This window comes from Protomyctophum parallelum (assembly GCF_964188405.1).
Source record: "Protomyctophum parallelum genome assembly, chromosome: 6".
NCBI classification, from domain to species: Eukaryota; Metazoa; Chordata; class Actinopteri; order Myctophiformes; family Myctophidae; genus Protomyctophum; species Protomyctophum parallelum.
The window spans coordinates 11,967,295-12,039,383 of NC_139701.1; the positions used below are offsets into that span (position 1 = coordinate 11,967,295).

Here is a 72,089-nt window from a genome sequence, read left to right on the forward strand (position 1 = left end):
TTTGCACTACAGTGGATTTCCCTTTCATGTGTATTATTTAGGACTTGAGAACTTGTTTATTGTGTAGAAATCTGTATGTTGATTTTCTGACACTCAGACTAAAAGTAAATTAAAGGCTAAACTCAGACTAAATAGAAGCACTCCATTTAGTGCAAATCAATCTCTTTGATTTGACTTAGAATGTCTGAGCATTAACAATTGGCAGGATGGATAGAGTGGCAGACGTGAGAGCTGACAGCACTCGTTTCAACACCACGTTTGGTTTGTCATAACCAAACAATACAAAAAAAGTGTTTTCTTCTTTCTAATTCTTTGTTTGGCCCAAAACATCGTGTTTATTGTCATGATTTGTCATGACTCACGACAAGAGTTGGCTTTGTCTTAAACGTAAACGTAAACGTCTTTAAATAAATACTTTTTGAAAAGTCTATGAGGAAAAGGAATAGGGAATAATTTTCCGGGTCTCTCGAGGGGGCGGGACTGCGACGCTCTATACTTGCAAAATGCTGGTTCGATTCCGGCTGTAGACCATGGGCTGTTGGGCTCTATTTCCATCAGTGCTAAACCCCTTATCGCTAAACTTCTTTGCATTTTTAAACTATTTTGAAAAACATTTTTGAATAGTTCAAATAGCCGATCTACAAGCTCACAACGTGGCGATGTAGATCGGCGAAGTTGAACTATTATCGTTTAGCTATTTCAGAAAAACCTCATGTTTCTATGTCAGTGGTTCTCAAAGTTTTTCATGTCAAGGACCCCCAGAATTATATATAATTGGCCACCGACCACTATCTGAAGCAAAGATTTGAGTTAAAAATTTTCACTCTGAAAGAATATATATTCAAAGATTTGTGCCACATTTTCACATGTTTTTCAAAAATAGCAGATCTACCAGCTCGTAGCGTGGCACTCGGCCGCGCTATGAGCTTGTACATCTGCTATTTTTCAATAGCTAAAGTATAACATAATGCTTAAAACACCAAAAGGGGTTCCCTGATGTTCAACCTAAATCCCCTTGTGTGCTGGTGTAAAGAGATAGAATGAATGTACTTGTACTGTACCCCCGATGATAACATGGAACACTGCTTTTGCCGTCAGCATTTCACAAAGTCAACATTTTGTGGAGTCAACATTCCAATTCACATATAGGGTGTTTTTTTGGGGGGCCATTATTGATCTCCTCAAGTCTTTTAGTTTCTCTTAAACTAAACAACAGTTCGACCGTATAAACTGAGACAAAGAGTTCTAGCTTTTCGCCTTACGAAGCTTTCTTAGAAAAGTGCTGTAAAACCTTAGCTCTTGGGATTCACGCTGAGAGAGAGAGAAACTATCGTATTATTGTCCAAGATCTTTAGAATAAACATGATTAAATTCTGGCCCAGGATTCGCCCCTATATAGTTCTTCATGGTAGTAGGAAAATAAATACAAATATAGGCTACCATACAAAAATAGAAATTAAAAATATATATTTTCATACAACATGAAATGTACTGTAGTGCCGTGCAGGGCAGTGCATCTGGTTGACAGTGCTGACCTGCTGGTCAGCACTTCTTTAATCAGCGCTCCTCTCTTGCAACACCCTTGCGTGTCATGACAGGTGGCTCTGTGGATTTGTCGGTGGAATAAAAGGGAGCCATTTACAAGCCCACAGTAATGACTTATGGCTATAGCTGTCTCTGAAGAACAGGTTTTTTTTTTGGACGTGACTGTGGTAATTGCACAACGAGCTCAGTGCTGTTATAATTACGGGGGACCTACACCTGGGGATCTTTTCATTTTGCCCCGTTGAGGAATACATGAGGCAGATATAATTATTTTCTGTCGCCCGAAAATTCCCCTTCTCTTAGAAAATAACTACACGGCTCCCCAAGTACTGTTGTTTTTTTGGGGGGTTAAACGAGGCAAAATGCAGTGCTGATACGTTCTCCCTCCGTGCCATCTCCTCTAATAATTAAAAGAGATTGATCGTACACGCTGAGGGAAATATGTGCATGGGAAGTCTTAGCAGCAGCCCTTTGAGAAACACTAGTTCTTGCACTTTCAACACCATCAAAGTGCCAAAAAAAAAGCTACATCTACAATATAACCGGAGGTGATGATGTGCTTTATTCCTTTGTTTTGCCGTTTTATTGTGATTCTCTCATTAGTATAGGCTATAATTGACAGTGCTGTATCCAAGGAAATTCACTCTTGAACATTTGCCCATAATTATTATATTCAGCTGTACACATCACATCAAACCTGCTCATCTGTGCACTATCCTCCTCGGAATGTAAGCGTTTTGACAAGAGCTGGATTTGATGAGGGGTTGCGGCGGACAAATTGAGGTGATGACTGCTGACCTTCTCAGGCGCTCGCCCTCCCCTTGGACTGCTCTGCTGGGCAGCAATGTCACTGAGACAGAGGCATGTTAATAAATCAAAGGTGGCATCCCACACCTGACATTAATAAAGCTAGGGCAGCATCTGTGACCTGCTGTCCTGAGTGACGACACCACTGCGGTCATTCCTGGAGACTGCAGAAGTTTTCACCTTTTGTTTAGCTATTGTTTTAGAATATATAAGCTGTTAATTGTGCTAAAGTAAACGAGAAGTTACTGTGACCACAAGTAAAGCCTTAATTGTCTTGGCACTGGCAGGTATCACGTTTCTGAGAGTTGTGGTCTGCACGGTGCATGAAACAAATCCTTTCCGGCTCCAGATTCCGTACAGCTAGGGCTCAGGGGAAGATGGTTACGAGCCGTTGCTGTAGAGTGGAGTAATTACAAAAAGAAACTATAGTATAAATAATTAATTTAATCTAATTAAACTTCATCAGTCTCTTAGATCATATTATTTCATTTAACCCTGCACTGCAACATCGTGAGTAAAATGTCACATTTCAGTAAGTGCAAGTCAATATATATATATATATACAAAAATATATAAAAATAAAATCCAACATCATGGTCTGTTGTAACATGATATTTTAATAACAATTTATCTACAAAAACTTGACTGACACCACTGTATTCTGGTCTGCATGGAAAGTGCACGGTCACCGAAGCAAAAGAACATATAAAAATGTACATACAAACATACGGCACCATGTTTATTTTTAGAATGCCCATTCATTTGGCCTTGGTAGTTAGTTACAGTATAAATGAGCGGGGTCATCTTTCAACAGGATGGGTTCATCTTGATGTTGCTTAAATCTGAATTTCTACTGTATTTGTATCTTGTTAAAACGTGTTCTGGTGTGCAACAATATTGTGTTTCTCGTCTCGCTGAACCGACTATTATTTAATGGCATGGCACTTGTATTGTATGTTTTTGCCACAGAAACCCCCCCCCTCCCCCCAAATGTGATCAGTACATTCCACCAACTGTGCATATAGCCGGTTCTTTTCCAAGTAACCAACACGTTTGCTGACAAAGTAATCCATTGGACATCCATTGGGTCATGGCACAACAGTACCCCCCCCCCCCCCCCCTCCTCCTCCTTAGAATGGGCATTGGCCATTGACATTCCAGGACCCCTCCCCTCCCCTCCAAAGCAGCCGTTAACTGCACAGCTTGGTGGTCTCATAATAATCCAGGGAGTTTGGCAGGCGCGCGCTGAAGGCCTGCAAAGAGGCGTGGATGCGGACCACCTCGCCGGCGGTGAGTTTGAGCCGGTGCCGGAGGAGGCAGGCGAACAGGTCCAGCCTCTGCTGGCCGGGCGGGGACAGGCGGTTCACCCGCTCCCGTATCTCCAGGAGCTGGAGCACGGCCGCGTCCTGGGAGCCCTGTGTGTACGGGTAGTCCAGCTGCAGGATCAGGTCGCGGATGGCCTCCGGGTCAAAGTGCATGCTGTAGCCGAAGACCTGGATGCTGTTGATCTTCATGTAGCCCAGGTTCCGGGCGGGGTCCATCATCTCCAGCGGCTCGTAGTAAACGCTGTCGTTGGCGACCGACGACGACGACGACGGCGACACCCCGCCGCCGGCTTGCACCTTTATCCTGCTCCGCAGGTAGATGTGGATGGTCTCGAAGAAGGTCTTCCACGTGTTGCCCAGCGTCAGCGTCCAGTTGTAGCACTCCAGGGGCAGGTCCAGCTTGGTGGCCCGCCAGTCCGGGAAGCCGCCCTCGCTGACGGGGATGTACCAGCTCTCCGAGTGGCTGCCGCCGAACGGGTTGATGTACAGCGTGAGGACGGGCTCCAGCGTGCTGTTCTTGGTGAGGCAGATCTGCAGGGACACGCCCAGCAGCATGTGCACCAGGTTGGACTTGTACTTGTTGCTCTTCAGCGTCAGCAGCATCCTCTTCCTCCACGACGGGTCGAACCAGCTGTTGAGGCGCATGTCGTTGCTGATGAAGATGGCGTGGACCTGTATAGGACACACACACACAGACACGCACGTACAGTACACATTAAAAAAAGAATGCCAAAATGCAGGCGCAGAACATACACTGAGATATTGGTTATTATGGAAAACCTGAGAACTGCCTCGGGGGCCTGTAATACAGGCTCCTGATGGAATTAAATTTGGGAACACACATTAGGGATGCTTAGGGAGTTCCTCCAGTGGCATGGCAGTCTTAAGATGTTATAGTGCCGAGCAGCTCCCATGTGTAAATGAGTACGCCTCTATTCCCCAAGGCTATACTGTTGGGGGGGGGGGGGGGGAAGCTATAACTCAGCTCTCAGACAGCCATACATGTACAGTATATGATAAAACAAAGGGCAAAAGCAGAACACCTCTAGCCTGCGGTCAGCTCTCTGCAGGAGGTAGCGGAGCTCCACGTCCTGGAGGTCCGTCTCGAATCCCAGGTAGTTCTCCGTGGAGTCGGCCACGGCGGGCCTGCAGGCCCCCTGCGTCAGCGCGAACCCCGCGTTGCAGCTGCCGCAGCGGGTGTGGTTGTCCGGGGCGCACGCGGCGCACGCCGAGCCCTCGCCGACGGAACAGGGCGGAGGCGACTGACACGGGCTGTGCTCATATTGGCAGCTGCAGCTGTGGAGCTCCTCGGAGAAGGTGCCCAGTTGGTTGTTCTCCGAGCAATACAAGAGAGACTGGAAGTGGCTCAGCCAGTAGGACTGAGGCCTAAGGGAAGGGGGGGGGGGAAAGAGATGGGGTGGGTCATTAGATTGGTCATTTGGAAGTGGCTCAGCCAGTAGGACTGAGGCCTAAGGGAAGGGGGGGGGAAAGAGATGGGGTGGGTCATTAGATTGGTCATTTAGAATGGCACACTGCAGGCTAAACTTCTGGCTTTACTAGGATGTAGTTTCCCACGAAAAAGATGAGGTACAGTATATTATGCTGTATAGTGAAGACAGAATGTGCATGAGGGAGAGAGAGAGAGGGAGGAGAGAACAATTGGGGAGAGAGATGTCGTATATTTTAGAGAGAGAGAGAGAGAGAGAGAGAGAGAGAGACAGAGACTCTGGCCCTCATTTATCAATCGAGTGTAAAATCTGCCACAGATTCGAGTGCAGGTTTCGTAGTACACCCACGTCGCCACGGCATTTATAAAGTGATCGCAAACAGCTGATCCTTCCTTAATTTTGTTCTCACGTTAATGTCACGGCTGAATTTGATCTGGCACGCCCTAAGAAATCAAGCCTCGCCCTCGTTTTTGCGACATGAACAACGGCAATACGTTTCCTGAAACCATGGTTACATGAAAAAATAGGTTTCTCCCGTGCCTTGCTGCTCGCCTCACCCCCCTCTCTCATACACATGTACAGCACGCACACGCAACTTGCAAGCCCAACTAACTGGTGTGTTGTTAAACAAATAAAGAACGAACACCTGCATGAATTAAATAAAGCGTGCGTGCGGGGGGTGAGGCGGGCAGCAAGGGAAGCGAAGCGAGAGGAGAAACAGACAACTAAATAAAGTTGTAGGCCTACCCTGTGACAGGGTAGGTCTACAACTTTATTTAATTCATGCAGGGTCCCTGTCTGTTTCCCTCTCACCTCGCTTGCCTTGCTGTCATGCACGCACGCACCTACATGACACATTAAAAAAAGCTGTCTGTTTCTCCTCTCGCTTCGCTTCCCCCTCACCCCCCGCACGCACGCACGCACATATCGCTATTTGCAACTTTAACTGTGTGTTGTTAGTTGTATATTAAATTATTAAAGTATTTTTAATTTAATATACAACAAGATATATTAGTGAACGAAAACCTGAACCTGTGAACCATAATTAAATAACAAATAGGCACACACACGCTGCTGTTTTTCAGGTGCTCCTCCTGTCCTGTCCTGTCTGTCTGTCTGTCTCTCTCTATCACAGTGGTCCGTCCGTGACCAACTGACCATGCACGTTCCGACGTTCGCCAGTCTATTTAGATTGCCTCGCAGTCGTTAGTCATGCACTGTTATATGAATGTGCAGCCAAAACCATAGCCTCATGTGGCTGGTGCATGGGCTGGCTGGGTAATATACCTATATCTCCGATGCAGTTCCCACTTGCGCTGGGAGCCTGGCACGGTACATTTGGCATTCGAGCGACGCGTCGGGTTTATTATATTGCACATACCGTAAGAAAGACATCGGCCTTCATGCTGTAGATTAGGCTACAGTAGGCTATACCTGCACGTTAATTGGGACTCTCCGCAGCTGAGCTGCAGCAGCTGCTGCACTATACTCTCCAACGTCCCGTCATGGAAATATTTCAGCACAGACAGCCCAAATCCTCGCATGTATGCGCTCATGCAAAACACTGTTTAAATGGCTTAAGCATCTCTTGCAACATTGTTTTTAATTGCGCGATTTTATCTCCTACTAATTTCATATGACACATGTATTCCTTAACATTTTTATTTATTTATTTTTTACATGTAGCCCATATACATTATACATACCTTTTATATAAACATTTTAGGAGTGAATACATATATGTTTTGATGCCTGTGGCAGCCTCTCAGCAGTTCAGACAAGGCTGCTCCGCTTGTGTAAAACAGAAAAACAGCGTACGCCAGCTCGCGACCAGACGTGACTATTTGTCCTACTCAAGTTCAATTTCAAGCTTTGCCGGAAATGTTAAATGCCGAAAATGTCGGTAATTTCGGCGTGCGCCATATTTTGGCGTACGCACGGTTGATAAATGAGGGCCATAGATAGCTATGATGTATTTTTTCATCAGGATGTGACATATTGTGAATTGTGGTTAGTTAAAAAGTTTGGTGCAGCTGTGCAGGGCTCTTAGAGCTATGCATAAATCCAGGGATTGGAGCTGTGATTCCTGTCTGGAGCCTTTGATTTGCTGCGATCCCTTTGCACTTCTTACTGTATCAACGGCAGAGCTGCCGAACAAGCTTTGATGGTGTATTGTGGTATAGGGACTCATGTCTCTAAATCCTGTTGGCATGTGTTATGTTAGAGGAACATGCATGTTAAAGGTATATTCAGTGATTTCACATAATTCATCACTTTTTCCCCCCTTTTTGGGGGGATAATCCTCCCTACTATAGAGTGTGCTGACCATATAATTAGTTCCTCCCTATCCCCAGTGAATCGCAGGGGTCAAAAAAAACCTAGTTTCGGTTTTGGTAGTGGGTGAGAAAACCTTAATCCAATCAGGATAGAGCGGGCCTTCCTCCAATCAGGATCGAGCGGGGCGGGCCTTGGTGCCCGTGCTGTTGGCCTGTTGCGTGTAATGTAGTGTGCATGTGCACATCTTGTTACCGGGGCGGACCAGGTTTTTTTTCCAAATCACTGAATGCACTGAATCCTAATGATTTGAATATATGAAATCCTCCAAAGCTAAATCTGGGTGGGGGGAATGAAGAAGAAAGCCTGCCTAAACCCTGCTTTAAAACTCACTCACTGCCAATTACTTCTTACTTCTTACTTCCATTGACGTCTTTGTTTTTTTTGTACGTGTGTTTAGTTTTCACTCTAGGCGATCTTGGCTACCGTTCCGACTCCCAGTGTAGCCAATTAATAATAATAATAATAAAGCTTTATTTATATAGCACCTTTCAAGAACAGGTCACAAAGTGCTTAACAACAAAAGAGAACACAATAAAGAACACAACAATAGCAAAACAGAAGGAAAAACATAACGTAGGAAAATACGTAACATTCACAACTATAAAGGATTAAAAGCAGCTTTATAAAAATGGGTCTTCAGGAGTGATTTAAAACGAGGAACCAAGTCGGCAATTCTGATTTCTAGGGGCAGGGCATTCCATATAGTAAGGGTGCACACACGGACTGCAAAGGCCCGGTCGCCTATAGTTCTTATGGTAAGTAGAGGCAGAGCCTTGCCTGAGGATCTCAGCTCGCGGGCAGGCTCATAGGGGTCGAGTAGGTCCGAGATGTAGGATGGAGCAAGGCCGGTCGTGGCCTTGAATGTGAAGAGCAGAATCTTAACCCATTCTGACCTGAGATCAGATTCATACGAGGGTTTCCACTGGACACACACTGGTCTGATGAACCCATTCTGACCTGAGATCAGATTCTAAAAATGTCAGTCGTTCTTCGATTTCTTCAAAAATAGCAGACCTACAAGCTTGTATCGCGCCACTCGGTGGCGCGATATGAGCTTGTAGATCTGCTATTTTTAAATAGCTAAAGCATAACATGATGCTGACACCAAAATGGGTGCCCGTTCAGAATGGGTTAAAGTCAATTCTAAATGAGATTGTTAACCAGTGGAGGGTGGCCAGGATAGGCGTCATATGGTCAAACTTCTTAAGAACTTCTTAAGAGCAAGAAAACCACGAATAGAACGGAATGTGATGATTTGTGGCTGATGTATGATGATGTCTCACTGACAGCTGTTAGATTGTGCTGCGCTCGCATATTCCTGTGTTGAATTTTGTGATGTTTGGGGGGGGATTGTCTGGAATCGCCTACTTCAGTCTTACTACTAGTGCAGTGTGGTGATTTTGCTGATTGTTGTGACTGCAGTAAAAGAAGAGTTGTGTTAAGCTGTGACATGGTCTGCTGATTCACAAACACAATAGTACATAAATAGTCTGTGACTACTTATAGGTATTCTGTAAGTATAAAAATTTGAAAAAGAAAAAATGCTTGGCAGGGGAGAACGGGGGGGGGGGGGGGGGGGGGGGGGTGGTGAGTGCTGGCAGTCAATGATTAAAAGCCTCTACAGACCTAGCTCTGCCAGTAGACAGCAGCTATAGCAACCATAACAAATAAAGGACGTCTGTCATCTTTACAATCATGACGTTATTTTGCCAGAAATGAGTGCGTAAGAGAGAGTGCTCTCTCTCTCTCTCTCTCTCTCTCTCTCTCTCTCTCTCTCTCTCTCTCTCTCTCTCTCTCTCTCTCTCCTCTCTCTCTCTCTCTCTCTCTCTCTCTCTCTCTCTCTCTCTCCTCTCTCTCTCGCACGCACATGCACACTCACTCTTAGCTTTATCTTTGTGCATGCTGGCCCAAATAATGTTTCCAGTCGGCACTGGGCGAATACAAGTGAAAGTGCTCTCCCTTCTTAACAAGTCCCACCGCCGACTCAACATTACCGGGTCATCAGTAATGCCTGGCTACCACAGATAATGTGATTCACACTGTACAAAATAACACCACCCATTTCCAAGGCCTTGGTGTGTAACACCAACAGGCATTAACGCCTAATATCGAAAGCCCTTTGATAAAGACGGATGCCCAGGTGCGATTGAGCAGTGTGTAGAGTAGAGTTGTAGACCACACAGTAAAATCCATGTTACTCAGAGACTGCACATGGGTCCATTTGGTTCAATTTATATACACACTCATTTAAATGAACACTAAGCATGTCACTGTACGCTGTAGCTCTTATGCACTAGCCCCCCTTTAGCTACTCCCTCAGGCAATTACTGTAAATAACAATAATGCTCCTACTCATCTTGTGTCAGTGTATGAACATAATTGCACTGTAACAGCAATGGATTGCCATTTTAATTAGCAGTTTAATAGATATAATCTTCAGGATGAAACCGCCAACTGTTGTTTGAAGCAGTCTTTACCAACTATGGAGTATGTGAGGAGGAAAAGGGAGATGTTTGAAACATGGGTAAAACAGAATTGTGCTTTCCAATGAATAGTACATGACTGACTGCTTGTTTTCACAGATGAAACTTGTCATGCTGAAGTATGGGTATCCAGTTGTTTCTAAGACTTTAATAAACAGAAAATGTCATCCAATCACATTATGTCATCCAATCGGGAGAGAGAACCCATAATCAGCTTCAATTTCAGAACGTTCCAAATCCAAATGTTGACTGCATCTTTGTTTCATCACTTCCAATTTCACTTGTTTGTATCCTGTATTACTTCTCTCTCCTGATTGGATGAAACGTATGTATTTTCTGTTTGCTGGAGAGAATCTGAACAAACACTCAATACTCTAGAGTGCTATAGTCTATAGCAATGATTACTGTCAGAGTAACAAGTGAAGATAGCATCCATTAGTCACAATAGGAACCTTGACGTCCCTTTTCTGGGCACGTCATAAGAGCTTCTGTTTAGAGGGAAGGGGCCAAGTGCAGATCCCTGGGGGACCCCATGGTGAACTGAACTATACAGTACAGCACTGTAAGTGGTTGTAATGTGCTGATTGAGATATACATTTTAACACATTACCATTACACATTACCATTACCACACGTTACCATAGCCGGTAACATGAGGCTAGTGCCAGAGCAATGCAAAGACATATGCAAAAAGCCCTCATCCGGCCGACCCGGAAGTGATTGCCCTCCATTGTCGCGCCAGGCTCGCTCACGGCCATGATCTGCCGCTCAAACTACAGTATTATTATGCATAGCGCAACCTCAAATTAATGTTTTAAGCTCTAAACACATGGGGCTCCATTTTCGTCACCGCTAAATCCCTTATCCCTAAACCTTTTATTTTTTTACTATTTTGAAAAACATTTTTGAATAGTTCAGCTAGCCTCTACAGTCTACATTGACACGCTGTGAGCTTGTAGACTGGACATTTTAACTATTAAAAATGTTTTGCAAAATAGTAAAAAAATAAGGCAAAGACGTTTTGGGATAAGGGGTTTAGCGGTTATGAAAATGGAGCCCATGGTCTTTTATCTCAATCTGAGCCCTAAAATGATTTAGATCGCGCGCGTGCACGAGGAGATTTGGGATATTCGATGACTACACACCATATTTGTGAGCCACCGGAGGTTAACCAATGGATGCTAAAAACGGTAAATGAAATACTATTTATTCCAGATTAAATGACATTAAACAAACCCGAGATTTATCGTGTCGGCCAAGGAGGTTGCAAGCACGAATCCCGAGAAACCGTGGGCCTGGCATAGATTCGGTTAAGGTACGCAAATTGAAGCACTGATGAGATGCTCGCATATAAGTAAAATATGTCTCATCTGCTCTAAATAAAATATATGAAAAACAAAATGGAATGAAATATGTATAATTATGCCTAATGGCAAACTTCACACAAAGGCAGCACACCATGCACCTCATCACTATTCAACGTATAACAGCCAAGTCTGACTGCTCCCACTGGATTATTCACTCATAACTGTCATCGCAGAGAAAAAGTAGTGTAGCCTCGGGGAGCAAAATCAATCACATTTCTCTCATCCGTCTGTAGTGCCTCGCACAGGATGTTAAGAGGGGGGGGCTCTTTTAAGAGCGTCCGCATCACTGCCAGTCAAAGTGACAAACATTACATTCTCTATATCTCTCTCTCATCCACATTATGGGAATATTCTCCAATTCCACACCACGGTAATAGCACAGATAAACGCTGACTGGTTTGGGGGGCAACGATTCTCTTACTTCCTTTTCCCTGGTGAGTGCATAGGGATTATCTGATCCAGGGACCAGTGATTGGAGTGTAACTTGGCCGAGAGACAGAGACAGACAGACGGACATGCAGACATGCAGACAGACAGACAGACAGAATGGATATTTAACACAGTGAAGTATAGGGTGAACCTATAGAGTGGTTGAGTGCTGAGGGAGAGTGTGTGACCACAGGCTAGTGGTCAGAGGCTTGAGGATTATAGGGTTGTCCGAGTGTAAGGCAAAGCAGCTTGCAACATAGTACTGTTCAATCTCCTCCATTATAGGTAGTCGGTCTAGGAGAATGTGCTTTTTGTACCCATGATTTACTTTCGGTGTTGGTAATATGACAGACTGAAGTGACCAATGTTGGCTGTGAATGTGTTGCCTATATTCTGTACATTTAGGGCTTGTTTGGACTCAAGCACTGAGACACGTGATGTTTCGAGTGCGTAGTATATCAGAAGAAAAAATGTAATGTGTGTGTGCGTGTAACTTGGAGGCCGTGCAGGCTTACCGCTCTCTAGGCAGGCGGATGTGAGGCTGCCTCTGGCACCTCTTGCTGAGGCTGAACAGCTTGAAGACGACGCGCTGGGCGCGTCTGAAGAGCACGCGCATGCTGTTCTCCAGCTGCTCGTAGCGCCAGTGGAACGCGCTGTCCAGCGACCACAGATGGCGAATGGCTGAGACGTTGAGGAAGATGTTCTGGGGCAGCCTTGTGAAGAAGTTCTTGAACTCATCTATATATACCGAGACAATAACAAGTGAATAGTTTAGTTTTACTTAAAACAGGTGCAAGTAATGTTACGTTAGTAGAAATTTGACAGGACGATACCTCCAAAAAAATCATAAATACGTTTAGGAAAAATTACATTTGAGTCGAATATATAGGCTAGCTTCCAAAGCATAAATACACTGAATTGCATGTCAGTGTAACTTGCACTGTTGAATACAAGCGATTGGAGGGTGTACCAATAGAGAGTAATGACATGCATGATTTTCCCATCAGGACACGCCCCCCTCATCTAGACTGAGTGGCAAAACATTGAGCAGCATGGAGTGTTGGAGTTTGGAAGCGCTCGTTGTAAATCACTCAACCGTCCTGCCGTACCACCTGTTTTTAAATGTCACATAATGCAGGAGGCAGCAACATGTTGTGTTATTGAAAACAAGCACTTCCAAACTCTGACACTTAGAAAAATAATCAAATGCAGGGCATTTCTTGACAGAAAGTAGCTCATAACGTTTCTATGGTGGATTTTTATGAAACAAATACTTTGCAGATAGATAGACTAGAGGATAAATCACTTTTCTGTTTGGATGAATGGGCTGTCATGGCCAGAAAGTAGTTTTTTGCCACTCAGTGGGCGTTCCCGCATAACTTCCAGGTATGATGATGTCACGCGGATACCCTCTATTGTATTCAGTATTTAAGTCCAACGTCATTTTGTAGTGCTACGTTACGTCCGGGTCCAAGTGGCAGCAGCTCCCGTCCGCATCTCATTGTAAATTGAATATCTAAACACGTGAATCTTTTTACAGTGACGTTATTTTTCAGAAAGGAAGCCATTGAGGGTTAAAATGGGTCTTAATGCTTCCAACTCGAGTGGAATTATTAATGTTTTGTACAAGTGTCCATGACAACAAAAATATATGATGTGGAGACAATAAAGACTATTATTATCATTATTATTGAAGGTGGCAACAGTCCATTTGATCGGTAAAATATTTCTGGGGTATATTTAGAATGTGTGCAGGCTTGAGTATGTTGAATCTAGTTTGCATTATGAGGATTTATTTGACACAATAAAATAAAATGGCGATAGTATTCCATGTGGGACAGACGGCCTGTCACTGTCAGATTTGGGAGAGCAGCGCAGCTTTGTTGTTGCGAGGAAAGCGGTAAAATTAGACTTTCGTGGTTGTTTTCGTCTCAGATTTAGTCCGACGGAGCGTCACAGTATAACTCCATGGGGACACAAAAGCGACACAAAAGTAGGACCCGGAAGTATCTCAGGAGGGGGCGCTCACGTCACAGCTAAAATACTGAATAGCACAGCTGACCATTACTAGGCTGTAGTAGACCGTTGAGGCTAAAACAGATGGTGCTAAGGTGTAGTAGTCAGGTGCTATGGTAAAACGGGTGGTTGCTACAGTATAGGCTATCGTAGTAGACGGTTGCTATAGCCAGGGCATTATTTGCTGGTGTAAGCATACATGTAGGCTACTATTTGAAAGAAGAAGCATAAGTGTTTATGGTTCATAACACTTTATTCAAGAAAAACGTGGTGCTTGTTGTAATATTATTTCAGATCTTTCAAAGCTCAGGTTATCCAGTGTTGTCTTATTTATTTGTGTTTGGTTCATTATCGCTGCCATCATTCATCATCATTAGCCTTTATTGCGGTATTAATCATTATAGGAAGTTACGGTCACTGCCGATGATTACAGTTAAGTTACCTTTGAAGAATCAAAGTGTCATAATTCTACCTCCATATCATGATTATCCGGCTGAAAATAGTCCCATCGTTTGTTACCCAGTCGACACATAACCCACTTCCGCGATGCGACTCACCAACAAAGAGCAAAGTGAGCCAAGATTGTCTATATACCCCCTCGTTCACTTTGCATTGGACTCAGTTTCCCAGAAGCCCTTGCAAGCCAGTGATAGGTCGATTTCTGGTTGCGTCATCATAAAGCGTCGGCTTCGTCACAATGTCCATAACAAAGCCGGTATTTCTTAAATGATCTTAAACATATAATAGTGGGTATAGCGTGTTAGGCAGGGAAAGACAATGGAATAAAACGCGGGTTTAGAGGGTTATGCAGCAAAGCTCTTAAGCAATCATATAAACAAGATTAAAGCCCCATTTATTCTTCCACGTTTGACTATATAGTTCTGTACAGTATGTAGGCCTATAATGCTGTATGTTCAAAATATAAGCGACACAGAAAGTGGCATCGCATACAAGTAGCAGCTTCGAGGACAATGTGCACAAAGACGTCCAAAGCACTGGAAAACGGGTAGAAGTATCCATTCCGTACATGTGTAGGCTATTTAATGATAAGGTCTAACGGATAGGGTCTAAACGGGTAGAAGTATCCATTCCGTACATGTGTAGGCTATTTAATGATAAGGTCTAACGGATAAGGTCTAAACGGGTAGAAGTATCCATTCCGTACATGTGTAGGCTATTTAATGATAAGGTCTAACAGATAAGGTCTAAACGGGTAGAAGTATCCATTCCGTACATGTGTAGGCTATTTAATGATAAGGTCTAACGGATAAGGTCTAAACGGGTAGAAGTATCCATTCCGTACATGTGTAGGCTATCTAATGATAAGGTCTAACGGATAAGGTCTAAACAGGTAGAAGTATCCATTCCGTACATGTGTAGGCTATTTAATGATAAGGTCTAACGGATAAGGTCTAAACGGGTAGAAGTATCCATTCCGTACATGTGTAGGCTATTTAATGATAAGGTCTAACAGATAAGGTCTAAACGGGTAGAAGTATCCATTCCGTACATGTGTAGGCTATTTAATGATAAGGTCTAACGGATAAGGTCTAAACGGGTAGAAGTATCCATTCCGTACATGTGTAGGCTATTTAATGATAAGGTCTCGCAGCACAGCTGCCAAACCAAAGTGGTTTAAACTAACTGAAATTGCAATACTTTCACTATTATAGTATAACAGAAACAAACAGCTGTCCATTTAGGGCCGGCATCAGAGGAAAGGACCTGTGGTCACAAAAATCAGTATTTTGTATTGTATTTTTCATCAATCGATGTCAATTACACATTGCCGCCCTAGAGGAAAGGTCATGAGGCCACTCAAATGGTTAGGGTGCATCCTCTGGGAATAAATGGAATGGAACCACAACTTTGGAGTGATGAATGTAGTGATTTGTTTGTTTGTTTGAAAGATCTTTATGAGAGGCAGATAGATAAAACACTAGGTGCGACTTGAAAGGAAATCGTTTTGTCACCATGAGGCTCGGCTACAAGGTGTATTTTGTAAGAAAACAATATGTCTATTGCTTGTGATCTCCAGAGGGGACTAATGGAACCAAACCTGCAGAAAGACGGATGTACTGGATTCCAATTATTGAAAGATTCGTATAACAGTAGGTGCGAGTTTGAAAGGAAATTGCTATTGAATACTTATTACGATTGTCACCATGAGGCTCGGGGGTACAGGAGGACAATGGTAGTGGCTCGAGTCACCATTGTTAATCCATGTCTTCATGTTCAAAAGTGGCTCCTGACACATCACATTCTGCTGACGGGGCAGAGTGCTGAAAGTCATTGATATTCCCACCGGAGGCCAATTTTGCGTCACCTTCGGGTATTATGCATTCTGGACATGCTGCTGCACTCTGCTCTCACCCAGCTATTAAAACATAAACTTTGAAAGTAATTGCATTTAGGGATATTTCAGCCATATTTGAGTTGTGGAATAAAAGGCATTTTGATTTCACCTGAGTTATAATAGCCAGGCAATAATAACCAAACATTATGCTAAGTGCTTCCATTCAAACACCGTTTCTACGGTGATGTGAAAAGCTGGACTGGCAATAAATGGGTTTTTATAGAAGATTAATCTGCTGCAGGCATATTGTAAACTACCTGAGCTGAACGCTGTTGATTTTATTTTTAATCCTTTGCCGTCAGAGAGTTGATTTGCTACATGCAGATACAGTATAGTGTGCCAGGACTGTGTCCAGAGATTCACAGCCCGCTATTACAGTTTACAGGCCATTGTCTATAAATCAAAGTCTAGGGGCAAAGCACACGCTGTGGCTCCCCACCGCAGATTTTACTGCTGAATATTATAAAACACTTTAATTCATTCTCACACTTCTTTATGGATTGTTTTCTCTTTTTTTATGATATGCTCCTCCATTGTAAGATATAGTATGGTTATGTCCTGTGACGCTAAGTGGGAATTTAGTCAGGAATATCAAAATCACACTCGTGTGAAGTGAGGGGTGCAGCAAGACATGCCGAATCCCTTGACTCCTTCAAAACAGCTCTCAAAGGGCACCTACGCATTCTTTTCCCTTTTTACCTCCTTTATGATGATTTCCAGTTTTTTGGCTATATAGAAGTGTATATTTGTATGTCTCTAAATGTTATGATGAATTGAACAACACTTGTTTAATTCACTACACTAGTGCTTTATTGGGTCGTCAACTCACAGTTAACATTTTTTTGTATTGATTTGTGCTTGAAATGTACTGTAATTCTGCAAACTGTTAATAAATAATCAATCAATCAAACGGGCAGTGTCAGCCAGTGTCAGCCAGTGTTACATCATTTTGTGCCATAAACTGGCAAAAACAAACATTAATACCTATTCTCGAGATTTCTTACTGTCCTAAACAAACACTAACGTCCATAGACTTGGCCCGGCCCGGGGAATTTATAATTCAGCTCTAAAACAAACATGAAAAGTCCATAGACTTGGCTGGCCTATATGACGTAATTTCGGAAAGCCATGCATTACATGGGGCCAAAAAATGGTTACTTTTACTTGTATAATTACCCGAGTCCTCAAACTCCTTGTAGAGGATTCCCCACGTCTCCGTGATCCTCTGCAGGCTCTCCTCCATGGCCTGAAGGTCCATGTAGGGGCAGTTGCACTCGGGGAACTTGGGGTCACACTTGCACCAGCAGTCTGTATCTCTGCAGACAAACTCTCCCTCTCCGTTGCAGGCAATATAGCTTAGAGCAGCTTGAACGAATCCCTCCTTCAGGTAGTCTGGGAGGATCACCTGCAGGCCTGTATAATGCAGAGCATCGGAAATATCAAACCACAAACTTGTAGAGAGTGAAAGTGGGTGTAGTGTCATTAAAAACAGCCACTGCGCTTGACTTGTACTTCATATTAAATATTAAATATCATCAAAACGTCATCAAAACTTTTCTGACATCTCTGGAGATCACAAGCACAAGCAATAGTTGTGTTCTCTTACAAAATACCCACATCTAATACTCAAAGGTAATACAGTAAACATGAGACGAACCTTGTAGCTGAACTTTGTTTTCTGGACTCTGAACCAGCACAGAACTAACGGAATCAAGGTTGTCATAGTTACTGCATCCAAGAGGACCTGTCCGAGTCTCTGTCACCTGGGCAACAACAAATACAACATCAAATTTATAATTTTCAATTTACAATTTAGGCATTTAGCAGACGCTCTTAATCCAGAGCGACTTACATTTAAGCAAGAACAAAAGCATGGGAATACATCACATAAAAGCATTTATCATAGAAAGTAACAGTGGAATATCTATATAATGAAACTATACATACACTATACATATAAACTATAAATATTTACTACTATGCTATACATATGTACTATGGCGTGACTATATACAATACAATTATAGTGCTGTCTACATAACATGCTATAAGTCTGTGTCAAATGCTATCTAAGTCAACAGAAATGCTATCTAAGGGGTTAGGGTAAGTGCTATGGGCCATGGGTAAGACAGAAATGCTATCTAAGGGGGTAGGATAAGTGCTATGGGCCATGATGATGGAGTCTGAAAAGGTGGGTTTTCAGGCTACGGCGAAGATTGGGAGTGATGTGAATTTATGAATTATAAATTCTCTGGAGCATTCATCTCAGCATTCATCTCACCATTGCCACACAACAAACTGTTGTGTGCATGCGTGCGTGCGCTCAGATTGGTGATCCGACACAGTGATCCCGGCAGCACCCACGCCTCTATACTAGGTGACTGCTGTGTGAAGCATAGCACCCAAATATGGAGTCCAAAAACGATGACGTCGTATTGATGACATAGGCCGTACTGGAGTCCAGTCCATACTCTGAAGGATATAGAGCGTCGCATTCCCCCCCCCCCCCCCCCCCCCCGTTTCACGACGACGCCAGGCCCAGGAAAATAATTCCCAATTGCATTTTTCCCCATAGACATTTCAAAACGTATTTATTTAAAGACCTTATAAGCGTCGTACAAAGCCAACTCGAGTCGTGACAAATCATGACAACAATGAAAAAATTTGGACCAAACAAATAATTACAAAGAAGAAAAACAACAAAAAAAGGTTTGTTTTCTTCTTCTTTCTAATTATTTGTTCGGCCCCGAAAAATTGTGTTTGTTGTCATGATTTGTCACGACAAGAGTTGGCTTTTGTACGAGGCTTAAAGGTCTTTAATAAATACTTTTTGAAATGTCTATGAGGAAAATGAACGAGAATCATTTCCTGGGCCTGCAACGCTCTATACCCTGAAGGATAACCCTGAGTTGTTTATCGATAACTTTTTTGGAAGTGTTATGCTGGCAAATATAGAGACACAAGATGCATTGTGGCTTTCTTTAGTCCCGTCAATGAGTTATTTGCATAAAGCGCTGTCTTCTTCAAAGGCATTTTGAGAGAGAAAGACGGCTCTATATTCCCTCTTCTCTCTGAAACGCAGGATCAAAAGCTCATCTCTTTGTTTTCCAGCCGCTGACTGAAGATATTTGCATTGACCTTTTCCTTTGAGAAGCTGCCCCATGCAGCAAAGCATCCCTTCTCACTTAATTCTGCAATAAGAGATCTCATTTCAACACCTGTGCTGTGGCACGGTGCCGCAACTTAACAGGCTCCCATTCGTCTCTCTCTCTCTCTCTCTCTCTCTCTCTCTCTCTCTCTCTCTCTGTCTCTGTCTCTGTCTCTGTCTCTGTCTCTGTCTCTGTCTCTCTCTCTCTCTCTCTCTCTGTCTCTCTCTCTCTCTCTCTCATCTCTCTCTCTCTCTCTCTCTCTCTGTCTCTCTCTCTCTCTCTCTGTGGGCGTGGACTACCCAGGGTATTTTGTGCCATGATCTGTCCTGATCAGCCTTGTCAGAGGACAGGTGGTGTAAAGTGGCAGATGGATGAGACGAGACAACGAGGGTCAGTCCATCAGTAACCCAATCATGGAGGAGCGAAGGGTGATTTATAGTTGCGTGCCAGTGTCGCGCAACCCAAAATAGATGATCTACAAGCTCACAATGCGTTGTGGAACCGCGATAACAACGGCACGCAAACCAAGTATAAATCAGGCATGAGGGTGTGCGTTGTATTGAAAGCTCTGGATGGATCAAACTCTGAATCCCAAACTGGGGCCCTTTACATCTTATTATAAACCTCTTGTCTCATGTGGGTATACGTATATATATGGCTGATATGAATATGAGGAAATTATATTCCGATATAAGGCAATATTTGATAAACCATACGATATGCCATATGGGAAAAATACTGACTGTTGAGCAGAATATTCAATTTCCGCTTCGTATAGGCAGCTGCTGTCCATTGAGGATACATTCTGGTAACATTACGAAATACTTAAATGGGACGTTATTTGACACCTGTGTGTTGATGCACAGCCAATTGAGGCATCGAGGCAAAATGCTTTCTTCGTCTTGGCCGCGTGCCAGTTCCTGTTGTTGAATGAAAGATTGTGAGAGAAGACTCGTTTCAGGACAAGACGAGGTTTGAAAAACACGTTAATGTAATTAATGCGTGTGGTTTTGTCCACCTGCTGTGTGGACACAGATCCTGTAAAAAACGAATGATTTCATCCATTTTGGGCGGGAACCCTTTTTGGTGTTAGCATTATGTTATGCTTTAGCTATTGAAAAATAGCAGATCTACAAGCTCATAGCGCGCCACCGCGCTACGAGCTTGTAAGTCTGCTATTGAAAAATAGCAGATCTACAAGCTCATAGCGCGCCACCGCGCTACAAGCTTGTAGGTCTGCTATTTTTGAAAAATCGAAGAACGACTGACATAGAAACATAGCTTTTCCAGAAAACTGTCAGGTTGTAGAAGACATTTATAGAATCTGATCTCAGGTCAGAATGATTTAACCGTTGACAGAAGGGGAGTCTAGCGGAGTACATGCATGGACATCCTCTGCTCTTCCCTGCGATAATGGAGGGAGAAATCAATGGGGTCTTGAGGGCGGAAACACAAAAATGCAATAGCTTGCCATAATGAGAGCACAAGACAATACAGGCTCTCCTTGGGATGAAAACAAAACAAGGAACCGGAGTGCATCCCCGCTGCCTCCTCATTCAAGTGTGTCTACTTCATGCTCATCATTCCGTGTCAGACAAAGAGGCAACTATGGAATCATGTGGGGATATCGCCATCGATTTAGCCCAGGAAATTGTCAAAAATGATAACAAAAATGATCCCTGCCGCTCTCAAACAGCCATTTCTCATTGTACAAACGAGTTGCGACGGTGCCCTGAACGCTGTCTCCAGTTAACGTTGCACCGTGACTTCTTTAAGATTTCCACAAACACCCCCTCCCCCCCCCCCCCGGCATACTACACACCGTGCAGTAACAGGCTTTTCCTCTGAAATGAGCTCTTCGATTCTCCACTCTACAGGGGGGGGGGGGGGGGGGGGGGGGGGCTTGTCCTTATTGGCCCCGCAGTTGCTCCTAAAATTTCACATTTGCAGAGTATTAGGCGCTCAGCTGTTTGGTTTTCTCTGCCTATTTTCGGTGTGACACCGGCACGCGTCTAAGTGTACATCAGGCTTTAATACTCCTCCGGTGATGGAGGTGAGCCTCTCCTTTCTGCTCCCACATGTCAGTCACGCCAGATGACTGCCACTGGAGCATGAAAGCCATCTCTCTTTTCTCTCTCCCTCGTTCATTCTCTTGCAGCTACATAAAACCTCCAATTCCCTGGACAGACAAAGCTGCTACCTCGGAGGACGTGCTCACCTTTTACTCCGTAGCCATATATGCAAGCCACCCAAGTGTGAGGACAGAACCTTGACTCCAATCTGTTCAAACAGAGACGTGAATATGCACTCCAGGCATTCCAGACGGTAACGCCGATCTACAAGCTCACATTGCGTCACATGGTGCCCACAACAACGCATGATGTGGCCCACAACCGTTGAAAGTGGTTAAACTGGCGCAATCATCTTTCAAATTGAATTTGAATGGGGGGAAAATAAGGGTATATTTGAATTGAATTTGAATGGGGAAAAACAAGGGTGTACTGATAAACGCTTCCTCTGCATTCTGGCACAAGAACTCTGGCTCCGATTGATTGGTCTAGCCTCGCCTAGCGGATGGTGGTAATAGCCCATACAGACAGACTTCCCATGCCATTATTGCCATAATTATTTTTATCTTCATCCTGACAAACTTGGAAGTTGTGATCATTATTGTCACAATGTTGTTGTCAGCGTTCATGCATTATCGTCATCATCATCATCAGTATTGACAGCTCCATTATCAACAACAACAAGCTAAATGCAACATCTGTACCTTGATGGCAGTGGAGGCGATCTGGATGTGGTGCAGCTTGCGCAGGGTGGTCTCTCTGTCAATGAAGTAGGAGGCGGCCAGCTGGTGCAGAGCCTCCAGGGTCACAGTGGAGGAGTTGCCCGAGTAATCACTCACCTCCGCTTTCTTACTCAGTTTCCTTTTATCCACAAATATTGTTAAGGCCTCTTCTCCTGCAGAGCGGAATGCGAAAGGATGCATGCATAGATGTTAACGTTGATCCAGACTTTAGAAACAAGAAGTATTTGTAGTATTTCTTTTGTAGTTTTAATTGAAATTTGGGAATTACAAGGCTACATCTGAAAGCATCTGAAACAATGTGTGGCCAGTACTTTTCACTCCACTGTGTACACGGGGGAGGTATATCCACAGCACAGGAATGTATTCAATGTGTTGCTCAAGGACTGTGTTGCTCAAGATAATAGCTGAAAGGCACTAAACAGTAAACACTGGACGTGTTTTTCGGAAAACCGATGGAGAAACGCAGCTGAAAATCCGAAAAACATGCTCGGTGTGCGGGGACCTTAATATCAACCCAGTGTCCTCATGTAACCAAAATGTGTTACATTTGTACACTCCAGGAGTTACATTAACACTGTGGATTTTTACTGTTGCTATATACCTCACACTGTCTATGACCATGTTGTTTTTGGCAGAACATTTTGATTTTAGTTTTAGTCATAGTCTCTTGAATATAGTTTTCATTTAGTCTGAGTCACATTTTAGTCACCTGGAATGTCTTAGTGTTAGTCTAGTTTTAGTCGACTAAATCTACAGTTGATTTAGTCGACTAAAATGTCTTTTGGCGGACTGGCGGTTCTTGGCGCTGGCGTAATGACTGTTTTTACACTTACTTATAGTTATATAGGACAGTATAATTACTTATACTGGATCTCTTGTCCACTAGTCCCTTCCTAACATTTTAGTGTAGTTTTTATTTGTTGACAAAATTGTCAGTATATTTAGTCCTAGTTTTAGTCATCATAGCTTATAGTTTTCATTTCCATTTAGTTTTCGTCAGTAAAAAAAGGGTAGTCGGCGAACAATTTCTGTCTTAGTTTTAGTCGACAAAATCAACACTGACTGCATGGGGCCACCTGCCAGGCAGCAAATAGTAATAGTATCCACTGTCTGATAATGGCAATCGATACTTACTGCATATACCCATTATATCTTGAGACGCTTGCTTCTCCTTTTTATCGTCCATAGGTCAAATCTATACTTAACAGTGCTCCACGGTGCTGCATGCCATTTCATGACGATTCCTTTACTTTTCTAACTTGGCGGGCCCTTTTAATATAGCCATCTATTCATTCATTCCTCAAAGTTCATATGTTTTCTGAACACATAAGAGGCAGTGATTTATAACCCAGCATCACTTCTCTGGCTGAAACCCAGGGCGGGCAAGCTCCTCACTCTATTCATCTGTTCTTCATAGCACTAAGAGCTGGCTGCGTGCCAGAGCGTGAGCGTTGCATTGGCTCAGAGAGCTCCGCGGGAGAGCGGAGGGCTGAATTATACGTATAGCTGCTCACAAACGCGACCTTTCGGGAGCCAAGGCTTGGGTCTAAAGTAATTGACAAGTGTTGCTTTGTAAGAGGAAAGCTGCTTTTCCAGACGCCCATATATACTGTATGTGAGTCTTTCTTATATATATATATATATATATATATATATATATATATATATATGAAATTAAAGTTTGTGTTGTCGTCGTTGTCCCTTGGTGCAGGCAGGCAGGCACCATTAATGATTATCCGTCCACCATACTACAGAAAACCCAACATATGGTGACAACTGGGAGAGGCACGTTTCAGCACACACAGTAAAACACTGAAGTGTGCAAATGGAACCACATGATCCATATTGTTCCATTTGTACACAATAGTTAAATGAACACCCAGGATTTTTCAGTGCACAAGCTTATATACCAACAGTATAATCCCGTGTGTATCATGTATTTTTGACGACAATTTCCATGCGGTGAGCCATTATCTGTTATTCCATGTCAAACTGTTTTCCGTGCACACACACTCTTTTTTTTGGGAAGCAATGGGTGTGTGGGACACCCACTGCTTCCCAAAAAAAGGAAAAAAGAGAGCACAGGTCTATATAAGTAATATAAGTATTGAAATCCAATTCAAGTGAAATGTGTGCCTGCCTCTCTTTTTAGTGGCCTGGCTACCCCAAAATGAAAACAAAATAGCGCCGCGGAGCACGGAGGGGGGCCTCAAATTTGCTCTGAGAATATGGAATATGAGAAATCGGACAGATCCGTCTCGACTAATAGAGATAATGTGTACCGATTTGCTTGATGTTTGGACAACATTTGTATAGGAGTAATATAAAATAAATCACACCCGTGTGAAGTGAGGGGCGCTCCTATCATCATACGTACATCATCATGACGTCGTAACATGTCTATTTGCTCAGACACTATGACGTAGATTCACAATTCATTGTAAATGGGACTTTAATATTTGAGGGAGAGTCCCTCAAAGAAATTAGTGGCGCCATCATATAGGGCAATCTTAAAATGGTGACATTTGTTTCTCAACGTAGTGCGAATGTGTGCGCAAAGTTTCACCACAATCACACGCTGTGTTCATGATTTGCCGTATTTCGTTCAAAACTGGGTGTCTGTTTTGTCTTGATATGATTTAAACATGTGCAGTGTAAAATACCTCAGTGTACACAGTCCACAAAATGGAACCAAACAGTCTGTGTTCCAGCGACAGACCGGAGGGTGTACTTGGTTCCTATTACTATAGCCTCTGGAACCCCTCCCAGGACGGACGGACGGACGGACTGACGGACTGACGGACTGACGGACTGACGGACTGACGGACTGACGGACTGACGGACTGACTGACTGACTGACTGACTGACTGACTGACTGACTGACCGACGGACCGACGGACCGACGGACCGACCGAGATCCCCATAATCAATCATCGTGATTGACCGTGTCATTGTTTACCTCCGAGTGTTGCTGACAGCAGGAAGTGTGTTCCATACTTCCTGATCAGGTTGTCAGTGATCATCTGGGTGGTGGGCCTGTGGCCCAGCAGGCGAATGTTCCGCGTGAACTCTGGAGTCAGCGGCAACGGAGACTCCAGGAAGTCTCTCCTCTCCACTGCCAGGTTGTTCACCTTCCACCTCCCAAACTCTCTGAAAAAAGCATTGAATGAAAAGAAGAAAAGAAAATAATAAGGCAGCTGTTATACCGGCGTAGTTCATAGCAGGGGAGAGGTGTGGCAACACACACACACACTCAACATGCACACGCACAGCACAGTGCAGGGAAGACAACACTTCTATAGCAGTGGAATAGAAGGAAATAAGAGGAGAGAATGCATAGAGAGAGTGAGAGACAGACTATAGACGAATGAACCCATGGAGCGGTGCCCTGTATAGGCCAGATGTAGGCAATCAATACGGAGGTCTTAAGATGTGCTTAATGGCACACCTCGGCTATGGCTGCGCCGGAGAGAGAGAGAGAGAGGACAATAGTGAAAAGAACTCAGTCAGACAGCAACCATGTAGCATTTTGTAAGATTTTGTAAGATGAATGCCATCTGGGAAGGAAGGGGGGGTTGAGCTCATATAGAAACACATCTGACAGATGCTCTGCTTCATAACCCAATCATGACAGTCATGGGGGGGGGATGGTGCATGTAATAACCCCGTGGTCGACACATCCGGTTGTTTTCAATTATGGACAAAAGTGCAGGCGAAGAATAAATGGAAGTTGTGATGATCGCAGTCTGAACAAAGGCATCTCATCAAGCCTTTGTTGCCTTATCGTGTTCTTCTGTTTTCCAGTGACAAGCAATACAGCTGACCTCAACGAGGGCAGCGTTCTTTCTGTTCATATGAATCCCTCGTGCCTCAGTGATTATAATATCCAAGCATGTTCATTTTTAATTGCCTCTGGCAGGTTGAAGATGATAATGGTATGAGTCAGGGTTAACTGTAAAATGCTAGCATAATCCAGCGCGGCAGGCAACGGGTTTAAAGGTATATTCAGTGATTTCACTCAAAAAACCTTAGGTTTCGTTTTTGGCTGGTACCTAAGCCTTTCATCCAATCAGGATAGAGAGCCAAAAACGAAACCTAAGGTCTTTTGACCCCCAGGGGTTAACTGGGGACAGGGAGGAACTCCTTATATGGTCAGCACACTCTATAGTAGAGAGGATTATCACAACAAAACAAAAGTCATATTTGAATTAAGCGAAATCACTGAATATACCTTTAAATGGAACACACATCCAAGGATGCATACTAGGGCCGTTACTATTCCTTCTTCTATACTGTACGTCAACGACATGAGTGCTGCTCGCTGACGACTCGCCACTCCTGATCTGGAGCGAGGACAAAATGCAGGGTGAGGAAGCTCTCAGTTCCGTATGTTCACCAGAATCCGTATGCGTGGCTTAACCTTAATAACGAACTCTCGCTACACCTTAATGGAAAAATAGAATCCATTCTTTCCGCGTCCCTCAGCAAGGTCAAGCATCGCCACATCCTCACAACACCATTAAGCATACTGTACTAAGTGTACTTACAACCTTACATTTAGATGCCATTGGGATTGGAACTATTCGTATTAAAAACTTTTCAAAGTCATTCAGACCCATTAGTCAAACAGAAACCACTGAGAGAACAGGTGTTTGACTCTACTCTGTTGCGGTTTTCACATATTTCACTATATGTATAGTATATCTCCCTTTTACTGGTTTTCTGGGTCTTTTCAAGTCTTATAAATAAAACATGAGAAAAGGAGAATAAGAAAGATAATAAGATACACTATTAGCCGTCCTCACACAATCTGTTTTCCAGTCGATCTTTTTGTAGAATTGGTTGCCTAGGGCAGTTCTTTGAGAGCTCTTGGATGCAAATGTCAGTGTTATGAATCATATCATGAAAAAACATTCTGTAATCAGTGGCCTGCATTAGCAGACCTGTCTGTCTGTCTGTCTGTCTGTCTGTCTTGTCTGTCTTCTGTTACGTTCTATGGTAGCTGGTGATCGGCTCAAACAAAACATACGCTTAAAAATGTTGAAATGTTGACGGATTTACAAACGGGTTGGTTTATTACTAATGTCACCAAACACGGCTATGATTCAGGATGCTTATCGGCTTAACGTTTTTATTTTTTTATGTAGCCGTTGGCATTTTCTTGTGCATCTTTTCTCGAAGTGGGTTGAAAATTGCACAGTATAAGTAAACTTTTCAATTAAATGTAGTGTAGTAAAAGTATTTGGATCTGAGATGTAGTGGGGTAGGAGACGTAATTGGAAATTGGAAATACTCCAGTTAAGTAAAAGTACCAAAATGTTACTTAAGTATAGCAGTGGTTCCCAAAGTGGCGTCTGGGGACCCCTAGGGGTCCTTGAGGGAGTTCCAGGGGGTCCCCAGCTAAATGATAGTTAGGAACCAAATGTACCCTTATGGGTCTGTAACTCAGAGAGTGTACAAATGGTTCAATTTTGTACACTCTCTGTACACTCTCAGAGCTAAATTAACTTTGATTTTACAATATACATTGGGGTCCCAGAGATAGAAATGCCATTATTAAATAGGGGACCGTAGCCTAATTCGGCCCTTGAAATGAAAATGGTTTTAACCCATTTTGGGGGGGGAACCCATTTTGGTATGTTATGCTTTAGCTATTGAAAAATAGCAGATCTACAAGCTCATAGCGCGCCACCGAGTGGCGTGCTACGAGCTTGTAGGTCTGCTATTTTTGAAAAATCGAAGAACCACTGACGTAGAAACATAGCTTTTTCAGAAAACTGTCAGGATGTAGAAGACATTTTTAGAATCTGATCTCAGGTCAAAATGGTTTTAAAGTCACTGCTAGAGCCACTGAAGTATATAGTACAACTGGGTAAAATGTACTTTCTAACCACTGAAAAGAGGATGGAAGACAGTATGAAGGCACTGTATATAGCCGTGCACAAATGGCACAGATGGTTTCCGGCACTGCTCCCATGTGCTCCCGTTCGCCTCGAGCATTTGCACTCGGAGCCATTTGGAACTAGACGTCCCCAGCAGCACTCCCGCGGTCGTGTGTGTGTGCACAGAGCAGATAAGGCTGCTGCTGCAACTTGTAGCGTTGGCTGTTGTCATAGCAGTGAAGTGCCGCAGAGTTATTTCACACACACATAATAAACCTGACTAATGTTCAGCCTAAATGAACAATTACCGTACGTACAATCGGATTGCTCCTCGCAAGGTGCCCACGCAGCCCACTAGCGATTACACAAATCTTAAGTTTCACTCCAGGTCTAACAACAACACTTCTTGCATGCCACGTACTGGTAATCATGTATCATTGTTTCAGAAAATATATTTACATTTGGTCCTTCTCCTCCTACGCACCAGGAGGTAGGTGTGCAAAAGACTTGCTTTTCTAACTTTGCGTTTTAGTTATATAATCCTGGACCAGAAGTCATTACAGTATATTATATCCTGTACTGCTCACTCATAACTCTGTATATTACATACTGTGCTGAAGTCTGGGGCAACACCTACCGTATACAACCAGTACAAACTATCACCCTACTGCAAGAAAAAGCCATACGGATTGTTAATGGGGTTGACTATATGTTCACCCTACCAATGAATTATTTGCAAACTGTCGTGCTTTGAAATGTAAGGGTTTAGTTGATTTAAAAACATTAGAGATACTGTTTAGAGCTAAAATGGAAATTGTATTAAGGGTTAATTGTTCTCAATGAGAGAGAGCTGTTATTCACTCAGAGGAAAATGTATGTTTAAACAACAAAAAGGAAATGTGAGAAGTAGATGTATAACGATAAAGGGAGTCAAGCTGTGGAATAGATGTGATGATGAACTGAAAGAATGTGGAGCTAAGGATATTCAAAAGCAAAGTAATAAATAGCTACACAGAGTAAAGTTTCAATTAAAGTGTTACTGGGTTTTTGACCATAGTGCTTAATCAGCTATGAAGTGTCTTTTTTGTGTGTGTGGAAATGATATTACTGTGACTATTATTAGCATGTAAAAGCATGTAAGCACATTTTAATATATTATATATATTTTATGTTGAGGACACTTATTGAAGGTTGCGAAAACAAAACAATGAAATAAATTGCATGGATTGTACTTGCAGCACAATGCATTCTCCAAGGAAGGAATGATATAGCTATACAATGTTGCACAGTGATCTTTCCACAGTAAGAGCTTGACTGCTGTAATCAGAGCAGGTTGAGCAACCTTGGCTGCCGCTGATGGATGGAGAGACTATGGCCTTTTGAAAGGGTGTAGATCATATTAAAGCAGGAGTAATGAGCGAAAGCCCCAACAGCCAGATGTTTGAATGATATATATACATTCAATGAAAACCCCTCTTGAATTCAAGCTACTTCACGCAAAGGCACCATTATGTGCAGTGGAAAACGTTTGTATCTTATTTTATCATGAATTCATGATGAATTGAACATGGCGGGCCCTATTGTAAACAAGTTAATCAACTTAATCGGGCGTTGTAGTAGCCACGGGGTAATCTAAGCGGTGGATATTGCTCTTGTCTTCATGTCTTTATGTATGTAAATTGTCTTGTTCTTTGTGTTATGTCAAATGTGTGCATATGTGTTCTGCAGCAGCATACTTGGCTGCTGTGTCGCAAGACAAATTTCTGTGTGAACTGACAATACAGTACTATATCAGATCATATCATATCAAGTGTAATACTTTATGGTGTCGTCCACAGTTAACAGTTTTGTATTGATTTGTGCTTGAAATGAATGTACTGTAATTCTCCAACCTGTTAATCCATTTAGACTTGACGTCGAAATAAAAGAAAAGTCTTCAGAAAAGAATATATATTCAAAGATTTGTGCCGCATTTTCAAGATTTTTCAAGAATAGCAGCGCTATGAGCTTGTAGATCTGCTATTTTTCAATAGCTAAAGTATAATATAATGCTTAGTTAAAACACCAAAAGGGGTTCCCACCCAGAATGGGTTAATAAATTCATCAATCAATTTTGGTAAATGAGACCCACAGAGGGGAGAGATGAAGTGCATTGTATGCAAGGTAAATATAATTAGTCCCATGTATTGAATCTGTTTAAATGCCCTCCTGTGTGTGTGTAAATATTGATCAGCATTCATTCACAGCCTCCTAAATTATAATAAATGAACCCACATTAACATAATCCAAAGTAAAAGTCGAGGCATCCCAAGTACTAATGAGGATACTTTGGACATTGTTTAGTTATATGTTCAAAAAGTTTGATAGTTAAATCCCCTCTTACTAACAAAATGGATGCAGCCTATATACGAATGTACTTTCATCATGTTTCGTAAATGAGACCCGCAGAGGGTAGAATGGATGCTCTGACCTTTTTGCTGCACTGTAGTATTTACACGAAAGGCTTTGACTAATTTGTCGGTCAGGTGTGTCGTCCGTGGTTATTAATCTTCGCTTCCAAATAAATGACCTCTTCAAGTGGGACGCACCGTATACGTGTGTCTCCCGAGTTCCACTTTGCAATGTGAGATCGCGAGGGGGGGGGGGGGGGGGGGGGGGGGGGGGTAGACAGACAGAGAGAGAGAGAGTCCCCTCTATTGTTGAAGGTGATAATTAAGCTAGTACTGTCTTGTCCGAACCCCCCGATAGATAGGCCAGTACCTGGCCTATCTGGCATACTGGCATGTGTCCCAGAGCAGTGGTTCCCAAACGTTTTCATGTCGAGGACCCCCAAATTGACACTGATGAGCCCGCGGACCCCCATTTGAAGAGACATGCCTGCAGGGACCCCCATAAGACAAGATGTTTACGGCTCTAGCAGTGATTCTCAACCCGTTTAATTTGAAGGACGCCCAGTTTGACATGCATTAGTCTGCGGACCCCCATTTAATGACATTTATGACATCTATCTCTGAGACCCCAATTTATATTGTAAAATCAACGTTAATTTAACTCTGAGAGTGTACAAACAGAACCAAATGGACCCGTCACTCTCAGAGTTACAGACCCATAAGGGTCCATTTGGTTCCAAACTATCATTTAGCTGGGCACCCCCTGGAACTCCCTCAAGTACCCCTGGGGGTCCCCGGACCCCACTTTGGGAACCACTGTCCTAGAGGGAGATGAGGGGATGAAATAGCTTTCACTGCAGTTTATTTTATCAGTATATTATTTTTTTGGGGTGAAGGGACTGAAGTCCTGCCAAGAAGTTGTTATTATAAATCTTACTCTGCTTCAGCTTGATGCATAATTTGAATGGTTTGTATCAGTGTGGCCTTGATCATATTAAAGTGAGTAAGTTCAAAGGCTTATGACGGTAGAACTGTTATATATGGACCATCCATCCATCTTCAACCGCTTATCCGTAGTCTGGTCGCGGGGGCAACAGCTCCACCAGAGAGCTCCAGACTTCCCTCTCCAGAGCAACATTAGTAAGATTAGACTCGGCCAGTGAGTCAATGTAATCCCTCCAACTGTGCCTTGGTCTGCCCCGGGGTCTCCACCCAGTGGGATGTGCCTCGAGGACCTCCCTATAGGGAGACGTCCGAGAGGCATCGTAACCAGATGCCCGCACCACCTAAGCTGGCTCATTTCCAGGCAAAGAAGCAGCGGCTGTACTCCGAGTCTCTCTCGCGTCACTTTTTTAACACAATTTTGGCCTTGGACGAGTATACACGTCTTTTATATCAAAACCATGGAGTGCCTTTTTTATTGATAACCCCCCCCCCCCCCCCCCCTTTTTTCCTCCTTCTGCAGTGTACTCCTTGTTGATTCGCGCATGCGCACTGCCGTTCACTTCCTTGTTTGCGGCTCAATGGTTTTGAACAGATTCTGTCTTAATTTCTGACTTCAGCATGCCTCTCGTTTTGAATATTAACGCTTCAAGAAAGACTTTAGCTTCTCATTTGGAATATTAACGCTTCTAGAGAGACTTTAGCATATCCAGCGCGAGGTAAGAATGGAAGATTATGCCTCCCGGTTTTGGTGGTGAATGGAGGAACCTTTCCGAGTAAAATCTGCCTTATCTGATGGCACTCTATATAGCTCCATTATTTTTGAAAACCTCTGGCACATTCTAAGTGTTAAGAATGGGGATCAGGGAGTGTGATTATATGGATTTATTCATTGGCACTTGAAAGGTATATTCTATTTTACATAAATTACACATGCATGAAGTTATCTTAATGTAACACAACCACGTGCATTATGCAATATGTTCAGAGCATAGCCAAATGCATGTCAACACTCTTGCCTGCACCCTATAGTGAATATGGCAGCGCCCCCATGGCAATGTTTGCAATGGACAGGTGGTTAGAATCGAGGGCCAACTTTGTTTTTGCTGTGGGAAGCCATGTTTTACATTCACCATAACACTCTAGTGTAAATCCCCAAAACACGCAAGCATTCGAAAAAACTAAAAACACACAAAAAAAAAAGACACGCCATGTTTGGTTTTCTTCAAGGCACTCATTAGCAACCCTTTCAAATTTGATCAGCAAAGAAGGCAGGGGGGGAAAATTGAAAGGCGGGATGAGAGGGTATACGATTTCATTAGCTGTTTCGTTGCTGTGGTCGATCATGCCACTGTAACTAGAGGCACCGCCTCTCGTAATTCATCTTCTCCTGTCATTGAGCATTTATTAGGATTTAGCAGAAATCCACATTCCACGGGAGGAAAACCGGACTACGGAAATAATATTGTCACTTTCAATCGCCTCTGCCCTGTGTGAGAAAGATTATACGTTTCACTAAGCAATGGATTGGGGGGGGAAAAAGAAAAGAAAAGACAATAATAATTTGAAAACAAACATGAGCATGAGCAAACTTTTTGCTCTGCACTAGTCACCCTTATCTCAGCAATGGTCACTGTGGAGTTTGCATGTTCTCCCCGTGTCCCCTAGCTAGGGTAAATAGCATGCAGTACTCCTGGTCTCTAAACTACCTCCCCCTGGCAGGGCGCCTGAAAAAAGGAACTGGTCGGAATAATGTGTTCCTCCCACACACTACGTTCGGCCAGGGAAACTCCCCCCTGTCAGGTGAAAAGAAGCAGCTTGGACTCCTCATGCATAGAAGGGCGCATGAGGTCAGTCCCAGGTTGGCAGAGGAAGTGTAGAGCCCAGGATTACATTAGATAATGGTCACTGGCACTGATTTGACCTGTCGGTGCACCACTGAAGTCAGATGGGCAAAGAAAGAAGAGAATGCCCGTCTATACATTTTTGCAGCATTGAAATTGTGACACAAAAAAAAGGACAAAGAAATTGACACTTACAGTAAGAGGAGTGCTATTAAATTTGTTACCTTTCCATCACCAGCTTGTTTACCCCGGGGCGGAACAAGTTTTTGATGTCTCGGGAATCTCTGGGGTGGGTTTTTTAAGAGGGAACAACAGACAGGGAACATCAGTAACAATGTTCCAGTGGGGTGTAGACTCTGTATAGCTCTGGGGGAGACTTCTCTACAGCACTCACCTCAACCTTGTTCTCTCTCTCAGCACCTGCGGATTCCCCTGTGGCTTTAAAAAGGCTGCTGCTGTTCATTGTACTTTAAGTGGCTCCTATATCAAAGTGTAAGCATGTTTCCTCTGATCAAGTTAAATTCATAGGGCGGGCAGTCAGTCACGTCCTGCCTATTAAGAGTTTGTGTGACAACGGGCATTGTTGTGGGACACAAATTCCCCGTAGGCCTACTTAATGTGTCAATACGCGTGATATTAAGGTTTACTGCGGATCATTCTGCGGGTTATAATTCACGTTTCACCCTTAAAGTTGATTTGCAGCCGAACCTGATGCAAGAGGAGTGTGGCATAAAACCTATGCTGAGATCATCTTAAAGACATAGTTCTGCTACAGTGTGACTGCTGAAACCATCTGCACACCGACCGTCTCGTCTGCTGAGAATGTGGTGCAGTGTGTTCAGGTTACAGTCAGCCTGCTTGAAATGCCAGTGATATGCATGGCCTTGTTACAAATGATATAGATTTCTCCTTCAATTAATTTTGGCTTATTGCAATCCCTGCAAAACATCCCCTAATCTCCTGTAAAACAAATTCTAGTCCTTGTGAATGTTCATTTGAATCACCGTTCAAAAACTAAAACTAAAACTTATTGTTGGGGACTGTGGGTGCATATAGCGAAATATGTTTGACGTATTGCAATCATGCATGAATATTGCTTATGAATCACAGAATGTATACGTGAAACAGTATAGGCTAATAATGTGCCTGCGTGTATTCTTTTGATTCAATGCAATGCGATTTAATTCAATTTAGGAAGATTTAGAGGCTATTTACCTTTTTTGGTTGTTCCCCCCCCCCCCCCCTTTAATACCATCACTATTAATCAAGTCGGTACAGTAATCTAACGGGCTTCAAACACAGCCTTGCGGCTGACAGAAGCCTCTCAAGGGAGTCGGTGATAATGCAGAGTAATAAGTATTAAGAGCTCACTAATCACTTGGCCACACGATAAGACTATTAATCTTGCCACCCATGCACCTCGGCTCCAACGGGCCACTGTCTTTGTGCCAGAGCAGGGGGAATAAAAAAAAAAAAGCTCTAACACAGCAGCTGATCACCGGAGCCATAAAGCATCCTAGCAGCCGATCCATAAGACGTCAACAACCATGTCTGACTCTCCGTTTCCAGACAGCCTCCTGGACCTCGTCACTCTCCATTACCGCGTGCGTGATTTATGGCACGGCCGCAACTAATTTGACCACTATAGCTGAAACCTCACATCGTTGTCCTCATTTCCTTCAGCTGTGCCAATCCAAATATTTCACTTCAATACTTACTATACTGTATAATCTGCATGTGTAGGAGAAGGTCCAGTGAAATGCAATACCGTGGCCCAAGTATACAGCCATACCGCTGTGTGTTAACACGTCGTAAAGACTCGTAAATCAAAACCTGTCCAGCTGTGTGCAAGGTGTCGTGTGATTATCGACTCCAAGCACATTTACTGGATGACAGCACAAGCCCAAATAATGTGCTCCCCACCAGAAAATCCCAAGCAAGGTTTTCACTACGCTAAAACCACCCTTGTAAATTGCCAACAGTCAACAGTATAGCCTGTTGTGTCATATTACAACTTGCGCCTCACTGAATACCTGTTACCATAATGGTTATGCTGTTTATAATGTAAACGTTTTCGCAATAGAAATGCCTGCTCATCGGATAAGAGAAATGAGTAAAAGCACAAATGTTGCAAGTAACAGCAGTTACAGTAAAATTATGTTAAGTATTCAACTTTCAATTACAATGTAGGTCTTGTAGGCACTAAAACTATTCTAAATAAAACATAATATGTGAACAAGTATAACCAACACGCCAGCGTAGTGTAAATAGAAACTATCAAATGACTGTAATAAAAATGATAAAAACACCACTGATACAGCATCTTGTACAGCTCTTGTCTGGAACGTCATTTATTAGTCATCGTCTGCTATTCAACAAATATATATTTAAACTGTAATGGCAGTTTTTGTGGGATAACTCGCTGACAGATGAAAGTAGTTCACTTCCTTCCTCAGCCATCTCCATTAATTTATCCACCTCACCTGATATGAGTGCAGTACAATTTATTCCGTCCAATATAATTTCCACTGGAGCATTTTAATAGGGGTTAGGCAAGGACTCACCAAAAATTCTGCCTCATGTTATAATCTACAGCTGAAACTCTCAATGGCACATAAATCCTGGATATTGTTATTAATAAAGTACGTAAGCCTCAGACTAAATCAATATTTGCCCCTTGGTGCATTTTTCATGCTTCTGGTAGTTGACTCTTAATAGGTTTTACCAGTCAGCAGTGCACATGCAAGTATTGCACTGCATTTACAAAGACATTTAATGTAGGCCTCTATCTCTCTATCTATGAATGCACCATACGGTACTGTTAGGTCTGTCTGTCTGTCTGTCTGTCTGTACGTACGTGTGTACGGCTGTAACCCACTTAACTGGAGAACCGTTCGCCCCACCGACTCTGAATTCGACACACGTGTTCCACGCCCCCACAGGGAGTGCAGTGCCCGGTGTCGGGTCGGTCGGACACACGGTTGTCCAGATCCGCCACAAAAGGCCTCTGCCCGGGCTCTGGACAGGGCCCCTGCCCAGGGTCCATATATGGAGCTGGCCTGTTCTAGTTCTGACTTCACAACACTCCATATTTGGGCATGTCTGACACAGAACTCCATATATAGGAATAAAGTCAAAGTGACCGATCCAGAAATCTACATACTATACATCAGGGGTGCCCAAAAGGTAGATCATGATCTACCAGTAGATCACAAAGGCTGTGCAGGTAGACCACATGACATGCCCCAAAATAATTATAATTAAAATATAAAAACTAAAGTTTAACCCTTCTTTTTGGCATCTGCCACGTTAGGTGACTTGATTGATTGACCAGAATGGCCTGTTGGCTCCCTTCATGGCTTCTAAATGTAGAAGAACCTGAAAACCTACCACTTCCAAAGAATGGGGGCAAGGCTTTTTCCCCCCACTATTTCACTTTCTAAGTGTGTTTGTCTTAGCGCCGCTATTCCAAACCTCCCTCAGTTTTTATTTATTTTTATTCGGTGTGGGTAGATCATGTTGGGCTGGTCATTTTAAAAGTAGCTCTCAAGTCAAAAAGGTGTGGGCACCCCTGCTATACATACATACATACATACATACATACATACATACATACATAAATATATGAAGGTATTGCGGGCAGGGATTTTTACAAAAAAGCCCCCCCTTTTAAAATACATACACACATACATACATACATTTCAGAAGTTTTAGCAGTTTTTAAGGACCCACTTTTAGGCCAGTGCACCAGAGCAAACTCTTGCCTTTTTTTAAACCCTACCCATTTTAACCAAATACATACATACATACATACATACGTACATACATACATATATGCGGTCTAGCTTAAACTTGGACTCAGGGGGGTGGACGCCTCTGCCTTGCATAGTCCCCAGTGAATAGGCAGTTTGCCCTTCACTGGTAACCCTATTTTGGACTTATTTTTAAATATATGAAGGTATTGCGGGCAGGGATTTTTACAAAAAAGCCCCCCTTTTAAAATACATACACACATACATACCTAGATACATACATTTCAGAAGTTTTAGCAGTTTTTAAGGACCCACTTTTAGGCCAGTGCATCAGAGCAAACTCTTGCCTTTTTTTAAACCCTACCCATTTTAACCAAATACATACATACATACATACATTTATATGGGCATACAAGGGACACAGACAGATGGGTGGAACGGGTATTCATGACACAGGTACAACGGGTATTGCATAGCCGGGTGGGGCATGTATCTCCAACTTACATCGTTACCGACTCGTTGCTGCCCTGCTGGCAGTCACAGAAGCACTGCATGCTGCCCAAGCTGCTTCCCACTCTGCAGTACTGATTCTCCTAGACCTATCAGCAGCATTTGACACAGTGAACCACCAGCTGCTCCTAGACACCCTAGCGGAGCTAGGCATCGGTGGAACGGCACTAAAGTGGTTCTCCTCCTACCTCACCGACCGGACCTACCAGGTTTCCTGGAAAGGTCTGTTATCATCCCCCCGAACCCTCCAAACTGGGGTCCCACAGGGATCTGTACTTGGTCCCCTCCTTTTCTCACTGTACACTAAATCCCTTGGCACTATCATCTCTGCTCACAATATATCCTATCACTGCTACACCGATGACACACAACTGTTCCTATCCTTTCCCCCCTCTGCCACTCAGGTGGAAGAGCGCATCACTGCATGCCTGGCTGACATCTCACAGTGGATGTCCTCCAACCACCTCAAGCTGAACCCAGACAAGACTGAGCTTCTCTTCTTCCCAGCTAAGTCCTGCCCTATGCGGGAGCTAACTATTTCCGTAGACAACGCCCTGGTAACGTCTGTCCCAACAGCCAGGAATCTTGGTGTTGTCCTGGATAGTCAGCTCTCGTTCAAAGCTCACATCACAGCTGTCACTCGATCATGTAGGTTCACACTCTATAACATACGACGAATTAGACCGTTCCTCACCCAGGAATCAGCCCAGCTCCTAATCCAGACAACAGTCTTGTCAAAACTCGACTATTGTAACTCCCTCCTTACTGGCCTACCAGCATGTGCACTTAAGCCTCTCCAGCTGATCCAAAATGCAGCAGCTCGCTTGGTCTTCAACCAGCCAAAATTCTCACATGTCTCCCCCCTGCTCCGCTCCCTCCACTGGCTCCCGGTCGCTGCCCGCACAGAATACAAAACTCTGATGCTGGCATTCAAAGCAACCAAAGGTATGGCTCCCCCATATCTTACAAGTATGATTGAACCCTACAAACCCTCCCGCGCACTCAGATCAGCCAACGCAGGGAAACTGGAAGTACCCTCACTAAAAACGCCGGGCCAACGCTCCACACGTCCCAAACTCTTCTCCCTTCTGGCTCCAAAACTGTGGAATGCACTTCCCATTGCAGTCAGAACTGCAGCATCACTCCCAATCTTCCGCCGTAGCCTGAAAACCCACCTTTTCAGACTCCATCATGGCCCATAGCACTTACCCTAACCCCTTAGATAGCATTTCTGTTGGCTTAGATAGCATTTGACACAGACTTATAGCATGTTATGTAGACAGCACTATAATTGTATTGTATATAGTTATAGCACGCCATAGTACATATGTATAGCATAGTAGTAAATATGTATAGTTTATATGTATAGTGTATGTATAGTTTCATTATATAGATATTCCACTGTTACTTTCTTAGCTTACGCATGTTTCATGATATTGATAAATGCTTTTATGTGATGTATTCCCATGCTTTTGTTCTTGCTTAAATGTAAGTCTCTCTGGATTAAGAGCGTCTGCTAAATGCCTAAATTGTAAAATTGTAAATTGTTGCTCTACAGCCGGGCACCGGTCTAGTTTTCAAAATCTCAAAATCACCAAAATGATGCCCTGCACTGTCCCCCACTGCACTGCACTGTCCCTCACTGCACTGCACTATCCCCCACTGCACTGCACTGTCCCCCACACTGAATGAGCACAAGTTCCGACTGTACCATCTGAGCCATTCATTCATCTGAATTTATTTCCCGTTGTCACACGGGAACGTGGAGTCAATTTGTTCCTGCTGAAGACAAATACCCGAACACCACACGTAATAATAAGAAACCTCAGAAAACCACTTTCTGTTTGTGTACTAGTTTTCCACCAGCTGGAGTCTGATCGCCATCCTGCCCCACATTTCTCTCACCTCTTCCTCTATGAAACCAGATAGGCCTTTTGAAAGTGACAGTATGCACGTGTGCATGTATCACTTCTCCGGACATGCATAAACAATCCTACTCCAGGCAGGGGTCTGCATTCATGGCAACAGCGTGACAGTTCCCCTGCACGGGTTCCAAATGTTGCATGTTAATGTCGTGACCGAGAGAGAGAGACACACTCACTCACCTATAAATCTTGTATCTGGTGGAGAAGCCCTGGCGGTTCTTCTCCACAAAGTCTACGTACTCCGGGGAGTGGTGGAAGGGCCCTTTGTCAGACAGCAGCCAGTCCAGGGGCCCCCCTCCGGGCTTGTCACCGGGGACGCCGCCGCCTCCGCCACCACCGGCCGTGGCTGATGCTGCTGCTGCTGCGGCCGCCACGCACGCTGTCCACACACACACCCAGCAGTGCACGCTGAGACGGAGGCTGACGGCGACCCATGGAGCCATCAGAGGCGGGAGGGACGCGAGGCGGGGATGAGGTGGCGGTGGTGGTGGTGGCGGGGGGGAGGGGGGGCAGTGGGTGGGTGGGTGGGTGGGGGAGAGAGGGGTCTAGCAGTCGAAGCCACACGTTGTCAGCTTGCTCCTCCACTGGGACACCCGGGGGACCTGCATACCCTCAATGCCCCCCATGCACCTAAACGACAGAGAGAGAGAGAGAGAGAGAGAGAGAGAGAGAGAGAGAGATATAAAGGATATAAAGATAATGTGGTGGTGTATGGTGGGTGTACTGTATATGCACACACACATGTACACCAAAGGCACGCACGCATGCACGCGTGCACACGACACAGGGAAACAAAAAGAACAAAGCCATGAGGGGCTAAACGAGCATGCGAGTGAACTCAAAGTTGTCGTTCCTCTTTTATAATTACACAACGATGCACAATTACACAACGACGCCTCTTGTTTTCAACATTAATATTTATCGAGCTCCAGCACTGGCTTTGAGCTGTGCGCACCGCCACTGCAGAATTTAACATCCCTTCCTACATGTATTCTCAGTTACCAAGCCAGCAGTGGAAAAAAGTAACCTTTCTTGCTAAAATGTCTTGCTCTGTGGTATATCAGGCTCCTGCAGCTGCTCCAACCCTCGTCCAGGGTTCACATCAGTCTCCATCAACTTCTCAAGGCCTGTCAATCAACTCCCCCGCAGCCATGTGCAACCAGCTGCTGTGCAAGATGTATGACTCTCTCTCTCTCTGTGTGCGTGTGTGCGTGCGTGTGTGTGTGCGCGTAGAGACGTACGCGCAGGTGTGAGGTGTCAGCGGTGATGTGGAGAGTTGAGTCTCATTACAGTATTCTGATGACAATCTGTCAAGTGAATTCAGCCGTTGTGCGTGCGCTCGCTCGTTCGTGCGCGTGTGCGTGAGTGAGTTAGTAAAAACAAAACAAAAAAGTCTGTGCGTTGGTTCAAAAAAAATAAAAGTCACACAATAACAGCAAGATGGCAAAGCAAGTAATATGTCCGGTAGCTCATGAAGACATGTTGGACATACGAACAGAGGAAGAGGGGGAAATACAGATAGGCATTGCTGCCGTTGTTTGAGCTATAGAGACAGAGAGAAAGAAGAGGCAGACAGAGAGGGAGGACGGTTCATTATTGAAAGTTAACCAAGCAGGGAGAGATAGGGAGAGATACGGAGATGAGATGAGTTGAGATGGCGTTTGCCTTGAAATTGATTTTAGTCTGGCGTCAGGTTTTTAACTGGCCATCACTCATCAGCCTTGCACTGTCTGACCCGTGCGCGTGTGTGCGCGTGCGTGTGTGTGTGTGTGTGTGTGTGTGTGCGTGCTTCTTTAAACTGTAATATTCACTTATGAGCAGACATGTCCTGCGGATGACCATAATGAACTGGATGTATTTACGATGGATCAGCACTCATAGTGCCTTCCTTCACACAGGGTACATGAGGTTATGTCTCTCATGTCTTCTATAATGGATCTACTGAATATCTTAGTGCAGACATCTAAATGCATAACATGTGTGTGCATTATAAGAGCCAGTGTTGGGGGTGTGTGTGTGTGTGGGGGGGGGGGAGGTCGCTCACATTATAAAAGCCTCAGTATCACTGTTCGTTTAACGCCGTGTTAGTTTAACCAGTCCAATGCGACCATTTGGACCTGTAATAAGGGTCCATTTGCACTGCGCAAAAAGCTTGGAATACGGATGTGTATATTACAGGAAACTCCCGTTAAACTTTCCAACAAACTCCCGTAAACTCCCGAATTGTACCATCACACCTGTATATTACTGTATATGCCCGCTAAACTTGAGGTTTACGGGCAAAATGCAGTGCCCATAATTGCCCGTTAACTCCTCTTTGCACGCAGTGTTGGTTAGGTGTGTACACTTATACATTCGCAATGGATGTAGCAAAATGTAGTGCAGTTCAAACACAGAGTTGCTCTACTGCAGCAGGGCTATACTGTAAAAGATAACATGCTCTACTATTCACTTTTAACTGCCATTTTTTTTATGTCGTTAAAAACACTTAAACCCTACACTTTGTCAACCAGGGGTATACTTTTTTTAATACCGTTTTAAAACATGTGTGCGGTGTCTTATTGGTGTCTCTAAAATTGCAAACCTTATTGCCTTCAGCCACAGCATGTAGCAAATGGGATCGGGGGGAAATATTACTCCTATTGGATTACGTATAGCGGCGTGTCGTGTTCAGAGTGCCCTTCATTCAGGCGTGACTATGTGTGGTTATATGTTAATATCTGAACACAGCAACAGGGGTCATATTTAAACTAGAGCTGGGACTCGATAAAAAAAATTTATCTAATTAATCAGAGGCTTTGCGATTAATTAATCTAGATTAATCGCATTTTAGTTTTTTGGTATCCCAGTGAATCAATGAATAGTGACTACAGGATACCACTCATTTTCAACATTTTACTGTCATTAATATACCTGTTGTGGAAATAATAATAAAAAGTCACCCCATTCTGTGTTGCCTAGAACTGGAGGTCTGAAAAAGAATTAGTAACAGTAACAAGTACATCTCAGTGACATCACAAAGCTGTACTTACTTCATATTGTTACTGTTTTTTGTCAGACCTCCAGTTCTAGGCAACACAAAATGGGGTGACTTTTTATTATTTCCAGTTTTCAGTACTATAGAAAAGCGCCCAGTGAGAAACGTTCCGCGGTGAAAAGAAAGGTGCGATTAATTTATCTGTAGTTAATCGCGATTAATTTTTCTGTAGTTAATTAATCTAAATTAATCGCAATTAGTCCCGGCCCTAATTTAAACACTGTTTAATCAGACCAGTGTGTGTCCAGTGGAAACCTCGTATGAATCTGATCTCAGGTCAGAATGGGTTAATCCTGTCATCCAACAGGCGGCGGTCCAAGAGCTGATGCAGGAAAGAAGAGAGGGCTGGAGAGAGAGCAGGAGGAGAGTGCTTTCTCTCTGTCCCCCGTTGCTCTCTCCTTCTCCCTATATGCCCCTTTCTTTGTCGCTCCCCCCCCTCCTTCTCAGTCTCCTTTCTTTTTCACTTCTCACATATTACTCCCTCCTCGAGAATCTCCACAATCCACTTTGATTCACCTCCCCCCCCCCCCCCCCCCCCCCCCCCCACACGTCGTACATTATGCCTGTAAACATTTATTGTTTTTGTGATCCGACGCAGGTTTGTAATCACATTATCGGTCACACGGAACCTTCCGCTGTAAGCCTTTTGTTATCGGCTGCCTGGGCTGATATCAGATACTCACTTCACGGCGGCTAGGGTGTTATTACGTCACATTTGAAACCATATATGCAAATGGCGCTTTTCATCACACACAGCGTTAAAATGCTCAGCCCCGAGCTCCAAACGTAATCTTAAAACAACGAATTTAATGTTGTGAGCTGCAAGAGCTTTCATTATAGGCAGTAGGCTGGGGCTCCGGTGGATACGTTCAAATATGATTTTGCACTCCATGGGCCAGCAATATCCCGAGGCTGTGTGGAACCTCATGTCTGAAATGAAAGCTGTGTTTGTTCCTGTGAGGTCCTCTCAAAGGGATTCGCGAGGAGGCTTCAAATTATGGGGGGAAATAGATTTCCTCACAGGAATGTAATGAGGTCTGGCGTTCACTCGTGGAATGGTTGAGTGCCAAAATGAATTCATATTGAAAGCGGTGTGGTGTGTCATCACACACAGGCACACTCGACCTACAGTGTACGGCAGAATCAGTGTAGCCAGCTACAGTACAGTATGTGTGCTATAAATGTATACCTGTAATTTCATAATACATTTTGTTTACTCCACACTAGCGCACTAGCACCGAGCTAATCTCAATTTCATGGTAACATCGAAACAATGTAATGTAAGCTTTCATGAGCATTCGTGCTTTTCCAAATGGCTGCTGTGAGGCACTGATGGTTCCAAAGCCGTTCTCTATAAATCGCTTTTGCCTTGCCATACGACACAATATTTTTCACTCCAACTAAAACATTTTTGTGGATACCTGCAAGGTTTCCATCAATGGGGGGGAAAGTATACTATTGCAATTTGTCAGCTAAATTGTGTCCATGACAAGGTCTCTTCTTTTTATTTCTCTCCGGAGGAAATAGCCACTTTAAAATCCTTTTTATTGTGGCTGGTACGTACGGGTGGAGGAGAACTTAAAACAAATGGCCATTTCAATGAAGTAAAGCGACGCGGTTTATACTCTATAATATTTTTATGCACACTGCTTGGCATAATGGCCAGCCATATTCATTAAGCGTCACTGAATCTCAGCTATTTCACCTGAATGAAATACTTAACACGCATCCAGTGACGGCTCCCATAATATGCGACACACGTTTAAACGACCAATTATTACCGGCGGCGGTCAGTCAACTGGCTGAGTCAGCATGCCATGTCTTTAACCCATTTAGACCGAGGCCGATTCTAAAAAAAACTAAACGGCTTCTAAATCTTGACAGTTTTCTGAAAAACCCATGTTTCTATGTCAGTGGTGCTCCAAACATTATCTGTATTTGGCTGCGGACACCCATCTGAAAATATGTAGTTCCAGGGACCTACCAGAAGCAAATATTTCAGTTAAAAATGTTCACTCTGAAAGAATATATATTCAAAGATTTTCGCCACATTTTCACAAGCTCGTAGCGTGACACTTGGTGCCACGCTATGAGCTTGTAGATCTGCTATTTTTCAATAGCTAAAGTATAACATAATGCTTAAAACACCAAAAGGGGTTCCCTTCCTGAATGGGTTAAGACAAACTGCTGTTTCTTATGTGAGAACTTTCTCAAAATGTCCAGAGAGTGATTTGAAAGTGCAAAGATGAGGAAACTGAGAAATACTCAAATATGTAACAATATTAGACCATAATGACCGACCATATTCACATATTTGGGCATGAAGTAGCTAAGGTCTATAAGATAAGATGTTTATTGTTTGGGGTGCTGCTTCTCAAGCAAACATTAAACATTAAAAGCCCATAGACTATGGCTGCCACATGAGATCATTTCTGAAAGCCAGACGTTGGGGGGGAAAAAAACCAAAGTCTGATGTCAAAGATAAGATCTTGGAGAGGATACGATACTTGAAACTAGACCAAACAGATACGTTCGATTTGATATGGCAACCCTTCATACAACATCTGGGATAAATCACCAGCTACAACACTGCTGCTAAATGATGACCAATATACTCTGTAGTCCATTCTGGATCTCAGGGTCTTAGTTTTTAGGGGTCTTTGTTTTTGTCTGTTATATGTTTTTGAATAGTTCAACTAGCCGATCTACATCGCCACATTGTGAGCTTGTAGATCGGCTATTTGAACTATTCAAAAAGGTTGGTCAAAATAGTTTTTAAAAAATAGAAAGAAAAAAAGGCAAAGACTTTAGGGATAAGGGGTTTAGCGTGGATAAGGGGTTTAGCCCTTCAAATCTCTGGCAAAAGGGCTGGAAATCCTGTGAACCGAAGCCATTCTTATATTGTGAATGATGAAGGTTGTCCTTTGGACAGAATAAATTAATAACATATATTGAGATCTCAATAAGAAGGGTGGCTGTGGATCAGGAGGTAGAGCAGGTCGATCCCTGGGTTGGCGATTCAAATCCCGGCTCCTCCTGTCCACATGTCGAAGTGTCCTTGAGCAAGACACTGAACCCCACATTGCCTCCAATGAGTCGGTTGGCGTGAGCTCGCCACCATCGCTGTGTGAATGTGGGAAGTGAGGCGGTCGACTGTTTGCCGCTTCACCTCCCAATGAATGAACCATTGTAAAGCACTTTGAGCAATTGAAAAAGCTCCATAAAAATGCAATTCAATTCATTAAGATGGTTCAATAAGTGACAGTTATACCAGCATGACTGTTTTCCAGGAGAAAACAAAAAATACTCAGCATGTGGGGGCATGCATTAGAGATGCTACCCCGGTTAAAAGCATTGTTGATATTCGAAGACCACCAGCCGGGTAACATGAAGCATGGCGATAACACGCTCATCCTCTAAATGTCGTCCCCTCAGGCAAGAAGCCCTGTGCATAATTAAAATAAAAAAAGGCTAAATGGAATGATGAGGCAGCAGGGGGAGGACATTTTCATTGCAAGCACTGTGCGAGCTCCGGTGGATTCATTTGAATATGACTCGTACAACATGTTGGCCCGGGAATAATATCCTGAGGCTATTTGGAACGTCATGTGTAAAATTACATCTCTCTTTGTTGTTCTGTGTTCCCCTCACTGGACATGCACATGGTGGGAAATACTTTGTACCAGATATTGCACGGGCAATATCCTTTCTATGTATTGGCTCTCAATTGCTGCCTAACCCATTTAGACCTGAGGACGATTCTACAAATGCCTTCTAAATCCTGACAGTTTTCGGAAAAACCCATCTTCTCAAACTATTTCAAGGACCCGTGGACTTATATGTATTTGGCCGCCGACGCCCATCTCAAAATATGTTATTCCAGGGACCCCCAGATGCAAAGATTTGAGTTGAAAACGTTCGCTCTGAAAGAATATATATTTAAAGATCTGCACCACATTTTGCGCTATGAGCTTGTAGATCTGCTATCTAGCTATAATGCTTAAAACACAGAAAGGGGTTCCCGCCTAGAATGGAAAGACAATACTTTGTTTTGATTCGATTTCTGTTCAAGATAATATGCTAAATTCCAAATGTGCCAATTTCAGGAATACCATGACAGTTTGTATTTCTGATATTGACATTTCAATATCGTTTGTTTTAATTTTGAAACAAGACTAAGTTTCAAGCAATATTCTCCATCTGAAGATAAACAACAACTATGAGATGGAAGCTGCCATTCATTCACCACTGTTTACCATTATATCCTTTTCCATTATATTCAGGCTGAATATAATTGAAATAGTGTAGAATTCTGAGAATATAGCAGCAGGTACTGCAATCTTTGGATGTGAACGGTATAAATTCCCACAAGAGACGTATACAGACCTGGCTATCTGCAGGAGTTGCCTCTTGACTCCTGCCCTGGCTTTCAAGACGATACAGTACACGCTTGATGAGATTTGGGAACTCCCCAGCCTAATCTTGGCAGAGAATTTCACCGGGCATGTTCAGAGGATACAACAAGGGCAGAGCAGGGGAGCATTCTGCTTCTAAACATCTGCTAACTGATTTTCTGTTTGGATGCTACTCGCTTCAGGGCCACGGTACCTCCTGTGTACCTGGAGCACGTTGCGTCGTTGCCCCCACCGGCGGCAACACGCCCGCTGTGGCGCACAACACCCTCACTGGCACAGCAACTATATGTCAATTTCTGCGATATCTTATCACTTTAAATACAGTTCAAGGAAATAGGGGCTATAGGGAAAAGAGTTATGGAGGGCATGCTTAGCAGAGTGGAGTTTGATTAAAAATGTTTCTTTCTACACTTGTATAGAATCCCTCCTGCACTATATACGTCTTGTCCGCAAGCCAACCCTCAAACCCCTCCTCAGGAAACAGGAACTGCTCAACTTTACGTCTTCCCATCGGTGCCTATTAACAGGTGTTTTTGGCCCTAATTAACCCAGTTATCGTTCCTCCTACAACTGTCAACAATATTATTGCTCAGCGTACGCCAGGGGTAGCGTACGCCAGGGGTAAAAACCCAGCTTTGGTTTAATTATAATATGATGCGACTGCCAGTTGCACTCGTCCGGCTGTCGTGTAAACAATCACAAAGGCTAAGCGCTTCCCACAGTGTCCTCATGGGAACAGCACATCAAAGACAAAATGGCACTGCATGTGCAAGCATTAGCCTACACTTCACAGACACATAACCAGTGTTGATTTCCTCTATAATACTAGACAAAAAAAATATTATTTTTTCACTGACAAGAACTAAATTGAAAAAACTAAATGAAAATCATAAGCTATGATGACTAAAACTAAGACTAAATAGTATATTTCGTCAACAAATAAAAAATAGACTAAAATGTTAGGAAGGGACTACTGGACAGGAGTAATTTTTAAGTCATTTTACACTCTAAATCGCTATTTTCAGCAAGTGTAAAATCATTACGACGGCATCAAGGCCAGACAAAATACATTTTAGTCGACTATAAATCAACCGTTAGCCGAAGAGTTAGCCGACTAAAATCGTATGATATTTAGTCGACTAAAACTAGACTAACTAAACATTCCAGGTGACTAAAATGTGACTAAAACGAAATGAAAACCATTCAAGGGATAAAACTAAAATAAAAAATTGCTGTCAAAATCAACACTGCACATGACCAGCACAAACCGCCATATTGTGCACACATGCATAAGGCTGTGTCCATGCACAGTGAATTCTGACCAATGTAATAAATAGTGGAAGGCGATAGTTAGGGGATGATCTAGGCGCCTTCACCGCCTTGTGTGCAATGCCATTGTAATGTGTAATTGTAATAGTGCTGCGCCGTAAAATCCTAAACTACAAAAGAAATAGTACAAAGGAAATGTGCCCAAAATGGATCAGTTTTCACGCTCAGTTGAGTTAATAAAAATGATTTCACTGCGTGAGCAGAGAGATAGAAGGGGTAGTTCTTTGATGTCAGAATTGATGTAATCTCAGAGATGTCCTATAATTCAGTGCAGAATCTGCGACAGGTGTCTGCTTGATAACCCACATGGCATACGTACTCTCCACCCACCACATTTTCTTTGACATTCCTTGTCAGATTTCTATGCAAACATGCCAGTTTAATAGCTTCTCAGAGGCCGTGAAAAATCCTAAAATATCATCTAATCAGTGGTAGAATATATACTGTAGCACAACAGATGGATTTTGAGTGCAGTTTGTCCATATCAACAAAATAATCATCTGTGTACATTTTACACAGTTGTTTCCATTCAATTACTCAAAAGCCGATATTGAGTTTTGAATTGGTCTGATCACATATGCATTGCCAGTCCTTGAAGCCCAGGCCGGGACTCATTGAAGCCCATCCTTCAATGCAGTGCTTACACTACATACACTTAAATAAAATGGATTTGCCTCAACGCTGATCTATGTTTACCTTCATGCAAGCAATCTCATTTTTTCATTCTGTATACCTCCTGTTGCCGTACGTGTCTATTGCAGTATTGCAGCATAGATCTATAATGCATGGTGACTGTGTGTGTGTGTGTGTGTGTGTGTGTGTGTGTGTGTGTGTGTGTGTGTGTGTGTGTGTGTGTGTGTGTGTGTGTGTGTGTGTGTGTGTGTGTGCGCGTGTGCATACACCTCTGTGTTCATTTTGTTCCTTTTTTGAATAAGAATTTGAAGGTTTTCAGAAACCCTTATATGTTTGGTTTTAGAAGGGGTTTTTAGAATCAGCCTCAAGTCTAAATGGGTTAACAGGAGCGTGTTAAATATTTGTTAATATGTCACAATGTGTTGCACTTTGAGCTATACTTTTGCGTGACAATCTGACTGCATTATGATGAAGTAGGATGGAAAGAGCAACATGACAGCAACATGAAACAGATTATATATGATTATATCCCATAATCAGAGCGTCTGTATCATGGCTTAAAGAAGAATTTCAGACTAGAAGGCTTTATTTGTAGTTGTTAAGTCCCCACCAAAGAGGTCCAGGTGTTATTTTGTGCAAAAGCGCATTATTGGCTATTTCCCCTACCATAAGCCCTCAATGAATTTAATTGAATTGAATTGCATTGAATTGAATGGGGCATTGGGTTTTTGTGCTAATTCGCTTATTTCCATAGCTCAAAATTATTATTTTTGTATATATATTATAACTACAATTAAAGGTAAGAAAGCCTTCTATTCTGAAATTCTCCTTTAAGGTGCTGGGAGGTGATCGCACCGGGGCACCAGTCCCGGGGTCCTGACTGAGACATGACCTTTTAATGTTGTGTTTTGACTGTGTGGGTTCTTCATGTCAGGTGGGCCCTCAACTAGCCGCAATTTGCAACTCTGGACTTTTCTATAATGGGATGAATCTAGAGTTGGAATACCCTCCATGGACTCCCCACTCATCCAATTTGCATTTGCGATCTGCTTGTATTAAGCGACGTTAAACTCACCAACATTGGCTCTAGGCCAAGCTTGAATTATCATCTTTCAATCTGCCAAGCCTTTGTTTCATAAAAAAAAAAAAATGTCTACGGTGGATTTTTATAAAATATAAGCTTGGCAGATTGAAAGAGGATAATTCCATCTTGGCCTAGAGCTGCAATGTTGGTGAGTTTAATGTCGTTTAATACAAGCAGATCACAAATGCAAATTGGATGAGTGGGGAAAGGCCCTTTCGCCAACCCCGCCTCGGGTATGGGCACTGATGACGTGGAGGAGAGAACACACCCCCCCCCCCCCCCCCCCCCCAGCGCCCACAGCGGGAATCGAACCCAGGACCTTCTAGCTGTGAAGCACTACCGACTGTGCCACTGTGCCCCCAGCCTATCCCAGTGTTGATTGTATTTTGGTTTCACCTGTGTGAGAGTATGACCACACACTGTCACTGATCATGTTTTGTTCCCTACATGCCTGTCAGTAGCGCACACTGGTTAGGTAGGTAACTATAATCTACAAGGTTTTATTAAGCAAGCAACAAACAAACAAATCACCATCACCATCACCATATCTTTGCTCAGCCATCAAACATGTTCAATGGGTTCTGTGGAAATGGGTGGAAGCACAGCTGAGCATTAATTGGGCCAAACCAACTCCAGTGTGTGGATAGGGAGGATTATTTGTGGACACTGGACTCTAAAAAAAGAGAAAGAAAAGATCTACAAGCTCAAATGAATTTAAATGTATATGAAAATATATAGCTGCAGAGAATTGATAATTGAACCTTGTTAAACTCTGCCCAACTGTGTTGCCTTGCCATCCTTGATGTTCATATTACCATCGCCTGAGGGTAACAGGTGTCGTCACCAGGTGTTACCACCTGTTATCTGTCAATTTAAGGCCTGTGTTTTGCATTGTGTTCTTGTTGGTTCGTATAGTTCCCTGTTGCGTGAGTTGTCCCGTGTCTGTATTCCGAATTCAAGTCCTGTTTTTACCTGCCTTCTCTTATGCCCATTTTTGGAAGAACCTCGGTTTAAACACTTCTAAGTTGACTTCTGCCTGCTTTTGGGTCCTCACCCCGTACTCACCGTGACAACATGGAAATCAGTAAGGTTTGCATGGCCTTTTTTCCTTCTGTGGCTGCCGGGCACTCATTATCTAAAACTAAAACTAATTAAATACTACCTGAGGAAGAGGGGCAGACCACGAAACACCTGGCGCCGTGACCTGGACGCAGATGTGAAGATATCTGGCCACACATGGAGACAGCTGGAGAAAATGGCCCAGGACCGGGATGTTGTTCGTGGCCTATGCCGAAAGCTCGAGGCGTAAGTAAAGTGAGTGAGAGAGAGTGGATTGGGCACGTTATCAATTGAAATGACTATAGTGAAGAAGTTGGACATCAGGGTCACTGCTCTACCCCTTATGCCTAAACTCATTTAGCCATATTTAATTTAAAAAAATATATAATAATAATAATGAATTGTTCAAGCAGATCTACAAGCTTGTAGATCTGCTATTTTAGAAAAATCGTGAAATGTGGTGCAAATCTTTGAATAAATTATTTCAGAGCAAACGTTTTTAACTCATAATTATCTTTGCTTCTGGGGGGTCCCCTGGAACAACATATTTTCAGATGGGGTCCGCAGCCAAATACAGATAATTCGGGGGTCCTTGACATGAAAAAGGTTGAGCACCACTGACATAGAAACATAGGTTTTTTCTGAAAACTGTTTGATGTTCTGTGATTTAGAAGATTTAGAAGCCTTTTTTATTTTTAGAATCAGCCTCAGGCCTAAAAGGGAAAGTCTCCTCTGTAAGACTATACACTATTATTTGTGATGGACAGTAATGGGCTAATTCTCACAACAGGCATAGGAAACAAACTAAAGTTTACTTTGAGTTGGTCTTTGAAAAGGTGTGTGTGTGTGTGTGTGTGTGTGTGTGTGTGTGTGTGTGTGTGTGTGTGTGTGTGTGTGTGTGTGTGTGTGTGTGTGTGTGTGTGTGTGTGTGTGTGTGTGTGTGTGTGTGTGTGTGTGTGTCAGCATTGAAAGGTTCAGTCAAAGGGGATTATTTTTTTGTATATCTCCAAAGTTGCAAGTAACAACACAGATAAGCAGCATAAAAGGGACATGTAGTCAGTGCTGGTAAGGCAACAGGGAAAGAACTGCCTTAGTTCTGCACGGTAACTGTAAACTCCTCACTTTATACGCTTTTATTTGGCCGCATATCACCGAGTGGCATGAGTACACTCCGTCGGTGAAACTTCTATAAATCTCTGTAAAACACACACACAAAGTAGACCTCTTTACGCATTGGCCTTGTACAAACAGGCTGAACAGGTTCCTCCTAAATAAAAGGGATTGGCCTTCCTGGATGTTGATCTATGTTTCCCTTTGCGATGTCCTTTTTTGGTTTTATTCTGTACCTCCTATTGGCGTACGTGTCTATTGCAGTACAGGCATATATATATATACATATATAGATCTGTAATGCATGACTGTGAAACTTGCCATATCTGTGTGTGTGTGTGTGTGTGTGTGTGTGTGTGTGTGTGTGTGTGTGTGTGTGTGTGTGTGTGTGTGTGTGTGTGTGTGTGTGTGTGTGTGTGTGTGTGTGTGTGTGTGTGTGTGTGTGTGTGTGTGTGTGTGTGTGTGTGTGTGTGTGTGTGTGTCCATTAACAGAACATGTTGAATCTTATAACATTCAATTACCAAGTGCCTCTGAAATAGATTGCATTTATGCCCCAGTCGGTCTCAATCCGAGAGACATTCCGTTTCTACATCGCTATTAGTCAGTCCAAAACACCTCATTTCCCCAACCTCTCCTCTTAATATTACACTCGCCCTCCTCTCCTCTCATCTTCTCATCTGTTCTATACTTTCCCTCCTTTTTTCCCTCTCAGCACATCTCTTATCCATCACTTTAGAGCGCCGTGTCGGCGACCCGACATACAAGTTTGCTCATTATCATGAAATAATAGGCGACGGCTGCTCAGCGGACCCTGTAAAAACCTGACAAGAGCCCTGGATCCTAAAACCCCAACGCCACTCCATAAGCCTCTCTCTCTCTCTCTCTCTCTCTCTTCTCATTCCTTTCTATTGCTCATCCTGGTGTCAGGATATGTTTAGTTTGAACTCTCTCTCTACCCCCCTCTCTCTATCTCTCTCTCTCTCTCTCTCTCTCTCTCTCTCTCTCTCTCTCTCTCTCTCTCTCTCTCTCTCTCTCTCTCTCTCTCTCTGTTCCCCATCGTCCTGCGAGTGAAAAGCAGATGTGATAAAATTTGCTGCAGTGGCATTCCACGCATGGGTCATTCATTAAGTTGAATCCTTGTTAGCAGCCTATACCTTTTTTAAAGCTTCTAGATGAAGAACTCCTGACGCACTGTATATTTGACTGAGAAAGACAGCCACTCAGTAATGACCATAGCCCTGGCTATGGTCTGGCGTGTGTGTGTGTGTGTGTGTGTGTGTGTGTGTGTGTGTGTGTGTGTGTGTGTGTGTGTGTGTGTGTGTGTGTGTGTGTGTGTGTGTGTGTGTGTGTGTGTGTGTGTGTGTGTGTGTGTGTGTGTGTGTGTGTGTGTGTGTGTGTGTGTGCGTGTGTCACGTGTGTGTGTGTGCGTGTGTCGCGTGTGGTTTTGTGTGCTCGTGCAGTGCTTAATGGTGGCATTATATACCCTTTTAGAAAAGGCCGATAATGGGGCCTATTCTGCTCCTCGTTTCTACTTTCATAGCAAGCCTCATCACAACCAGTCCAGGAAGACCCCGTGCACGCCACCTCTGTGCATACACTCTGTGCAGCGTGCACGCACCTCTGTGCATACACTCTGTGCAACGTGCACGCACCTCTGTGCATACACTCTGTGCAACGTGTAATTACCATGGAGGGAAGAGCACAGTTCTCTCCCCCCTCATACACACTGTGAACGCCTGAGTCTTACAAATGGAGTGTACAAACATGGAATCACCATGCAGGCACATTAAGTGCACTTTTCTGAGTTCCAAGTAGGAAACATCACACCCATGTGAAGTGAGGGGCACTCATCATCGTACATCATCATGACGTATATAAAACAGACACTCTGGGCTCCATCTTATTGCACCGCCCCTTATCCCTAAACGTATTTGCCATTTATTTTACTATTTTGAAAAACATTTTAAAATAGTTCAACTAGCCTATCTACATCAACACATTGTGAGCTTGTAGATCAGCTATTTTAAAAGGTTTTCTTTAATTTGCTCAGACACTATAATAATAATAATACACTTTATTCATAAAGCGCTTTTCAAAACAGAGTTACGAAGTGCTTTCCAGTGGCATATAAAAAGGCAATACATCAGTTAAGAGGCACTTACTGGAATAAAACAATAGCAATAAAGCGGTTGCAGCATTACACGACAATTCCACATAATGAAGACAATACAATAAATCTAGGGGAAAGCCTGTGTGGATTTTAGTTTTTAACAGTGATTTAAAAAGAGCCACTCAGGTTCTGGGGTAGTGCATTCCACAAGTATGGAGCCCTGGCTGCGAACGCCTGGTCACCCATGATGACTAGTTTGGTATTCATGGGAGTCAGGAGACCCCTACCCACCGATCAGGGGGTTGTACGGCTTTAGCATGGCAGAGATGTAGGCAGGGGCCAGGCCTCGCACAGCTTTAAAAGTTGTCAATAACATTTTAAATAAAATTCTAAAATGTACTGGCAACCAATGAAGGGAGGCCAGTACAGGGGCGATGTGTTCATGCCTTCTCGTGTTTGTTAACAGTCTCGCTGCAGAATTCTGTACCATTTGTAGGCGAGCTATTGCTTTTTTGGTGAGCCCAGAGTACATGGCATTGCAGTAGTCTAGGCGTGAGGATATAAATGCATGAATAACCTTTTCGAGGTCTGTGCTGTTTGATTCTTTGAATGTTTCTCAATTGGAAAAAGCAGGACTGTATGACTTTGGTTATTTGCCTGTCAAAGGAGTCAAACCATACTCCCAGGTTACGGGCTGAGGTCTTTACATGTGTTGCTAGGCTGCCTAGCTGTGCCTGGATGGAGATGGTGGAGTTAGGGGGACCAAATAGGAGGATCTCGGATTTTGACTCGTTCAGTTGGAGGACATTTTGGGACATCCAGCATTTTATGCCTGAGAGACATGCGAGGATCCGGGGGAATGTTTTCTGTGTCATTTTGTTTCAGTGGAATGTATAATTGGGAGTCATCTGCGTAACAGTAGAAGTTGATGAGTGGTTTCGGATAATCTGACCAAGTGGGAGCATGTATATTGAGAAGAGGAGTGGAGCCAGGATTGATCCCTGGGGTACACCCCAGGGGGACGAGATATGACATAAAATTCTCCATTTATTGTCAAGGGGAATTTAATGTTTGTGTAGGACAAAGCTTATTATACACACACACTATAAGCTGGTTATAGGAGGGGCCCCTCAAACATTAAAGGGACACTTCACCCTTTTTGCAAAAACATGACGTTTAGAAGATTTAGAACACTTTCCTGGGGGTCTTAATGTGTGTAATATGTGGTTTTAGATATTTTAGATTTTAGCAGTGAGCCCAGTGTCTCTGTCATGGACACGAGGCTCACTTACTTCCTGGACTACATGTTGTCTCAGTAGGACAGCCCTCCCCTATCCACAAGTAGGATCAGTGCACCAAAGCATTTTGGGAATTGTAGTCCAGGAAGGAAGTGAGCCCATGCAGTGTTGATGGCATCAGAGACACTGGGCTCACTGCTAAAATCTAAAATATCTAAAACCACATATATTACACACATAAAACCCCCCAGGAAAGTGTTCTAAATCTTCTAAACGTCATTAACATATTATATTTCTTAGCAAAAAGGGTGAAGTTTCCGTTTAACCACAAGGATTTGACTGTGTACCCATCCATGGCTATACACGGTGAAAATCTGCAGTGTGGGGTGGAATACTGAAACTCACACTGGCTGAGGAGGATTTTACGGCGCTGATACATCTATGATGTACGGTAGTCTTTTCTTTTCTTCCCCTCAAGCCCATTTTGTCTTCAGAAACAAAGGGCCACGTGACGTGTTCCAACCCTATTCGTTACTGACACCTGGTCTGCTCGATAAGAAGAGCAGAGAAGCACATAATGGTATACTATACAAAGCATTACACATAATACTATAGTATGTATACACATAATTCAAACATTTTGCATGCTATAATGTGGAGAGATAGAGACAGATTATGCTTGTTACAAAAAACACACACAGCCGGGGGGGAGACACAGTGGGACAGGACAGATATAAGGGGAAATGTGTCAAGCTATTTAACTCGCTTTCATTTCTGGGCCAGGTGACTGATATAGCGAGAGAAATCTCTCTTTTCATGGGAAGAGACAGTGTGCCTTTCAGGGGCTGGACACGCTCGGGTTCACCAGTCTCCCAGGATGGATGGGGGGGACTCTGCTGAACAGTGGGCCTGTTGTGCCCCCCCCCCCCCCCCCCCCCCATCAACAGTCTAAAGCCTGTGGAACCGCTGGCCTGGGTCCCCTCTGAGCCTTTGGCTAACACAGGCAGTGACAATTTGAGAACTGCAGCATTGATTCTTCTTGTTTGTTTTTTTTCAACACAAGGCACAGCACTCAGAAACTGGTTTACTGGCACTTAATTGTGTTTCACCCTTTATAGCCTCTGATGCATTTCTGGGATACTGAAGTTAAACAAAAAGGCGAGGAAAACAAATAATAATGTTTGCTTCACCTATACGGCATAGCCTATGTGTCGGATTCCATTCTGCCTCAATGTGAGTTAATGCGAAATTAAGTTTCATTTCTGTTCTGGGAGGCTTTGGATTGCCATCAGAGCATTCTCTCTGGAATTCCCACCGGGCTGCAGTGACTCATAGGCCTGCTTTGATCTGCCCGAGGGTGAAATGCATAATTATACAATCTGTGGCACAAAAAAGAAAAGAGAAAAAAAAGAGGCTTTCTGGTGGAATGGGAGCTGCTTGGTTGTTCTGCCTCCTCCGTGGTGTTTGGCAAAGTGTGAGGTGGCATTATGCAGACCTGATCCTCTGACTGCAGACGACAACATGGGTGCCAAAGGAATATAGAGTAGGAGACATTTGTGTAGGAATGACAGGCAAGGAGGAGGAGGGTGGGGGGGATGAAAGGGGGGGGGGGGGGGGAGGGGAGGGGTGTTAGAAGGATGGAGGCAGTATAAAAAGTGGAGATGAGTATACTATACATGGCATGACTGTGATGATGTAAAGCACTGTAAAGGTATATACTTAATTTAAGGTCTGTAGCGTGCATGCATGCGTGCCCTGCTTGCCTAAGATGCTGTGTATATTATAAAGCTTTGTGTGTGTGTGTGTGTGTGTGTGTGTGTGTGTGTGTGTGTGTGTGTGTGTGTGTGTGTGTGTGTGTGTGTGTGTGTGTGTGTGTGTGTGTGTGTGTGTGTGTGTGTGTGTGTGTGTGTGTGTGTGTGTGTGTGTGTGTGTGTGTGCGCGCGCGCGCGCACACTGTATGATTGCCTGATGAACAAGGCGAAAGAGAGAACTGAGTCCAACATGTCTCAGCGCGGAGAGAAAAGACCGCTATATATAATTATATATCCAGGTCAAGAACACTATGGCTTCATATCAGGGGAGGAAAAAGCTATACACATAGTGCGCGATTATAATAAATGCGGACAATCTTATGAGACAAGGAAACTTTAACAGTATATTTTAGACAACTCACCGCGACGTGCTGGAACAGCAGACAAAGTTCAATACAGTATGTCCCATTCTCTGGCCGAGTCGTGCTCTGTTGTGGAGAACCTCATTTCACACTGCTTTGAATTCAAATTCAATCCAACACCACAGGAGGAAAAAAAGGATCCGGGAGAAGAAAAAAAAAAAACGTTTAAAGTGATCTGTATACAATTCAGCTTCCCGACCAATCAATCCGTCCTATATCGTTCGAGACCAGTGGAGAAGTTTAGCGGCAGACAGGCTTTCATTAGTGCGCGCTGGGGTAAGTCAGGTTATCCGGATATAATTTAACGTTCCTGGAAGCAGGCGACTTTGACCTTTCTGGGGCGATAATGACTTAACAAAATGAAACCGTCCGGCAAGAGATTCAGAGTTATGAGGAGAAATGGAGGTGGGGGTGGTGGGGGGAGGAGAGGAGAGTGAGCGTGAGCTGCGATTATGCGATCTGGAATTGTGCCGTGCGCAATTATCTATCTACCAAACACCGCCGGGGCTCTTCGGGCAGCACAGATGCGGTGGTGGTGGTGGTGGAATGCAGTGCAGGACGAGCGAGGAGGGCTTAACTGGGCGTGGAAGCGCCCCGCGAAGATGCTTTCATATCCCGTTATGATTTCCACACGCCGCGCCGGCCAGCATGCACCACCGTTCTCTTTGACCCGCCTGCTCCGCATCGATGGTGGAATTGTGATGGAGCCGGACAGGTATAGGCTAGACTCGGTCTAGGGCAGGCGCAGCGCTGGGCGGTCGACTATAGTGGCACCACGGACGGCTCTGCTCTCTCCCTCTCTGCCCCCCTCTCTCTCTCACTCAGTCACATGCTTAACACACAAGTAGCTCTCTGTAATAGCCGCTAAAGGAGGGTGGACTAAGTATAGGTGGCCGTGGCAGGAATAATAACAGGATTTTTTTTGTTAACAGCCTATGCAGCCATTAAACGAAAAGCACTGATGTGCACTATACGCTGAATTGTGCTCGCCGCGCCATTAACTTAATGCTCTATCTTGGAAGTTTTACCCCTTGACTTTTTAATGCCCCCGATATTCAGGAATATATAATATATGAGCAATATGGCTATTTATCGATGAATTGCCTATATATTGGTCGACTGGAAAGACACTGTAGGCTACTTGACTACAGAAGTGAAAGCAGAGGAAAGGCTGTAGACTATAGCGTATGAAGTTAGATTCTGTTTGGTTTCTGGAAGTATAGCTAATCCAAGAGTTAACCGTTAAGTAGCCGTCAACCACTTGAAACCCAGCACAAAGTTCACATTGGTGATGTCGATTCGTGACGCTTGATGCAGGCCTATAACTAACTAGTTTTCGGAGAAGAGACGAATTACAATGAAAGGCTAAGTCAACTATCTCAGGTCCATGCATGGCCTAGGCCTATATATACTCAAGTCTAGAGGGTTTAAGTGCAGGATATCCATGCGTGCACCAGAGACGGGGAGCTAACGAGGGAGTGAAAGAATGCTGACGTGTTTTGTACAAATGGCACACAATACAATCCCAACAGGATTCGGCACTGATAGGGCTGCTATACTGTGTATCCTATAGTATAGCACCTGATTTAATTTCAGATTGCATTGATCAAAACCCACCATTGCTATCAGAACACATTTGAATTGAAGAGCGAGGCAGCGTTCGTGGGCTCTCATGTGCGCTATAGCTGCACCAAGAATAATTGACGTGCATGGAAGGGAAATGGGTTATGACGTGTCTTTCGTGCATGCGCCTGATATCTGAAGGCAAGTTGAAACCCCTGCAGTGTTACGGTGCAATCCAGGTGACAGTCACAGTCACATGAGTTAAATATATTTGCATAGGCTACTGAATAGATGAGTTGTTATTGAGATTTTGAGCTATTGATCCTCATTGTTTATGATTTCCTCCTTTAATTTATACGGAACACATTTTGAACTTTGTGATGCGTAGCCTATAATGTGGAAGCTCTTTTATGAGCCTCTGGACACATGGTGCTATTGTGTCTCTAAGATAATAAAATAAAAAGGCAAGCAACGTGCAGGGAGGTTTCTGTAAAAATCAATCAAGCTTGCATGGGAATAATAAAGGCACAGTTCGCCTGCTCGAGACTGGTGCTAATTAACTGCATTCCCCAAACCATGCATCCACTTTGTATGCTACACTTGAAGAAGCCTGGAATATGATTTATGTGTCACCCCAATACCACATCCGTATCTACATTCAGTGTACACCACACGAACTGTGCATACTGTATCCAACTGACAACTTGAAAATGTGTCAACTATTAGTAGGCCTACAGATATTATTCCCCCCATTCATTCTATATTTATTTATCTTTATGTAATTCAAATTATAATCCTTGCAGGTTATTATCAAGGGTGCTTCTGCAACATTGCAGTTGTGAATGTATGAGGGATAGAACTTAGAAGAGAGATAATCAGAACCCAAAAGAGAGCATTGACATTCTATAAACACCTAAAGGAAAGTGAACCGGACACACTCCACAAAAAGGCCCTCACACACAGTGAATCCCTGGAAAGGGAAATATCCCCTCAGCCAGCTAGTTTTGGGACTAACAAGCACCAGACAGAAAACACCAAATCATAAGAAAACAAAAAGAAAGCTATCTCACACACTGGAAAAGATCTACTCAAAACCAGAGCAAAATGGAATGCTATTTAGCTCTAAACAGAATACACAGTAGCAGAATGCGTGCGCTGTCCATGGGCCTGACCTGTCTGTTCGCGTATGGTGCGCTCACTGCGCTGTCCATGGTTCTGACCTGTCTGTTCTTGTATGGTGCGCTCACTGCGCTGTCCATTGTCCTGACCCGTCTGTTCTTGTATGGTGCGCTCACTGCGCTGTCCATTGTTCTGACCCGTCTGTTCTTGTATGGTGCGCTCACTGCGCTGTCCATTGTTCTGACCTGTCTGTTCGTGTATGGTGCGCTCACTGCGCTGTCCATGGTTCTGACCTGTCTGTTTGTGTATGGTGCGCTCACTGCGCTGTCTATGGTTCTGACCTGTCTGTTTGTGTATGGTGCGCTCACTGCGCTGTCTATGGTTCTGACCTGTCTGTTTGTGTATGGTGCGCTCACTGCGCTGTCTATGGTTCTGACCTGTCTGTTTGTGTATGGTGCGCTCACTGCGCTGTCTATGGTTCTGACCTGTCTGTTTGTGTATGGTGCGCTCACTGCGCTGTCCATGGTTCTGACCTGTCTGTTCGTGTATGGTGCGCTCACTGCGCTGTCCATGGTTCTGACCTGTCTGTTCGCGTATGGTGCGTTCACTGCGCTGTCCATGGTTCTGACCTGTCTGTTTGTGTATGGTGCGCTGTCCATGGTCCTGACCTGTCTGTTCTCGTATGGTGCGCTCACTGCGCTGTCCATGGTTCTGACCTGTCTGTTTGTGTATGGTGCGCTCACTGCGCTGTCCATGGTTCTGACCTGTCTGTTCGTGTATGGTGCGCTCACTGCGCTGTCCATGGTTCTGACCTGTCTGTTCTCGTATGGTGCGGTGCGCTCACTGCGCTGTCCATGGTTCTGACCTGTCTGTTTGTGTATGGTGCGCTCACTGCGCTGTCCATGGTTCTGACCTGTCTGTTTGTGTATGGTGCGCTCACTGCGCTGTCTATGGTTCTGACCTGTCTGTTTGTGTATGGTGCGCTCACTGCGCTGTCCATGGTTCTGACCTGTCTGTTTGTGTATGGTGCGCTCACTGCGCTGTCCATGGTTCTGACCTGTCTGTTTGTGTATGGTGCGCTCACTGCGCTGTCTATGGTTCTGACCTGTCTGTTTGTGTATGGTGCGGTGCGCTCACTGCGCTGTCCATGGTTCTGACCTGTCTGTTTGTGTATGGTGCGCTGTCCATGGTTCTGACCTGTCTGTTCGTGTATGGTGCGTTGTCCATGGTTCTGACCTGTCTGTTTGTGTATGGTGCGCTGTCCATGGTTCTGACCTGTCTGTTTGTGTATGGTGCGTTGTCCATGGTTCTAAACTGTTCATGCTGTGCCCACTGCCCAGGGCCCATTGTTTTGAACGAGGGCCCTGTCCTTGGTTCAGCTTTCTCATATTTTCAGTGAACAGCAGGGCCATACTTGTTTATCCAGCTCACGTTTAATGGCCATAACAATTTAAGTTACAACAAATTATCATTTGATAAAAATAAAATCACACCCGTGTGAACTTCACACGCCCCTCACTTCACACTGTGAAGTGAGGGGCGCTCTAATTACAATTACAATTTAGGCATTTAGCAGACGCTCTTAATCCAGAGCGACTTACAATAATCAGGAACAAAAGCATGGGAATACATCACAAAAGCATTTATCATAAAACATGCGTAAGCTAAGAAAGTAACAGTGGAATATCTATATTATGAGACTATACATATAAGCTATATATATACTACTATGCTATACAGTACATATGTACTATGGCGTGCTATGACTATATACAATGCAATTATAGTGCCGTCTACATAACATGCTATAAGTCTGTATCAGATGCTATCTAAGTCTACAGAAATGCTATCTAAGGGGGTAGGGTAAGTGCTATGGGCTAATCATCATACATCATCGTATCATCATCAAGAATGGTGGTCCCTTATGGCCAAGGGTTCCCACCGACATTCATATCTCGATTGGCTCAGACACATATGACGTAAATTCTCCATCCATTGTCAATGGCATTTAATGTTTGTGTTCAGACAGCATCCACACTATCGCTGTTTAGAGGAGGGCTAGCGCCCCTAAAGAAACCTGGAAACAAAAATCAACTTGTATATTCTTAGTCTGGGTTCTTCTTCTTCTTCTTCTTCTTCTTCTTCTTCTTCTTCTTCTTCTTCTTCTTCTTCTTCTTCTTCTTCTTCTTCTTCTTCTTCTTCTTCTTCTTCTTCTTCTTCTTCTTCTTCTTCTTCTTCTTCTTCTTCATCGTTTCCCCCGGCCCACTAAATACTCTAATTCGATTAATTTCAGCATGAACCATTAATGACTCCATTAGCATATTGATGAGTGGTGTTTCTGTATAATGGATCCACACCATGGTGTCTGGTAGAGAGGCCCAGTGGATTTGCTGCTCCAGTGTCTGTGATAAGCAGGGCTGAGTGACTGTATACAGCCTCATTATGAGCCCTGGGAATGTCTTGATAGCATGGCGTCCATTCTAAGCTTACAGCCGCCTCGGATGGCATGGGAAATGATACTCCTATAGGATGCAGGATGCCATAAGATACAATCTAAAGTTATCTTTTTGTCTGCGTTCAGATTCATAATGTGATATTGGAAATGCTAGACAATAGCACTAAGAGACTTGTTCCCCAAAGAGGAATGCAACTTGTGTATTCTTCTTGCTTTGCTTTCTTGCTTGTTTGACTTTATATCTTTGAAAACAGCTACTGTGATACACATACATAGAGTTTGATCTTAGATTTCTCTTTATTCTCCGTCCCATCACTCTAGCAATAGCCAACTGGCTGACTGTCAGCCTCTTGTGAGTGCTAACGGCGATTCTCTTGCCGTCGAAAAGCTCCCGAACCGCCATGTAATTTGACCTTAGCCTTCTCCAATATCCCTCAGCCAGCCATACAGGACAGTTGCTTCTGATAACTCCATTCTACTGTGCCTGTGAAATGAATGTAGGGTCTGTACAACTAAGAGCCGTTGCATTTTTACTCCATTTCCCTGGCTATCACTTCCCCAGAATACCATCAGAGCAGCAGTTATCTCTTCTATATTTAAAACAGGTGGGATTAGCTTGGTGCCGTGGATAAATATGCCTCATACTTCATATAGATTAACTCAAGCTATCTTGTGTTATATTCTATCTATTGCTGAGCTACAGATTCCATACTGAAACATAAGCCAGGGCAGGCAGTATCATAGTCATACTCTGTTTATTATTACTGAGGATGAGGAAGAAAGGTTATTACATAATTTATGCATGATCACACTCTTACACTCACTCGTGAATTTCACGTGTGATTATTTGTGATCAAAACAAAATCCCAACAATATGAAAGGGCTAACGCATGACCCCATGAGCATTACTCCACGCTGTTTACAGCCACATAATCAATGGGATTAGTCTGGGTTAATGGATTTGCCAAGGTGCTAGTAATGCCATGATAACGGGTGTAATAAGTTCCCAAATTGACCCTAATGCTTTACTCATTTAAAAAATAAATAAAACAAGTCTAGAATATTAATTCTGTCAGAGTGTATCATCTTCCTAATGAGAAATGCAGATGCAACTGAGAGCAGAAGCAGCAGCACAAAGGCAAGATAACCTTGTATTTGATTTCAAACAACAATAACACCGCGATAGTAATCAATGATTTCACTCGGGGGAATTATCATGGTGGGGGAGCCGCTATGCTTAACAATGTGTCTGTTCATTCGGTTGGGAGAGGTTTGATAAACTACAATGCAGGGGAACGAGAACAGTAAGCTCCTTTGTCTAGCGTTCAGTAAACACAGATCAAATTCCCCAATCTCACAGAGATAATATCCTTTTTCTTCTGAAAGGCATTTGTTTATTCACAGCGTTTTATTTTAAGCTTGTCCCTGTATGCTGGGCTTGATTGAAGTTGTGTATTGTAAATTACTTTCTTACACAGTTGGGGCAACAACAGTGTAATGGTTACAAAAGTTAATGTTATGACTGAAAAGCCATTTGTTTGAATCCCTGGAGAGGCAGAGGAAAAACACATCAAAACTTGTTAGGGTGTTGAAAAAAAGTATTTGTCTTTCCTTATAACTGCTGTGCAAGTGGCCTTTGTTAAGGCACTGAACCCTGGCCTATCCCGGTCCAGCTGTCCACAGGCTGACACAACAAGATCTCATAGATTATTAGACCATACATTTACTCTGCAGCTTCTCTCCAACCGGTTACTTGCTCTAACTTGTTCTTAGTCGCTGGTGAGCAACGTGAGTGTGAGTGTGAGTGTGAGTGTGTGTGTGTGCGTGTGTGTGTGTGTGTGTGTGTGTGTGTGTGTGTGTGTGTGTGTGTGTGTGTGTGTGTGTGTGTGTGTGTGTGTGTGTGTGTGTGTGTGTGTGTGTGTGTGTGTGTGTGTGTGTGTGTGTGTGCGTGCGTGCGTGCGTGCGTGCGTGCGTGCGCGCGCTGCGCGCGCGCGCGCGCGCGCGCGCGCCATGTAAGGACATTCTGTGACTTTTTCTTTCTTTCTCCTTTTGTGCCTTCAGAGTCAAACCGCATATTTTGACTGCACAGATACAGTCACTTCTCTTCCATAAGAATTGCATGAATTGCACGAATAAGGCAAGATACGGCTGAAGCCCTATATACTTTTATACCCCTCCTCTCTGCCAGAGGAAGGCTATCATCAACAGCCAGAGAACAGATAGGTTGGAGATTTATCAGAGGTGATATAGTGCTGTGAATAAGAAGGCTATGGTTCTTCCATTACCCATCCATCACCAGTGATGCATGGAAGATAAACTACAAGGCAGCAACAAGCTCCTACGGAGACGCTGACCTGCTTGATGATGAAAGTGTAACCTCCCCCATGACCGAGCCGGCGTACACAGACCACTCTTCGGTGCAACGCTACACATGTCTCTGTAGAGCACAGAGCTCATATCAACACTTGTTGCCCGTGTTGTGCACTGACAAAGCAGAACAAATAGACAATTTGTCTCCTTGAGCTGAAATGGAATGGCCGCTTTTCTCTACACAACAAGAGGCGAGTTGAAGTCAAGATACTGTTGTTCTCTTAATGCTGGTCTTCACTGTATACCATCACTGGTCTGCTCTTTGCCGACTGCAGTAGCTCTGGTCCATAGCCCTAATGCTATGGATCAGAGCTACGACTGCAGGTAGTTTGTGGATATGCTGTGCAGAGATGTTTTTGTTTGATCTGAGTCGCTATTTGTTCCCGCATCAATTTTATCCTAGAATTAACTAGAACTGCACTCTGTCGAGTACATTTAGAGTGGCAGGTGCTCAAGCGCATTTTGGGGCGGGAACCCATTTTGGTGCTTTAGCTATTGAAAAATAGCAGATCTACAAGCTCATAGCGCGCCACCGAGTGGCGCGCTACGAGCTTGTAGGTCTGCTATTTTTCTTTAAATCGAAGAACCGCACTGACATAGAAACTTAGCTTTAGATCGTGTGGGGGCCTAAATAATATAGTAGAAGCGTTTTTTTATCAAGATTTGGTCAATGGTCCACACACTACAAATTAAGAAAAAAAAAGAAAACACTTTTTTTTTGCTCTAGCACCCCCTAGTGTCTATCTGTGCACGCCACTGTCTGAGAAAATAGCAGATCTACAAAGCTCAGGGCGATGCTTTTCCCCAGGTGGCCAAATCTACACCCCTGGCAGCGCATCCCGGTCAACAAAGTGTATAGGGTTTAAGTGGCTGACCAGAGGCACTGTTGAGGTCATAGAGACACATTCTCAACCAGCACTTTATAGTGCAGGATAGAGTGTATATAGGAAGAAGGGACAGGCTGAAGGCACGTGAAGTGACCCGGTCCACATTACCCCTGTCACTATCTGTATTTCTCAGCTTGGCCCGATAGATCCAGGGACCTCGCTGCTAACAGAGATACTCTACGAGGCAGCGGGAAAGGCTGTTTTCTGACAGCATCGGGAGGAGCAGAGTGGGGTGGGCGGGGGAGAAAGTGCACGACTCAGCGAAAGGTGTCGTCCCCATTAAAATTAAATTTACAGACGCGTTCAGACAAAATCCCGAGCTCTGTAAGCCGAGTGGCTGTAAGAAGCAGTGATTGGGCATGTGGAGGAGGACATTACAAATTGACATTGGCTTCTCAGCACCACCAAATCCCTTTTTTTTCCCCGGGATTTGTCGCTACTTAAGCTGTCGTAGCAATGATGGGTTTGGTGCTGTGTCATCCACAGTACATTTCTCAAGGAAGAACTAGCCGGTGTACTGTCTCTTAACGCCTCAGTGGATTCTGGCTGTCATTAGAGAGCTCAATATGAGTTTATTTTCTCATTTATTTGGAGATGTTACGTTGATAAGATCCAAAATGGAAGCACGCACGTCTCAGAAATAGTTGACGGGTGCTGAACAAAACATATAAATACAGAAAGGCTTATTTAGGATAGAAGGACTCAACGTTTTCGACCCTGGTCTCGTGTCTTCATCAGGAATTAATGATTCAGTCAAATAAAACTACTGGGAGCTTGAGAACGGTGTGCGGACATCCTACCTTCTTTCTGTATCTATATTTATTTGACATCACAATCACATTGGACGAACCAGATGCAAATATTATATATACTAGTAACAATTAACATCATCAAAATCTATTTGTGAAACGAAACAAAATCAGACATAATAATTCAAGTAACCAGTCAGACACTATACATGTGAGCACAGTTGATTTGATTTCACCCATAATTTGAGTCCTCTGTTAAACACATTATCATCCGTCTCTAGTTTTAGATCTGTGAGCAAAGAGTTCCAAAGGTTTGCCCTCTTTACTGAGAAGGCAGACTGTTGGAATGAGTTCTTAAGCATGGGACAGTCACCATTGAAGCCTGTGTAGTTGCTCTACCAGAACTCTGACGATAGCGATCAACTTTTGTGCAGATATACATAGTGTGGTTTGTGCTGCAAGTTAGAAGAAACTAAGTAATAAGAACTAATGAAGATTGAATCTCTATGAAACTAATCTATTGGTTTATATTAGACCAATGTGCAAGATCTGTAAGATGAGCAGATGTAGAATACGCACATCGACTGGCTGGGTGCTGGGCTATAAGAAACTTCAGTAGATTGGATGGAGCCCGCACACCACAGGTATAAGCAAGACGTTCTTTATTGAAATACTGACAACGTTTCGATCTATTTGATCTTCATCAGGTCATGTGAACATACACAAAAGTTTGTACTTTTTGCGAACGCAGTGAGCCACTTACTATGACAGCAAGGGCTGAATGTCTGTGTGTGTGTGTGTGTGTGTGTGTGTGTGTGTGTGTCCCGCTGTTACACCACCCGCCCGCCACCAGAGGGCGCAGCTGTAGCACACACACACACACACACACACACACACACACAGGGCGCAGCTGTAGCACACACACACACACACACACACACACACACACAACCACACACACACGAGCTGCGTTCGCTTCCCGCGTTTGCGCGTCTTACTTGTATACTAAGGGAGTGCCCCCATTACCCAATCAAAACACCACATTTTGGTGCCCCTCCCATCACTGCAGGTGTAGGTGGGGACCCAGACATGTCCAGTGGCCTTACACTTTGCTGAAGCACAACATAGTGTCTCCTCCCTGAGATACATCGGTATAGAACATGTTAAAACCCCAAGAAGGGGAGGCAACATTGATAACCTTTTATTAAGAAGAGAAAGTTACCACATTCATACTCTTCAAACCATGATGCCGAGGGGCCTAAACCAGGAAGATGAAATTAGACACTTTCTGTAGAAACCCTCTTTTTGGTTGGTTAGGAGTGAAGCTCTGCTTCTCAAAAAAAATATGGTTCAAAAATATACTGTCCTAAGCTTTAAAAAGTGGCCTCCTGCATTGAATAAATCCAACCTGGTGCATATGGTGTTGTTTCATGTATATCTTTTGGTGTGTATTATATATAGTTTTGGTTTCTTTATGTAGTTCATTTGGTTGTTTTCTTGATTGTTCTCTATCTATCTTGCATCAGTATTTTCCTGTTTTTCAGTTTGGTTGCAAAGTTTACCTTACAAAAGGAAAACAATGCAACAAAAAGGAATAACATTAGAAATGTAAATTAAGCCCACAGACCTAGTAGATAGGACATGTGAGATCTTTATTTGATGTACCAGTGAAATGAGTATAGATATACATGTATGTTTTTAAAAATGGTTTTAAAATGTTTTTAATTAGTGCACTCAAATTTCTGAACAGACTATATATTCACATCAATATGTCTGGGTCCCCACCCACTCACTCAGGGTTGACGTGCCACACCTGCAGTGATGGGAGGGGCACCAAAATGTGGTGTTTTGATTGGGTAATGGGGGCACTCCCTTAGTATAAAAGTACAAACTTTTGTGTATGTTCACATGACCTGATGAAGATCAAATAGATCGAAACGTTGTCAGTATTTCAATAAAGAACGTCTTGCTTATACCTGTGGTCTCCATCCAATCTACTCAAGATCTGTAAGATACCCTTAATTTTAATGTAACACAAGTTTTTTTGTTTATCGTGACAGTTACCACGGGTAATTGTCATTTTTAAATTACAATAACGGTTTATGTTAAGGCTTGCGTATTAGTGGAATTAGTGGAAGTACAGTTTATGAGGAGCACAATGCAGTCTTTTTTTTACCCCAGGCACTGGGCAGCATCTCCTATTTCAATCTGTTTTACCCGAGGCACTGGGCAGCATCTCCTATTTCATTTCGTTCTTGAGAATGGTGCTAGCAAGATATGGAAATTTAGATGATTTTTGAGAGAAGGAATAAACATCTTGTGCACATTGGGGGCAAAGTTAGCTGACAGAAAAGATTGGAAATTATTATGGCTTGATAATGGTTTATACAAAGCTGAATTCAAAGTCTTTATAGTTGTGCATAAAAGTAAGTCATAATTAAAAACAATATACTACACAACTGAATTTGATTTCAATTATGAAAGATGACTAAGTCATGCACTTATTTCTGCCTCTTAACATGATGCAGAATAATTGCCACAATCATTTATAAATGCTTCCATTTAGAGCTTCTGAAGCCAGAGAAATGTCATATCAGATAGGGTACGTAGGGCATTTGGAGGTCAGTGGCTGTGCTTTTTCCACACAGAGCTCCTCTAAAACTGATGGCGCTCAAGAAATGTTAAATATCTCATCATACACAGCATGCATAAAGTATCCCGAACAGCCAGGGCAAAGCAAACCCCGTGAATCACAAAGGAAATACACAAAAACAACCTATTACTATCTTGTTTTAGATTACAGTGCACACCTATACTGTAACTTCTTAAATTACTGAACAACACTTTATCATTATCAAACACAATGGGTGATATATTATATATTATACGTTGTTAAATAGACTTGCACAGAGAGAAATAAACAAAGGTGGGCACCGGCCGGCTCTCTCCGTTTGTCTTACAGTGCAGTTTAGGAGGGTATAACAGCTGGGTGTACTTCTGCTACGTAAGTATATTTTATTTTCTGTGGATTTATACTATAAGCATAGGATTAGGAACATAGAGAAGACTTTCTACGTATTTCTTTATTTTGTAAATATTTCATGCCATGTCCACAAACCTTCACTGATCAAAGACACTTTGATGACGATACCACTTGCACCTGATCACAGTAATGGAAGTGCCACTGACCATGAATGTCACTGATCATCAAATGGCCATGAATAATAAATCAAAACTATGACTGAAGGCTAATAACGGACTGCAATTAAATGACTATGGCATAATCATGTCTATGTATATTTGGTTGACATATTTTAATCTGGGTAATGCGTGGCATGCACAAGGGTGGGATGTGTCTACATCAAGAGATGTGGTGTAGCGGAGCAAATGGAGTGAATTCCTTTTTATTTATTTATTTTATCTTGCGTTAAAACATTACACACTCAACTCCAGTCAAGTTCAAGTCAACTTCAACGTTATTATCACAGGTTTAAAGGATTTATGACATTCATTTTCATTTATTTTTATTTTTTGTTTTTCTTTTAGGTTTTATGACCTAAGAAAACCTGAACTTTGAACATTCAGTGAATTTTCTCTGGGGTTTGGAAGCCTCAAAAGGCTACAATGAAAATGTCAAATATTTAAATATTGCTGACGTGAGTAGAGTGAAATACATAGATGAGACATTCCAGATATTCCTGTTATGAGTAGAGAAGATAGAAGGACATGGTACATTTCAAATGATCTGAACATGAGTTATATTGGCTAACAATGGGTAAAAATGGTGTACTCAACATGTCCCGGTTCACTTAATGTGTGGGCTGGCAAGTTGACTAATTCTGCATACTGTGAAATAAAAATGTAATCAATCATGAGAGTGTCTTATACTCTAACTGTCCCATACCCATACACACTACATCTGATTTCATTATTCAACTTTTAACACCCCTACTTATCATACTCCTCGTCATACTCCAAATTGCTGCTACTATTCCAAAACTAAAATCAGTATAGATGGTAGCCTGGCAGGCCATTCTCTTATCAAGCCCCTGGTCTCTCCCTAGCCACATACTCTATAGCTCAGTCCTCAAAATACACATAGGCCTTCTATACGCATCAGACTTTGACATAATCTAATCTGAACCAAACATTAAATTACATTTTTTTTTGTCAGTGGAATGAAAATACATCGCATGGATGCAACTGGGACGTATCCTCAAGGTCATCAGGGTTTCGGGTCTCGCGAACATCATACCCCTCACTCAGGTGACCCAGCCGGGGTGATCAAGTCCCGTCTTACGTCCCAGTAGCTACCCTCGATCAGACCCACTAGGGAAAGACCAGGGCCACACAATACGTTGGAATCTCTCCAGAACTACTTTGCCGGGACTGAGAGGTACAGTTGTATCTTCATCTGTTTCATTGTTTTCATCATTGTTTTGTGTGTGCGTGCCTGTTTTTTTGCGTGCGTGCAATTTGCATTCCTTTGTATTTGCTTTTTGCTACTTATTACTGTTTGCATTATTGATTTGATTTGATGTGCACGGCAGTCCTTTGGGACATGATTTGGGATATTGGGCTGTATTAAAATTTGACTTGATTAAAAATGTGTCATTGCAGACCTGCACAATTCCTTTAATCATGGCATGCCCCGAATAGGAATGCCAGGTTGAAAGCGGTTAATTATTTCTGTGCTATCTACGATTATAATCGTACCCCCTGGGCTAGGCTACGGCATCAGCCATCTACGGACATGTTCGTATATGAAAGCGGTGACCGTCAATTTACCTTTTAATTGAAATCGTTGAACGATTGAAATCGTTGAACGGTTTCAAAACCGATTGAAATCGTTGAACGATTGAAATCGTTGAACGATTGAACGATTTAAATTGTTGACCGGATTCAATCATTGATACGATTTAAATCGTTGACCAGATTCAATCGTTGGATGATTTTAATCGTTGAACGATTGAACTATTTCAATTGTTGGACGATTGAACGATTTAAATCGTTGAACGGATTCAATCATTGACCGGATTCAACGATTTAAATCGTTCAACGATTGAATTCAACGATCCATCGTCGGGAGGCACTGGGGGGGCACTGGGGGAACACTGGGGGGGCACTGGGGAGGCACTGGGGGGGGCACTGGGGAGGTACTGGGGGGACACTGGGCAGGCACTGGGGAAACACTGGGGAGGCACTGGGGGGGCACTGGGGGGACACTGGGGAGGTACTGGGGGGACACTGGGCAGGCACTGGGGGGGACACTTGGGGGGACACTTGGGGGGCACTGGGGATTTCGGAGGATTTGACAAAAAGGTGAAAATTACAGAAAAACGACAGGCTATAATCCATCATCTCAGAGTGCATGCCATAGGGTGCCATTTTTCACGATTTCGGAGGATTTGGAAAAAAAGCGACGGAAAAGCTACAAG

General features: G+C 43.4%; 1 protein-coding gene across 1 annotated transcript; it reads right to left on the reverse strand.

Moving 5' to 3' along the window:
- Positions 1-3,542: 3,542 nt before the first annotated feature.
- On the reverse strand, positions 3,543-39,762 carry brinp3a.2 (bone morphogenetic protein/retinoic acid inducible neural-specific 3a, tandem duplicate 2; the record flags this gene model as incomplete). Its single annotated transcript, XM_083767853.1, has 8 exons — positions 3,543-4,349; positions 4,721-5,063; positions 12,257-12,479; positions 17,290-17,526; positions 17,771-17,876; positions 22,036-22,226; positions 25,034-25,224; positions 39,500-39,762. 8 exons carry the CDS (start codon positions 39,760-39,762, stop codon positions 3,543-3,545), a joined length of 2,361 nt encoding a protein of 786 aa, XP_083623979.1.
- Positions 39,763-72,089: the final 32,327 nt, after the last annotated feature.